A 72,089-nucleotide genomic window follows, 5' to 3' on the forward strand; every position below is an offset into this window, starting at 1 on the left:
CAATAGATTAAAATTGAATCTGAATTCTATTATATCTGAAACATAATCTGTTTTTTTTTAAAAGAACGTCATATATACAACAATATAAGACTAGTCCTGGATTTGTTAGATTATGCAGATGCACTCTCAAGGTCTTATTCTTTTTCTTGATTTTTACAAAGCCTTTGACACAATAGAACACAATTTTCTTTTAAAATCGCTTAAATTGTTTGGTTTTGGGGATTCTTTTATCTCTACCATTTCTATGTTTTATAAAGGAATCAACAGCTCGGTTTTTAATAATTTTGACACCTCTCACAGATTTGATGTACAGCGTGGTGTTAGGCAGGGCTGCCCTTTTTTTGCCCATTTTTATTAGTTACTGAGTTGCTATCTGTGAGCATTGTTCAGAATCAAGAATTTAAAGGAATCTCTGTTTTTGGGAGGGAAATTTAAATTTCACAGTCTGCAGACGACTCCACGTTGTTAAAAAAAGTTGAAAAATGTGTGTCAAAGGCTTTAGATTTAATTAACCAGTTTTCTTGTGCTTCTGGTTTAAATTTAAACATTTCAAAATGTGAGATTATGGCTGTCCATGATTTTTACATCATCTTAACAAATCTGCAATTTTTCAGTTAGGATAATTAAATCTAAAAATATTCTTAATATCTGGTTACAGCGGGACTTGACGTTATATGGCTATCAAAGGCAGAAGGTCTTTCTTATTTTGTATATCCATCTTTATCTTTATTTGTTGAGATTAAAATTGCCAAAGAAGTCAATTATATATATATATATATATATATATATATATATATATATATATATATATATATATATATATATATATATATATATATATATATATATTTTTTTTTTTTTTTTTTTGGAAAAAGAAATCTCATAAATGTAAAAAAAAAAAAAGAAAAGGTGCTCTCTAATTTTAGAACAGAAGAAGGTGTTGATTTTTTAGATTTTTCTCACATGATAAATGTGTTTAAAATAAATTGGCTTAAAAGATGTCTTGCCAATCCTAGATCCATTTGGTACTTTATCCCCAACCAAATATTTGTAAAAATTGGTAGCCTTTCCTTAAACTGCAACTATTTACCTTCTAAGCTCCCTATTTCCAAATTTCATCAGCAATGTCTTGTTAAGAGCCATGCCCTATATAATCCAAAGAGAACAGTCACAATACAATCTACTTTGTTCTTGGATGGAATTGATTTTTTTGTCATAAAAATTTACCAAATTGACATTTACGCCAATTCTTTCAATTCAAGAAAAAATTTTGCCAATAGGAAAGTTCTATTGGAGATCTTTGGTAGAAGATATAGACTGAAAAAGGGCTTGGCTTTTACCTGGAAAATACTGTATTTCCAATAAAGCTATAGAAATACATTTAAAAATTTTACATAAAATATATTCTGCCTGTAAACTTTAACATTTCTAAAAATCTGGACATTGACAGTTCGTGTTTTTTGTAAGCAATCAGAATAAACATTTACACATTTGTTTTATGATTGCCATATATCCAAGCAATTTTGGTCCGACCTTGGCTCATATATATTTGATTCTGCCAATGCTACTTATTCTTTCAGTCTAAAAGACATTATATTTTATTATATTAATGATAAAAATAGCCCCCTAGAGTACATTGTTAATTTCTTTATTTTATTGGGCAAATTCTTTATTCATAAACAAAAGTTAGCAAATGACATTCAATCCTATCCCCATTTTAAAACTGAATTAATATCACTTCTTAAATTTCTTAGTTATATAAACAACAAAATTCCTTTTTTACTCACAATTTCTACAGTGTCCCAACTTTTTTGGAATCGGGTTTGTACACAAATCAAGTACTTAAGTAAAAGAACAGATATGTATAATAAAACATTACTCCAGTAAAAGTACTGTATTTTCAAGTACACAAAGGTACTTGATATTTTATGTACTTAAGTAAAAAAGTCCCAACATATAGATTTAGCAATTTCATATAGGCTCTATAATTACATTTTATATTAGCACCTATTTTTTTATAATCCTACTGCTCAAAATACCTGGGATTTTTTTCCCAAAATAACCACTAAATGGAGTCTATGTATATTTGTGTTGTTTATATGGATGGTGTTGAAGAGAGTAAAGTTCATTGAGAAGCTTAAACTGTGATGTTCCTGAGAGCATCACAGTTACATATGACATGAGAATAAGGCCTTAAGTTAGGAAGAATGTTTTAAGGAAAATATAATTATGTTCTCATAATGATTTTTGTTCTTTTCTGTGGTGTAAAAATACCCCTGGCCACTTCCCGCTTTGGTAATTACTATATGTTCTGATCATCACATGCTTTCTTCATCACATGCTTGCGCCGCGCAAGGACGTTTTGTTACTGCGTCGACCAAAGCGCAAGCGCAGCGGTGCGCATCATTTGCGTGCTTGTGCGCACACCGCAGTCAAAGTTCAAAATAGTTCAACTTTTGCCGCTGCGCTCTGTGACGATTACCAGCGCAACCAATAGAATCGGGGGATTCAAACAAGCACGGAAATCATAATGGATGAACGGCTAGTATTGTGTGTGTGTCATAATTTCCTGGGCTGTACGATACAAGTTTGAGGTCGTATCCACAGCCTCTACTTCCTTGCTTCTCTCTTAATTCTCATCAGCAGGACTAGCGCTATCGCTCGCTTCTTACAACGGGACAGATACACGTTTGCTGCTGACCGAAAGGAGGAACAACAGACTATGAAAGTGCTCCCGCTAAATGTTTTTAAAACTCCGCCTACGCCATCGCGCAGCGCAAATCGCATTGTATCTGAAGGGCAACGCTAGACACAGCGGCAAGCGCCACGCGTCCTGTGTAAAAGGCCCATTAGACTAACTATTATGGATTCATGCACCTGCATTAAAAAGTCTTTAACATAAAACAACAGGATAAAAATATAGTTGATAGCTAGATAATCATTTCATGACTCTAGACCAGGGGTCATCAACTATATTTGTCAAAGGGCCAGAATTTTTCTCGGCAGACACTGTAGGGCCAGATACTTGTAATATAAAATAAAAAAATCGAATTGTATCCTAATATGTTATTATTTGATACACTAATTCTAATTTCAAATTTATGTTATTTTTTACATATTACCTGTACTGCAGCAAGCCACCAGGTGGCGATAGCGATATTTAAGGCTTCATATTTGTGAGGCTGTCAAGCTGTCCATCACTGTCACATGCAGGTCGTAGTTTGTGGAGAACACTAGAAGAAAGGCCTTCTGAATATATTTGAATGAAAAATGGCACTCTCAAAGAGCCTTAAGCGAAAAGTTGATTCAGAGAACAGTAGTTTTAATGAGGAATGGACTGATACGTATTCATAGTTCCTACTGTAAGAAATGCTGTACCTGTGTGCCTCATTTTTTTTCATTACATTTAAAAATGAATAAATATGGAACAGACCCGAATATTCGAATATTCGTTCGGTGGGTTGGTATTCGATTTGAAAATTTGACATTCGAATAATTTATTATTATTTATATTTTTTTGCACACATTGGATCCCCCGCGAAACGGTTCTCATTCCCCCTTGAATAAGGCCGGCGACACACTGCGTGAGCGTCTCGGCTGTGTGATGTGTCCATTTTTGTTTCGGCTCCCATATTTAACAGGTTGGAGTTTGCACACTGAGACACGCGTCTCAGGCGAGCTCGAGCCACGCGGAAAACTGGTGCATGCTAGAAATAGAACCGACGCGTGTTCCAGCAATGGGAGTGTGTTCTGGCTAGAGCGCAGAACAGCGGAGTTTGTATGGACCGAAGTGCATGTCTGAGCTTGTGTTTTGTTGCTTTGACATTGTGGAAAATAGAATAATAGAAACAAAATGTATTGGCATTTTTACCCGTTATTATCAATCTAAATTAATATCATTTTTAATTTAACTTAATTTCGTTTTTCTTTATTTAAATTTCGTTTTCTTTATTTAAATTTCATTTTTTCTTTATTTAAATTTCGTCTTTCTTTATTTAAATCTACCCTTACTGTGCCAATTTGTTAGTCAGAAAAATATTAGACTACCTTAAAAGTATTGCTTAATTTAATAGACCTGTGTGTGTGCCTTTTATATCAATAGTGCAGTGTCCGTTTCTTGGAGCATAAGCCCTGCCCGCGTGAGGTGCGCCGCTTCCCGCTCGCGCTGTTCTGACTGTAGTTTACTAAAAGTTTATTAATTCTGAATGTGTTGCGTCTCGCGTGTCCATCTATATTGCACCAAATACGACACTGCACTCCCTCGTGAAGTCGATGAACGGTTCTCGAAATTATAAAAATGCCAACGGACATACAGACACATATTCATGCCTTTATTAGAGATAAAAAAATATGTTCAGCCCCTCTCTCCTAAGCTTCAAATAGTCGATGTTCATTACTACCGAAGCTTCGAAGCTCAAAAAATGGTATTGGACCAGCCCTAAACTTTTTCCTCTTACAAGGCTATTCCTGAATTCAGTATTATAGACGGTTTCATCGGGCGCACGCGCCTGGACCTAAGTTAACTTCCGGTCTGTGTTGTGTATATCGGTCTGGCTGCGGTGCCATCTACAAACGCAGTTAAAGCCAAGGTGATGTGTAGACTGAAGTTGGGCTCAGGTGGCTGTGCTGCGGGATGTGTTTCCCATACATTTATTTATTTTTGGAGACTCGCAACAATTTTAAAACTGATCGATTTTCAAAAAGGCTTCTTTTAATAAACATGAGTAAAGTAACGTTACGTAACGTACTGCACGTTTAATAATAATAATTCCTTACATTTATGTTTAAATATCAAAACGAGGCACGGGTGTTTTTTATATCGCTATATTTCTGAAAGAAGACGTGCATGTTATATGCGTGATAAAGCAGCGTGTGAGCGTACCAGCTCTGCTTTGTTTACAGCTGTTACTGGGGAAACCTCTATTTCTCGCGCTTTATGTCTACGCTTTAAAACATCTCCTGCTGGCAAATAATGAATTAGCATTTTCATTAAGTCCGCCTGATCCACACAGAAAACACATTTTGTTTGTTATCAAAAAATATCTACTCTAGAGGGACTTGGCTGTTGTTATTGATTCTATTTGGAGTCTACCGGAAGTTAAGTTAGGTCCACAAAAGCGCTCACGCGCATTAACGTTTGTTTATGTTGATGCCGTTGAAACCGTCTATTCTGGGGGCCGGATGGAAATCTGCCGCCAGTTGACGTTGCATGCTCTAGACACTTCTTTGTGAAGACAGTGGCATAATAATACAGTGAAATAATATATTCTTTAGCCATATAAATACAGTTGTAATGTACGTGTGTAAAATTTTTACTGAACAAAAAGTTTTACTCAACGTTGTTATCGGAGGAGAAGCAGCGCTGATCGTACGCTTCAGGACGCGCAGACGGTGAGAGCGAGCGGGAGCGCGCGTCAGACTCAGGAAGCGCGGTTTTCGAACGCTGTTGCCTAGCATCCATCTGGCAAAACAAAACGGACGAACTCCTTCTGAACAGACTGCATTGGCCAAGTAGCAAAGTTTAACTGTGAGCGTGCATGCAGCGCCTGTGCAATCGTAAACGGTTTGCCTTTTTACACTTCGAATAATCTTGTTATCTATTAGCATTACGTTTATTTTATTACCACACTGGCAGATAATTTTACTTAATTTAGACCCCCCCCCCATTGAAACAAGACTAAATATCATGTGTATGTTACTTGAAATAAGAAAACATGCATGCATGAATGAGTGAAGTATTTAAACATCACTTGCATTTTAAAAAGGAGGAGGAGACCAAAATAAACTCTGAGTTTACAGAAGAAAACCTCCTTCAGACCAGGGGTGCGTTTCACTAAGTCAGCAACTTTGTTTGTTGCAATGCAATTTCCCATTGCCAACCAACTAAGTTGCTAACAGGTTAGCAACTATGGTTTTGGGAAATGAACCCCTGGTGAGGTTCATAGAGTAAGTTACAATGGTAACTGACTCTGAGTATAAGTTAGCTATCTTTCAGAAACGGGCTCGACTTACCCTGCTTTCTCGGGTTTGACTAACCTCCCATTCTGAAACAAAACCTAGAGTTTGCCTCATTTTATGGTTAACATACTCAGAGTTTCCACTTAACCTCCTTTCTGAAACGGGCCAATATGAATGAGTGTCTCATGGTATATTTTTAGTTGCATTACATTCATAGCCCACTTTATATATTCTAGTAACTAAGTAACTTTGCAACAAGATGTTGGCCAACTCTTAGAAATATAGACTTGATCAGGGTAACAACAAGTTGACTTGTTTATGGTGCTCCTTCAGCTAACATACTACAACTTTACAAGATACTGGGTCAACGGTCTAATACAGTTACTAATACCTGCTTATAATTATGAATTCAGTTCCTGGATCTGGTTTAAAGAGCATAGTAAACTTGCATGTTTTGTTAACCAAGCTACCAGCATTTTCTTGACATGTTTAGTATAGCTTGAATGATTGATAAAACTAATGTTTTAAAATGTTCCCCTCTCCCTACCACCAGTACTTACTCTGTGGTATGACCATTTCAGGAATCTGGCTTATTGTTTGGGCTTGAACTGTTGCCATTATGGTGGGGTTTACGGGGTAATCTACTGCACTCAAGCAACATTTGGACTGGTGTTTGAACATTATGTCCATTTCACCTTCTCTTCTTGATGGCTGGACGACCACGTTATTAAGTTGGATAGGGCATCTAAATCATGACAAAAAATAAATAAATAAAAATGTTGGTTTTGGCTCAGCGTCCGAGCAGCATCCAGCACTACATCCATTGCTGAATTAATGGATAAATAAATACAAATTTACTTCTAATTGTGTCTTATTTTAGATTACTTTCCTTCAGTCAGCTTGATGTTTAATAATAAATAAATGGATATAAAGTAACACAATATAAATAACATTTCCGTCTGCTATAATAAAATAACTGCAGTATAAAGTACAACTCTAGATTTGCAGTATAATGAAGTACAGATACAATGTACGGTAATTGTGGGAAGTCGTGGCCTAATGGTTAGAGGGTTGGACTCCCAATCGAAGGGTTGTGAGTTCTAGTCTCGGGCCGGACGGAATTGTGGGTGGGGGGAGTGCATGTACAGTTCTCTCTCCACCTTCAATACCACGACTTAGGTGCCCTTGAGCAAGGCATCGAACCCCCAACTGCTCCCCGGGCGCCGCAGCATAAATGGCTGCCCACTGCTCCGGGTGTGTGCTCACAGTGTGTGTGTGCTCACAGTGTGTGTGTGTGTGTGTGTGTGTGTGTGTGTGTGTGTGTGTGTGTGTGTGTGTGTGTGTGTGTGTTCACTGCTCTGTGTGTGTGCATTTCGGATGGGTTAAATGCAGAGCACAAATTCTGAGTATGGGTCACCATACTTGGCTGAATGTCACTTCACTTCACTTCACTAATTGCAGTTCAGTGATACAAATTCTGAGTATGGGTCACCATACTTGGCTGAATGTCACTTCACTTCACTTCACTAATTGCAGTTCAGTGATACGCTAAAATGCATGTGAAGATTTCAGATGTAAAGATTTCCAAGTCTGAGTATGAGCATTTTTAAAATAAAGCTTGTTTGATCAGGTTTAGTAATTTCACTATAAAGTCTTTATGCATAGGTCCTGCGCTGTGGTTACAGTATTGTGAAGTGTATTGTATTGTATTTTGTCTTGTTTTTTTGTAATGTAAACGTCCTATACAAAAATATTCGTATTAAATATTTTTGTACAAAACAATATTTGCCTATGGAATATTGCACGTGCATAGATTAATAGCCCGCGCGGGAGATCTTTCTTAAGTCATTGTCATGAGAACGAGTCTCGCGAGCAGCTGATTACTGTTAACGGTCAGTCAGCGTCTCTTCCGTCGTGTCTACCACAGGATGGATATAAAAGAAGAAAATAGCCTATCATTATCATGTGTTTTCGTTTAGGTTTATCTTAATTTCCATAATTTATGCTGCAAATATCTGACTAATAAAATCGCTTGTTTTTCTCCTCTAATCCTCACCCACGAAGACTTTTGATGTTTATCAAATACTATAATTTTAAGTCGTTTTTAATTTGCGTGTACAGATCGGCTTTTAAAAAGAAAAAGAAAAAACAGTGCACAAAGATCCCTCGTATTATTTACTTCACTCTCCAGTGCAGCGGGTGGCGCTAAACAATTACGTTTGTTTGACAAACAACATTTAACCTCAGGAGAAGAAGATTAGTTTCACTGCGCTCTCTGTTTTGTCGTCATGCTGTTTCAATATAGATTGTTGGAAATGTTGTTTCTGTAAATAGAAAATACAGTTTTTGAGTCAGGTCAGTAAATACCTGTAATATACTCATCCTCACATTCGTGACTAAGTTTTGAATCAAGCAGGAATATCTGGAGGAGTATCATCTGAACTGAGATCTGCTGCTGTGAAGATGGAGTTTGTTAAAGAGGAGAGTGAAGAGAACACGAGAGAACCAGAAACCTGGAGAATAAAACACGAGGAAACAGAAACCAAGAGAATAAAACACGAGGAGCCAGAAACACAGATAATAAAACATGAAGAACCAGAAACCCGGAAAATAAATCACGAGGAACCAGAAACATGGAGAATAAAACACGAAGAACCAGAAACTCGGGGGGAAAAACACGAGGAGGCAGAAACAAAAATAAAACACGAAGAACCAGAAACCCGGAAAATAAAACACGAGGAACAAGGAGGTTGGTGTTTATTCATAATTCACCTTTTATTGTGGTATTACGCACAGGATTTGTGCAAATCTTTGTTAAAACAAAACTTTAACCATTTCTACTAGAAATGTGACTGAATCGACACAAAGACAGTTATATTATTTTACTTTATTTTCAGCTTTTTTTTGGAAGGGGGGGGGGGGCATAAAACTGTTAGCATGTGAGACTGAGTTTGTTTTTATGTTTGTAGAAGACAAATTTTAAGTCGCTACAAGACTGTGGTTATTTCACAGTGTAAACAGAGTTTTTTTTTTACTTTTTACTGTTAGATAAAATACTTATACAGCGTTATCACAACACGGAAGTATTAATAAGAACTTATTTGTTAGAATTAAATAAGCAACAATGCAGTTCTTTTATAAAGACCATACATTGAAGATTTAATAATTAATTTAAATAAACAATATATTAATCACTGGATTATTTTCCCAGAAAGACACAGTGGTAACCTTAACATTTTAATTTTATGATTTCACATTTGCAAATGGTATAAAAAAAAGGGTTTGTAAAAATTTCTGAAAATCTTTTAGAGCTCATTTGTTTAAAAAAATAACATATTACACATTAATGAATACAGTATACATACTTTTTAAAATAAACTATGAGGGCAAGAAATAATGTAAAATGGTCAAATAAAAAAATAAAATAATAATTCAATAATCATAATTAAGGTGAAGTCTTCAATTAATTGAGGTTTTGATGTTAGGTCATATTGTCCAGCCATATCTCCGCTTTTTTTATTATGGTTCATTTGTATGTCCTTTCACAGTTCTGTGTGTGTGTGTGTTTTAATGAGTTACTAAAAATAAATTTTTTTAATTTTATTTCAGAGTATATTGAAGAAAATGAGGAGAAAGAGATGGAAGTGGAGGAGAGAAATCATATTAAAACTGGAAAAAAACCTTCAAGATGCTCTCAAAGGAACAAATTGTCAAGAAAAAATGGTATTGATGTTCACATGAAACGGCACACTTGTGATCAGTGCGGGAAGAATTACACACGAAAAGAACACCTTAGAGCACACATGAGAGTTCATACTGGAGAGAAACCGTTTAATTGTGATCAGTGCGGGAAGAGTTTCACACGAAAAGGACTACTTACAGCACACATGAGAGTTCATACTGGAGAGAAACCGTTTAATTGTGATCAGTGCGGGAAGAGTTTCTCACAATTATCACATCTTTATGCACACACAAATGTTCACACTAGAGAGAAACTGTACGCTTGTGATCAATGTGACAAAATGTTTTTGAGGGCTTCACACCTGCAGCAACACCTGAGAGTTCATACAAAAGAGAAACCACATTTATGTCATTTGTGTGGAAAGAGTTTTTCACGTCTACAACATTTGAAAGGGCATCAGAAAATACATACTGGTGTGAGAGAGTACATGTGCTTTGAGTGTGAAAAGACTTTTACTTCAGCGAGCAGTTTAAAACTGCATGAGAGGATCCACACTGGAGAGAAACCCTACAAATGTTCACACTGTGACCAGAGCTTCAGTTATTCATCAAGTCTGAAAACACATGAGAGGATCCACACTGGAGAGAAACCTTACAAGTGTTCATACTGTGAACAGAGATTCAGTCAGTCAGGAGTGGTGAAAACACATGAGAGGATTCACACTGGAGAGAAACCGTATCACTGCACTGAATGTGGGAAGTGTTTCAGCAATACATCTTCTCTACACAGTCATACAAAAAACATTCACAGTAAATAGAGTAAATAGGCCTAGGTCATCTTCAGATTTGACGCTGCCTCCCAGCACGCCACTCCCTATACGCAGAGTATGCGAAGAGAAACTCCTTTCTGATATTGCTCCATTATTTTTCACCGTAGCATTGGGGGAATTGGTGACTTCTGAGAGACACTACCACTCTGAGAGGCTCTTTTTATACACAATCATGTTAACACTTGACTTAAGTTGCAAATTGGTCATCCAGCCGTTCCTTATATGTACATTTAACTTCTCCTGCCTCTTATTGCTACCTGTACCAACTTTTTTGGAATGTGTAGCTCTCATGAAATCCAAAATGAATCAATAGTTGGCATGACATTTCAAAATCTCTCACTTTCAACATTTGATATGTTATCTATATTCTATTGTGAATCAAATATAAGTTTATGAGATTTGTAAATTCTTCATTCCTTTTTTACTCACAATTTGTAGAGTGTGCCAACCCTTTAAATCGGGTTTGTAGATGCAGGATTTACTGTCATGTTGATTTGTAATTGATCTGTTTTGCTTCTCTTGGATCTAAATGGATTAAATGTGCCCTTCTTTCATTAAAGTAATAAAAGGAATACTGTTAAAGAACCAGCCTGATGTGCAGTATCATAAGAATAGTAAAACCGTTTAAACCTAACACTAGACTTGCCATGGGGTCAATTTTACCCGTGGCTGTTTTTCAAATGTACAAAGCAGATTTAAAAGAAAACATTCAAGTCTCCCAGTCATTGACTTTTACTAAAATTATGAAATTTACAATTCAATGTTGTTTAAAATTATTTAGATAAAATATAAAAAGCAGGGCATTTATACCTATAAGCGCCAATGGGTCAAATTTACCCGCCATTGAATGCACGTACTTTCGCGCTGCTGCTCACATTGTACATTTCTAGGCAACGCCTTTCAATCACTTATTTTGAAGTTATCAGATTCATAAATTAAGTAAAAATGACTAAAGTGATGGAGAGTCTGATGGTAAGTTATGTGTCCTGGTTCAGCTTAGCATCTGACTGCTCATCCGACAGTGATCCATATCATATTTACTATCAATATTTACATGTTTTAGCTTACTCTAACTGGTTAAACTTTGGTTTAATTAATTATTTCTTTTCTTGCCATATCGTTTATTTTTCGCTACTGTGTTGATATGGTAGTCTGGCCGTTTGCTGAAGAAGAAAAAAAATCCCATCTATATGATGTAATGAATAAAACTTAGTTTTTTATTACCCAAGTTTAATGGTGTTGTTCTCTTATTCAAACTATAAATGATATAACTAAACAAATTAAAAAATATATGTAGCTGTGCGCTTGAATTTTTCCTCGCATAATCGTGTGCAGTGTGTTGAATTATTGCTTATTATTGACTATAGGCTATATTAGTAACTTAAATAGCAAAGGTTATCTTAATATATTTATTAATGACATTGTATAATAATGTACCACCCAAATATTTAGGCTAGCCTACTACCTTCTATTTACCGCTGTCAGTGCAGGGCTTTTTTCACCTTAGGCTATACTAACTATATGGATTCATGCGCCTGCATTAAAAATTCTTGAACATAAAACAACAGGATAAACATATAGTTGATAGCTAGACATAATCATTTCATGACTCTAGACACTTCTTTGAGAAGACAGTGGCATAATACAGTGAAATAATGTTCTTTAGCCATATAAATACAGTTGTAATGTACGTGGGTAAAATGTTTACTGAACAAAAAGTTTAACTGAACGTTGTTATCGGAGGAGAAGCAGCGCTGATCAAACACTTCAGGACGCGCAGACGGTGAGAGCGAGCGGGAGCGCGCGTCAGACTCAGGAAGCGCGGTTTTCGAACGCTGTTGCCTAGCATCCATCTGGCAAAACGTGTGTGTGTGTGTGTGTGTGTATGTTACTTGAAATAAGAAAACACGCATGCATGAATGTGTGAAGTATTTATTCATGCTTGCATTTTAAAAAGGAGGAGGAGACCAAAATAAACTGAGTTTACAGAAGAAAACCTCCTTCAGACCAGGGGTGCGTTCCACTAAGTCAGCAACTTTGATGGTTGCAATGCAATTTCCCATTGCTAACAGGTTAGCAACTATGGTTTTTGGAAATGTACCCCTGGTTAGGTTCATAGAGTAAGTTACAACGGTAACTGACTCTGAGTATAAGTTAGCTCTCTTTCAGATTTACCCTGCTTTCTCGGGTTTGACAAACCTCCCATTCTGAAACAAAAACCTAGAGTTTGCCTCATTTCATTCTTAACATTAAGAGTTTCCACTTAACCTCCTTTCTGAAACAGACCCCAAGTTTCAGAAACTGTGCGACAAATAAAGATTTTGTGTGTAAGCAGCTGAAAAAAAAACTGTAATGGGTAACGCTGCAGTTTACTGTGAAAAATATTAATATTAATAATCATTATCAGTAATTATTTGTTTAAAGTTTTATTTATAACTATAATCCGAAATATAGCTGCAAACAGCGATACCGGCTGTAGCTGAGAGCAGAGCGGGAAGAAGAAAAATGGCAGAAATAGAACGTACATCAGGACAATAGATCGGTTCACAAGTAGAGAAGTTTGAAATCGAACAGACCTTCAGATGAGAATGACCAAAAACATTTTTCATTCAATGTGAAAACACACGGAAAATCCAATGTCTTGAACAGAAGCAACATGAACCACAATGGATTGGAGCCCACAACCTTAGAGGTTCAGAAACCATGGCTTTGCCAAGTGCACCACTCAGTAAATGCACATGGAACTGACTGCAGAGGAGAGGTTAAGGTGTGAGAATGAGGTCAGAGGTTGAAATCAAAGAGAGGTTCAGATGAGAATGAACACAAACATGTTTTTGATTGAATAAACAGAACATCCGACGTCTGGAACAGAAGCAACATAAACATCACTGGAATCAAACCCATGACCTCAGAGGGTCAGAAGCAGTGTGGGCTATACTCAGTCAATGCAGATTCAACAGACCACCGAGTGAATGTGTGAGAGTGATCCCATCTAAAAATAAAAAATAAAGTTATATTTCATTAAGCATTTACACTAAAATACCTGTTAAATTCGACTAAAACTCCTATATTAAAGAAAAATACCCAAAGTAAATTGCATTTTGTTTCGAAAGCATTTGGATTGTATGCATGTTTTTAATCCCTTTTGAAAGGTGACCATTTTTGGTGTTTCATGAAGTTAACCCTTAAAGTATTGAGTAGTGCTGGCAGAACACTGGAGCTATATCAGGTTAATGGTAATGCGGTTTATGATTACTTGAAGAGTCATATTAAACATAGGCATGCTCAAACTACAAGAGTTATTTCTTGGGAAATAAAAGGGGGAGGGGGGTCAAATTTGTTAATTTTTGCAATAAATAAATTAGCAAAATATCAATTGATTCTTTGTAAACGTCAAACTATAGGTGGCATTGTATGTAGTCTTTCAGGACATGCTCTTGTTAAAATCTACCTCATCTTGTTCTGCCATGTTACATTTAGAAGATATTGGAGTGGACTTCAAAAGTGTAAAAGTGGTTTTTACGAGTCTGACAGTTCTTGTCTTTGTCTCAAGAAGTCAAGAGACGCATGAACGGTTTAAAAAGTTAAACAAAATGAAAATTTTGCCATAGTGTACAGACTTCTGGTATTTTCTTCAGAAATCTTACCCATTAAAGGTTTTCTTTTAAGTGAAAGACATCTATGACCATTTATTGTAGCGGTTTAATAAATGCAAACAAGAGTGAAGCATTGGAATGATGTTTCTTTATTCACAGTAGTCAGAAATATAATACAGGTCCCCATAGTCATAGTCAAGACTGAAAATGCATATAACATCTTTTATCTTCAATACAGAAGATTGAACGTAAATCAGTGAAAAAAAAAGGTTGCAATTTAAAAATAACGTAATACATAACTTATTTGGGGTATCTGAAGCAGAGGTGGGAGATGGGGAAGTTGGCCTGTTTGCTTTCGGCTGACTGTCCATAGGAGACTCATCTAGGTCATCATTTGGAGGTGCAGATTGCGTAGACGGTGAGAAGCACATGAGTGGAGTGCTTGGTTGTGGGGTGTCTGGATGTGATGGCTCTGGATTTGCCAGGTGGGTGTTGAAGTGGTTGTGTATGGTCATTTTCATTATGGGGAGGTCTAAAAGGGAGTCCATTATGGTGTCTGTCGTGGGGGTTTTGGAAATTTGAATTGTGGATCTGAAAATGTGGTTTTCAATGTTGACTGATTTGATGTCCTCACAGGTTGTTGTTCTTATTTTAAGTTTAGCATGAGTGTGTAGTGTAATGCGTCGGATCTGTAAAATACATCACATTTGTCAGAGGACTGCAGGATAGTGCCATGTGATTTAGTGGTCAAGTGTAAATGATGCTGACTTCGGTGCCAATGTTGTTGCTGGTTATATGTTCAGATGTTGTGGCTGAAAATGTTGTGTCTTTTGTCGTTGACAGGAATTTTTTACCTCTGAAGACACGTAGTGACACATTGGTGATGTAGAACCAGGAGTCCAGCTGGAGGTTGTGTTGTACTCCCCAGACTGCAAGCTCCATGATCCCAGTGGTGTCCTCTATGGTGTAGATGTTTTTTTTTTCCAGGAAAACATCACACTGGAGAAAGGCATGACCTTCACTTTCCATCTGGATGATTTTGATCATAATATTAACCTGCAGAACATGAACAATATGAATTAGTGTCTCAAGGTATATTTTTAGTTGCATTACTTTCATAGCCCACTTTATATATTCTAGTAACTAAGTAACTTTGCAACAAGATGTTGGCCAACTCTTAGAAAAATATAGACTTGATCAGGCAGAGGTGGAAAGTAACGAATTACATTTACTCGCGTTACTGTAATTGAGTAGCTTTTTTGTGTACTTCTACTTTTTTAAGTAATTTTTTAAATCTGTAATTTTACTTTTACTTAAGTATATTTTGTTTGAAGTATTGTATTTCGCTACATTTTAAAACACATTAATTACTGAGTAAAATAATAATAATAATAATAATAATTCGCTCCCTGGAAACTACATCAGTAAATAATGGGCAGGAAAACAAACTGGCGCTAAAATCACAAGAAAGATGCAGACGGACAAAACAGGCGTTAGTGGTGCAGACACCGCTGAAAACGAAACCCAGTCATATTCTGAAGTTGAACTCAAAGGAAATGAAGTGAACCCCTGGCCATATTTATGCTCTATGCAGTGTAAGCTGTGCTTACCTAGAGAGACCAAACTAGCAGCTTATAAAATCTCGACATCAACCCTTCGCAAGCATGTAGAGGTAAGCTAAATAATTGCAACGTTGCATTGGTGGTTAAAATGAAGCTTTGACATTTTAGCAAGAGGTTTTGCACAAATTAGCCAAAAAGACTGGTGCGGAGTGTGCGATATATCTGGGATATATCGTCTGCTATAATATCATTGTTGTTTTAACAATGTGCGCGCGCATTTACAGTGCGTTCTTTCACTGTGGTTTAGTCTGTTAAAATGCATTTAAACTGATCACAAAATTGAAGATATAGGGGCAGAAAATTTACATATATAATTTTCATATAGTAAATCAAAATCACACAAAGAATGCCGTCTTTTCTTCCAAAAATCATCATGATTGATTATATATATATATTTTTACAACAAAAATTATTCCAAACATAGCCACCAAAGCAAAGTTTTGCATCTCTGAGCAACATGACTGTTTATTTCCTGAATGAATCAACCGTTTAAATGACTCAGTTCAATCGCAATGACTCACTTATTAACAGTGACTTGAAGTGAAGTGACATTCAGCCAAGTATGGTGACCCATACTCAGAATTTGTGCTCTGCATTTAACCCATCCGAAATGCGCACACACACAGAGCAGTGAACACACACACACACACACACACACACACACACACACACACACACACACACACACACACACACACACACACACACACACACACACACACACACACCCAGAGCAGTGGGCAGCCATTTATGCTGCGGCGCCCGGGGAGCAGTTGGGGGTTCGATGCCTTGCTCAAGGGCACCTCAGTCGTGGTATTGAAGGTGGAGAGAGAGCTGTACATGCACTCCCCCCACCCACAATTCCATCCGGCCTGAGACTAGAACCCACAACCCTTCGATTGGGAGTCCAACCCTCTAACCATTAGGCCACAACTTCCCCTTGCTGACACATACTGGCCATTTTAACTTCACAATTAAAGTATCTTTTGATTTTTTTTTTTAATATAATTTATTTCTTATCATTTCAAATGAGTATTCAACATTTTATGCCTTGTATATCAAAACATTATTCATGCATTTGTAACTGCAGGTTAAATGCATTCTTGTCCTGCACTAAACAGTGTGTAAATACATCTAAATGCCACTTCCGATGAAGCTTCTGCATTTTTGTCTGCATTGAAAAGATGAGTTTGTTGATACTGATTTGCCTGGTAACAGCCCAAATGTCTTATTATTCTAAATAACTGATTTCTTTAATTAAAAACAACTAGTTTGAGATTAATAGGCCTGTGCCAGGGGTGTCAAACTCAGTTCCTGGAGGGCCGTATAGCCCTGCAGAGTTTAGTTCTAACACACATATCATGTAGTTTTCAAAAAAGCCTAAATGATTAAATTAGCTGGATCAGGTTTGTTTAATTAGGGTTATATATAAACTGTGCAGGACTGTGGCCCTACAGGAACTGAGTCTGACTCCCTTGGTCCCATTTTTGCCTCCCCATCACTGTTAAAATGTAACTAAGTAATTTTTACTCTGAGTAAATTTTAAACAAGCTACTTTTTACTTTACTTGAGTAGATTTTTAGACTGGTACTTTTACTTGTACTTAAGTAAAATTTCATTCATGTAATGGTACTTTTACTTGAGTAGAATATTTTTGTACTCTTTCCACCTCTGTGATCAGGGTAACAACAAGTTGACTTGTTTATGGTGCTCCTTCAGCTAACATACTACAACTTCACAAGATATTGGGTCAACGGTGAATTCAGTTCCTGGATCTGTTGAATGACCAGAGGTGTAAAGATCATAGTAAACCTGCAGTTTTTGTTAACCAAGCTACCAGCATTTTCTTGACGTGTTTAGTATAGCTTGAATGATTGATAAAACTAATGTTTTAAAATGTTCCCCTCTCCCCACCACTAGTACTTACTCTGTGGTATTACATCTCCCTTTCAGGAATCTGGCTTATTGTTTGGTCTTGAACTGTTGCCATTATGGTGGGGTTTTAGGGGTAATCTACTGCCACTCAAGCAACAACATTTGGACTGGTGTGTGAACATTATGTCCATTTCACCTTCTCTTCTTGATGGCTGGACGACCACGTTATTAAGTTGGATAGGGCATCTAAAACATGACAAAAAAAAAAACCTTAAAACAAATTTTGGTTTTGGCTCAGCGTCCAAGCAGCATCCAGCACTACATCCATTGCTGAATGAATGGATAAATAAATACAAATTTACTTCTAATTGTGACTTATTTTAGAGTGCTTTCCTTCAGTCAGCTTGGCGTTTAATAACAAATAAATGGATATAAATTAACACAATATAAATAACATTTCCGTCTGCTATAATAAAATAACTGCAGTATAAAGTACAACTCTAGATTTGCAGTATAATGAAGTACAGATACAATGTACGGTAATTGCAGTTCAGTGATACGCTAAAATGCATGTGAAGATTTCAGATGTAAAGATTTCCAAGTCTGAGTATGAGCATTTTTTAAAATAAAGCTTGTTTGATCAGGTTTAGTATTTTTCACTATAAAGTCTTTATGCATAGGTCCTGCGCTGTGGTTACAGTATTGTCAAGTGTTTTTTGTTTTGTTTTTTGTAATGTAAACGTCCTATAAAATATTCGTATAAAATATTTTTGTACAAAACAATATTTGCCTGTGGAATATTGCACGTGCATAGATTAATAGTCTTTCTTCGGTCGTTGTCATGAGAACGAGTCTGGCGAGCAGCTGATTACTGTTAACGGTCAGTCAGCGTCTCTTCCGTCGTGTCTAGGGTGGATGGATATAAAAGAAGAAAAATAGCCTATTTTATCATTATCATGTGTTTTCATTTAGGCTTATCTTAATTTCCATAATTTATGCTGCCACCCAGCCGGTAATTCAACGTTGAAACAACGTCTGGAACCATGGTTTAATCAATGTTGAATTAACTTTTGATTTTGCAAATTGGATCAACGTTGAAATCCCGATGTTGATTCACTGTTTTACCACCACGGGTGAATTACGGTCGTTCTGCAGACCTTGGATTAACGCTGAATGAGGTGTTGATTTTGAAAAGTTAATCAACGTTGATAACACGATATTGTCTCACCGTCGTACCTGGCACCATGTATACACACTTGTATGTTCAATTAGATCCTAGTTTACATTTAGATCAACAGGACAGGATAAAGACAATCAAATGACTGGCAGCAATGGCTTTACAATCAACTTCAATAAACTATCACATGATCAAATTGTATAACAGCTGTTTTATTTTGGAAACAGACTGTATAAAACAGATGAAAATAATCCCAAACTTTATTTTTGCAGAGTATGCATGGATGTATTGCATGATTTTTACCAAAGGAGACTCTAAAATTTTCGAACCAGCAGCCTCGTGCATATAGCAGGGTTGTGCTTCGGGTGATCATTGAAAGTGTCCCAGCGCTAGGTCCATTCTGACGCCGTCCCCTCCACTCTCCTCCCACTTGTGCACTTTCTGTACCGTCCTGTATAAACATTTACATTTAATCATTTAACAGACAAATTTATCCAAAGTGACCTACAAATGAGAAGAACAGAAGCAGTCAGGTGTACAAGCGAACAACAACAGTATACAAGTGCCATGACAAGTCTCAGTATAGTACAGAACACATAGCCAGGTTTTTTTTTTTTTTTTAAATATGAAAGACAAGAAAAGAAGGAAAAGTGCTAGCATTAGTTGGTTCTGGTGAAAAAGATGAGTCTTAAGATGTTTCTTGAAAATGAGTAAAGACTCAGCAGTTCGGATTGAGATTTGGAGGTCATTCCACCAGCTGGACACAGTCCAGGAAAAGGTCAGAGAGAGTGATTTTGAACTTCTTTGGGATGGCACCACAAGGAGTCGTTCACTTGCAGAGCACAAACTTCTGGAGGGAACATAAGATTTAACCAATGAGTTTAGGTATGTTCACAATGTTTCACAATAACTTTGATATGGTGAAATATATTTAACTGAAAACTGAATGCAAAAATAATCACACAATATTTTCACTTTACAGTTCAGTAACAGTGAGGTTGGAAACAAAGTGGACAACACTATTCATTAAACATTTATTTAATGTATTCAGATGATCGTTTACAATTCACAAATTATTCACAAGCAGTGTTTTCAGAGCCCCCAGTTACACTGTTTTAATCAGAACACTAACATTACAGTGTAGTAAAACAAGTCAAATCCAATTAAGTAAATTTTTATTAAACTAAGCACAATCAAAACCTATCACAAAAGGTCAAAGCATCTCTAGCAGAAGTGACAGTGCAATGTAGCAGATGAACAATTTCTTACCAATGTTTCAAGAATAAACTGGATCCTTGATGACCCTACAAGGTGAAAGAAGAAATGGTTTACTGAAAAGTTCTTAAAAAGCAGGATTTCATATTATACCATTTCCTTGAACCATTGGTTCTCAATCTTTTTATACCAAGTACCACTTCAGAAAATATTTGTTATTAAATATTAAAGCTGCGGTAGGTAACTTTTGACGCTCTAGGCGGTTAATAAACAGAACTGCTTGCGTCTTGCGGAAGAACATCGTAGCCGGAGCTACTTCTCTCTGTTCATGTCTCTGAAGAATCACAAAGGTACTGGGTTACTCCGCCGCGGTATCCCCGAAGCAATCTAAAATAGTCCGAATATAAACACTTATTATAGGTGCACCCTAGTGATTCAGGACAAGCTAAAAACACGTTTGGAAAATGGATTCATGGTGTACTCGCTTATTATATACATTTTTTCTACATTTTGAACACAAACAAAGTTACGGACCGCAACTCTGATTGGTTATTTCTTACCGGGGAGCGATGGATTTTCTGCAAATGGCAATAGGACACTGGGAGGAGCACATGTCCACCACCAGTGTGCAGCATCCACCTGGATGATGCGACGACAGCCATATTGCGCCAGAACACCCACCACACACCAGCTTACTGGTGGAGAGGAGACAATTAACACTACCCTGTGCTTACGTACAGGTAAATGAAACTAAAAGTTTAAATTAAAATGCGTTATAACAAAAGTTACATAACTTTACTGTACATTAACCGTACTTAAATGTACCAAAAAAAAAAAACATACTCAAAGATGAAATTAAAATCTTGACACTGAGAACCACTGCTTTAAACAATCCTAATTCATTTTTTAAATTCCTTTTCATTAATTTCATTAAAATTGTTCCAACATTTGCACTTATGTTTCAGAAAACACTTTGAAACTATTATTAGAATTAAAACATATATAACACACCTAATGCATGGGATTCATATCAGGAAAATGTGGAAAAATCTCTAAAAGACAGAAATTCGCTCAAAATAAAATAAAAAGTAACAGGCAAATATGAAATAATTCGGGACCGACCGCGCAGTCAGTTATAACGAGCAGCAGCTCACAGTTAGCCGCCTCACTCACAGAAAAACGACAATAACGGTCATATTTTTAAATGTAGAAAGGCGCGAACCGATTCATTGTCCAATGACAGCAAGAGTAACCAATAATGATCAAAGTAATAAAGCAGCAAAATGTATTTAGTTTTATTGTTGTTAATGATGATAATATTAACATATACCTTTAGATTTTATAATAGGTATCATGACTAAAATATTTTAAAATGCTATTTAAAATAAGAATAATCTTAAATAATTTAATATAAATAATTTAAAAGTTTGTTAATCTTTTTCAACCCTTAGCATTAAACATTTTAACGTTGTTTCATTAAAACAACTGACCTTATTTCAACCATATTTTAACGTTGAAAGTTGGTCATGTGCTGGAAGTTTTTCAACTGTTCATCTTTAAACGTTGAATCAACGTTGTTTCAACGTTGAAACCACAACTAACCTTATTTCAATCATATTTCAACGTTGAAGGTCGGTCATGTGCTGGCTGGGAACTTGTCTGATATTCAATTAAATATCTGACTAATAAAATCGCTTGTTTTTCTCCTCTAATTCTCACCCAGGTAACTGTTGATGCTTATCAAATACCAGTCTGTAATTGAAAGTTTTTAATTTGCGTGTACAGATCGGCTTTTAAAAAGAAAAAGAAAAAACAGTGCACAAAGTAAATATACCTCGTATTATTTCCTTCACTCTCCAGTCCAGCGGGTGGCGCTAAACACTTACGTTTGTTTGACAAACAATATTAAACCTCAGGAGAAGAAGATTAGTTTCACCGCGCTCCTCTGTTGTGTTGTCATGTTGTTTCTGTAAATAGAAAACACAGTTTTTGAGTAAGGTCAGTAAATACCTGTAATATTCTCATCCTCACAGTCGAGACTAAGTGTTGAATCAAGCAGGAATATCTGGAAAAGTATCATCTGAACTGAGATCTGCTGCTGTGAAGATGGAGTTTGTTAAAGAGGAGAGTGAAGAGAACACGAGAGAACCAGAAACCTGGAGAATAAAACTCGAGGAAACAGAAACCCGGAGAATAAAACACGAGGAGCCAGAAACACAGATAATAAAACATGAAGAACAAGGAGGTTGGTGTTTATTCATAATATATCTTTTTATTGTGGTATTACACACAGGATTTCTGCAAATCTTTGTTAAAACAAGACTTTAACCATTTCTACTAGAAATGTGACTCAATCGACACAAAGACATATTCTTTGACTTTATTTCTGCTTTTTTTTTGGGGGGGGGGGGGGGGTAACATAAAACTGTTAGCATGTGAGACTGAGTTTGTTTTTATGTTAGTAGTAGGGGTGTCCATGGTTAACCGATTAACCGTTAGAAATTGCATAACCGAGTGAAACATTTTGCTCGGTTAAGTGACGTCAATGGCGTGCATTGAATTTAGTTGTAATACATTTTTGCACCACTAGAGACCGCCAGAGCGCTCCCAGACATTTGTAATGTCCACAAGAAGTCATTTTTCTAATATGAAGTGGGCAAAGAAAAGTACAGCGTTGGAGTACTTTAAAATTGAGAGTGACGGGGCAAAATGCAAGTATTGCAATACAGTGTTTAGATATACTTCAAGTACAACCTCGTTGTTGTAATCTCAACAGCCAACACCCGGGCATCATTAGGCCGGCGACACACTGGATCTGTGGCGAAAGCGTCTCAGCTGCGTGGCGTGTCTGTTTTTAATTCGGCTCCCATGTTAACAGGTTAGAGCTTGCCGACTGCGTGCGTGAGACGCGCGGCTCGACGCGTGCATGCTAGAAATAGAACCGACACCTTGTTGGAAGCATTTCCAGGCAAAATATAATAGGAAATATGTTTATATGTCATGTCATACATATGAATTCATGACATTTTGATATTTGAAAGTCTATAGGTTGACATAAATTCAGATATAAATGTAATTAAAAAAAAAATTATTATCGATTTTCAAATATTGTACCTGTCAAACATAGTATAGCCTTAAGGCGGTCGCAACATTGGACGAGAAGGCGCCGCGTAGCGCCACATGTAGGACAACTCAAGGTATCGCACACTGGACGCGCACATTCTATATGCGTGAGCTCAATTTCGCAGCAAGATGGGAGAGTTTTAACTAAATCTATTATTATTATTTAAAATATATAATTTAATTGATAAAAGCTGAGTTTTGAACGTTAATTAATGAAAAGAATCTGTGTTATTATAATAAGTCTGTTATTGTTTTGTTGTATCTGTTGTCTAGGCAACTGTGCAGCTGAAAACGTAACCAAACACTTTGTAATGTTTTATTTGAATGAAACAAGTGTACTGTATTTTAATTTCAGTTTCAGTTTATAACATCTGGGTTTTTTAATATAAAACTGCGGATGGCGCTCTGTGGCGCGGCAGAAATTTGAACAGCGTTCTGAGTCGTAGCTGGGCGCCGCGGACAGACGCCGAATGGCGCCGCCGGTGTGTGTACACCCATAGAGAATAATGTGTTCGAATTTTAAAGACGTGGCGCGACGCGGCGCTGCGCTTCCCGTCCGGTGTGCGACCCCTTTTAGCGAGGCGGCCGCGGAGCCTGCTTGTTACCTTCGCCTAAACACGGAAAGTTACATAACTATTACTAGAACCGGTTAATGAAAAACTTGAAAACGTGCAGCCCTAGTTTGTAGAAGACAAATTTGAAGTCGCTACAGGACTGGGGTTATTTACAACCATTATTTGGTACATTTGACAGTGGAAACAGACTTTTACTGTCATATAAAATACGTATACAGCCTTATCACAAAATGGGAGTATTTACTGTAGGGATGATGCGCAATATTGGATTTTCGCCAGTGTTCGATAGAAATATATATTTTTAATTTTGATTATTTTTAACAAGAACTTATTTCTTAGAATAAGATAAGCAACAATGCAGTTCTTTTATAAAGACCATACATTGAAGATTTAATAATTAATTTAAATAATCAATATATTAATCACTGCATTATTTTCCCAGAAAGACGCAGTGGTAACCTTAACATTTTAATTTTATGATTTCAAATTTGCAAATGGTCTAAAAAAAGGGTTGTAAAAATTCTGAAATTCTTTTAGAGCTCAACATTTGTTTAAAAAATAACATATTACACATTAATAAATACAGTATACATACTTTTTTTAATAAACTATGAGGGCAAAAAATAATGTAAAATGATAAAATAAATAAAATAATAATTAAATAATCATAATCAAGGTGAAGTGTTCAATTAATTGAAGTTTAGATTTTAGGTCATATTGTCCAGCCCTATCTCTGCTATTTTATCATGGTTCATTTGTATGTCTTTTCACAGTTCTGTGTGTGTTTTAATGAATTACTAAAAAATAAAAATTTTAAATTTTATTTCAGAGTATATTGAAGAAAATGTGGAGAAAGAATTGGAAGTTGAGGAGAGGAATCATATTAAAACTGGAGAAAACCCGTCAACTTGCTCTCAAAGAAACAAATTGTCAAGAAAAAATGGTCTTGATGTTCACATGAAATTGCACACTTGTGATCAGTGCGGGAAGAATTACAGACGAAAAGATCGCCTTAGAGCACACATGAGAGTTCACACTGGAGAGAAACCGTTTAATTGTAATCATTGCGGGAAGAATTACACACGAAAAGAACACCTTAGAGCACACATGAGAGTTCATACTGGAGAGAAACTGTTTAATTGTGATCAGTGCGGGAAGAGTTTCACACGAAAAGGACTACTTACAGCACACATGAGAGTTCATACTGGAGAGAAACCGTTTAATTGTGATCAGTGCGGGAAGAGTTTTTCACTAAAAGGACTACTTACAGCACACATGAGAGTTCATACTGGAGAGAAACCGTTCACTTGTGATCAGTGCGGGAAGAGTTTCTCACAATTATCACATCTTTATGCACACACAAATGTTCACACTAGAGAGAAACTGTATGCATGTGATCAATGTGACAAAATGTTTTTGAGGGCTTCACACCTGAAGCAGCACCTGAGAGTTCATACAAAAGAGAAACCACATTCATGTCATTTGTGTGGAAAGAGTTTTTCACGTCTACAACATTTGAAAGGGCATCAGAAAATACATACTGGTGTGAGAGAGTACATGTGCTTTGAGTGTGAAAAGACTTTTACTACAGCGACCAATTTAAAACTGCATGAGAGGATCCACACTGGAGAGAAACCTTATAAGTGTTCATACTGTGAACAGAGATTCAGTCAGTCAGGAGCTCTGAAAACACATGAGAGTATCCACACTGGAGAGAAACCCTACAAGTGTTCACACTGTGACCAAGGCTTCACTTATTCATCAAATCTGATAACACATGAGAGGATGCACACTGGAGAGAAACCTTACAAGTGTTCATACTGTGAACAGAGATTCAGTCAGTCAGGAGCTCTGAAAACACATGAGAGGATCCACACCGGAGAGAAACCCTACAAGTGTTCACATTGTGACAAGAGATTCAGGGATTCATCAAGTCTGAAAACACATGAGAGGATCCACACTGGAGAGAAACCCTACAAGTGTTCACATTGTGACAAGAGATTCAGGGATTCATCAAGTCTGAAAACACATGAGAGGATTCACACTGGGGAGAAACCGTATCACTGCACTGAATGTGGGAAGTGTTTCAGTAATACATCTTCTCTACACAGACATACAAAAAACAATCACAGCAAGTAGGTCATCTTCAGATTTGATGCTGCCTCCCAGTACCGCCACTCCCTATACGCAGAGTACGCAGAGAGAAACTCCCTTCTGATATTGCTCCACTATTTTTCGCCACAGCACTGGGGAAATTAGTGATCCTCTGACCATCTTGACCTCTGAGAGACACTGCCATTCTGAGAGGCTCTTTTTATACACAATCATGATGCCAATTGACCTAAGTTGCAAATTGGTCATCCAGCCGTTCCTTATATGTACATTTAACTTCTCTTGACTCTTATAGCTACCTGTACCAACTTTTTTGGAATGTGTAGCTCTCATGAAATCCAAAATGAATCAATATGTGGCATGACATTTCAAAAACTCTCACTTTCAACATTTGATATGTTATCTATATTCTATTGTGAATCAAATATAAGCTTATGAGATTTGTAAATTCTTCATTCCTTTTTTACTCACAATTTGTACAGTGTCCCAACTTTTTTTTAAATCGGGTTTGTAGATGCAGGATATACTGTCATGTTGATTTGTAATTGAGGTTTTGCTTCTCTTGTAAAAAACGATCTAAATGTATTAGATGGGCCCATTTCAGAAGCAGTGTGAGCTACTCCGTCAGTGCAGATTCAACAGACCACAGAGTGAATATGTGAGAGTGATCCCATCTAAAAATAAAAAAATAAAGTTATTTTGCATTAAGCATTTAAATAAAAATTCCTGTTAAATTTGACTAAAACTCCTATATTTAAAAAAAATAACCAAAGAAAATTGCATTTTTTTCTAAAGCATTTGATTGTATGCAAGTTTTTAATACCTCTTGAAAGGTGACCATTTTTAGTGTTTCATGAAGTTTAAAGCCTTAAAGCATTGAGTACTGCTGGCAGAACACTGGAGCTATATCAGGTTAATGGTAATGCGGTTTATGATTACTTGAAGAGTCATATTAAACATAGGCATGCTCAAACTACAAGAGTTACAAGAGTTAGGGGGGGTCAAATTTGTAAATTTTTGCAATAAATTAGCAAAATGTCAATTGATTCTTTGTAAACGTCAAACTATAGGTGGCGTTGTATGTAGTCTTTTTTTACGGACATACTCTTGTTGATATCTACCTCATCTTGTGCTGCCATGTTACATTTAGAAGATATTGGAGCGGACTTCAAAAGTGTAAATGTGTTTTTTTCTTGTCTTTGTCTCGAGAAGTCAAGAGACGCATGAACGGTTTAAAAAGTTAAACAAAATGAAAAATTTGCCATAGTGTACAGACTTCTGGTATTTTCTTCAGACATCTTACCCATTAAAGGTTTTCTTTTAAGTGAAAGACATCTATAACCTTTTTTTGTAGCGGTTTAATAAATGCAAACAAGAGTGAAGCATTGGAATGAGGTTTCTTTATTCACAGTAGTCAGAAATATAATACAGGTCCCCATAGTCATAAAGACTGAAAATGCATATAACTTCTTGTATCTTCAATACAGAAGATTGAACGTAAATCGGTGAAGAAAAAAAAGTAACAATTTAAAAATAACATAATACATTACTTATTTGGGGTATCTGAAACAGAGGTGGGAGATGGGGAAGTTGGCCTGTTTGCTTTCGGCTGACTGTCTATAGGAGACTCAGCTATAAAAAGGTCTTGTTCGTCTAGGTCATCATTTGGAGGTGCAGATTGCGTAGACGGTGAGAAGCGCATGAGTGGAGTGCTTGGTTGTGGGGTGTCTGGATGTGATGGCTCTGGATATGCCAGGTGGGTGTTGAAGTGGTTGTGTATGGTCATTTTCATTGTGGGGAGGTCTAAAAGTGAGTCCATTATGGTGTCTGTCGTGGGGGTTTTGGAAATTTGAATTGTGGATCGGAGAATGTGGTTTTCGATGTTGACTGATTTGATATCCTCGCAGGTTGTTGTTCTTATTTTAAGTTTAGCATGAGTGTCTAGTGTAATGTGTCGGATCTGTAAATCAGTCACATTTGTCAGAGGACTGCAGGATAGTGCCATGTGATTTAGTGGACAAACGTAAATGATGCTGACTTTGGCACCAATGTTGTTCCCGGTTACATGTTCAGATGTTGTGGCTGAAAATGTTTGTCATTGACAGGAATTTTTTACCTCTGAAGACACGTAGTGACACATTGGTGATGTAGAACCAGGAGTCCAGCTGGAGGTTGTGTTGTACTCCCCAGACTGCAAGCTCCATGATCCCAGTGGTGTCAGCGATGGTGTAGATGTTTTTTTCCAGGAAAACATCATCCTGGAGAAAGGCAAGACCTTCACTTTCCATCTGGATGATTTTGACCGTGATATTAACCTGCAGAACATGAACAATATAAATTAGTGTCTCATGGTATATTTTTAGTTGCATTGCTTTCATAGCCCACTTTATATATTCTAGTAACTAAGTAACTTTGCAACAAGATGTTGGCCAACTCTTAGAAATATAGACTTGATCAGGTTTAGAGTAACAACAAGTTGACTTGTTAATGGTGCTCCTTCAGCTAACATAATACAACTTCACAAGATATTGGGTCAACGGTCTGATACAGTTACTAGTACCTGATGATAATTATGAATTCAGTTCCTGGATCTGTTGAATGTCCAGAGGTTTAAAGAGCTTAGTAAACCTGCATTTTTTGTTAACCCAGCTACCAGTATTTTCTTGATGTGTTTAGTATAGCTTGAATGATTGATAAAACTAATGTTTTAAATTTTTCCCCTCTCCCCACCACTAGTACTTTGTGGTATTACATGTCCATTTTTGAAATTTGGCTTATTGTTTGGTCTTGAACTGTTGCCATTATGGTGCGGTTGTAGGGGTAATCTACTGCACTCAAGCAACAACATTTGGACTGGTGTGTGAACATTATGTCCATTTCACATTTTCTTCTTGATGGCTGGATGACCACATTATTAAGCTGGATAGGGCATCTAAAACATGACCAGAAAAACCCCCCTTAAAACAAATTTTGGTTTTGGCTCAGCGTCCGAGCAGAATCCAGCACTACATCCATTGATGAATGAATGGATAAATAAATACAAATTTACTTCTAATTGTGTCTTATTTTAGATTACTTTCTTTCAGTCAGCTTGGTGTTTAATAAAAAATAAATGGATATAAATTAACACAATATAAAGAACATTTCCCTCTGCTACCCTTAAAAATAAAATAACTGCAGTACAAAGAAGTACAACTCTAGATTTGCAGTATAATGAAGTACAGATACAATAAAACTGCAGTTCAGTGATACGCTAAAATGCATGTGAAGATTTCAGATGTAAAAATTTCAGAAATAATAAAAAGTATGAGCATTTTTTTAAATAAAGCTTGTATGATCAGGTTCAGTATTTTCACTATAAAGTCTTTATGCATAGGTGTTTTTTTTGTAATGTAAACGTCCTATAAAATATTCGTATAAAATATTTTTGTACAAAACAATATTTGCCTATGGAATATTGCACGTGCATAGATTAATAGTCCGCGCGGGAGATCTTTCTTCGGTCGTTGTCATGAGAACGAGTCTGGCGAGCAGCTGATTACTGCTTACGGTCAGTCAGCGTCTCTTCTGTCGTGTCTACCACAGGATGGATATAAAAGAAGAAAATAGCCTATTTTATCATTATCATGTGATTTCATTAAGGCTTATCTTAATTTCCATAATTTATGCTGCAACCCAGCCGGTAATTCAACATTGAAACAATGTCAGGTACCATGGTTGGATCAACGTTGAATTACCTTTTGATTTTGCAAATTGGATCAACGTTGAAATCACGACGTTGATTCACCGCTGAAATCGCGACGTTGATGCACGGTTGAAATCATGACATTGATTCACTGTTGAAATCCCGACGCTGTTTCACCGTCTTACCATCATGGATGAATTATGGTGGTCCATCTGCAGACCTTGGATTAACGCTGAATGAGGTGTTGATTTCTTAAAGTTAATCAACATTGATAACACGATATTGTCTCACCGTCGTACCTGGCACCATGTATACACACTTGTATGTTCAATTAGATTCTAGTTTACATTTAGATCAACAGGACAGGATAAAGACAATCAAATGACTGGCAGCAAAGGCTTTACAATGAACTTCAGTTAACTACCACATGCTCAAAATTGTATAACAGCAGTTTTATTTTGGAAACATACTGTATAAAAAGAGATGAAAATAATACCAAACCTTTTTTTTTTGCAGAGTATGCATGGATGCATTGTTAAAAACATGTAGTAGAACAATCCAAATACAATAATATTTAAAAGTTTTTGTAAAATAATTTGGCATATAAATTCTTTTTTTTGTGGCACTTGGAAGGGAAAACCCCTGTACCTTTATGACTGAAACAAGCTGATCTTTTATTTTACATTTACATTTACATTTAATCATTTAGCAGACACTTTGATCCAAAGCGACTTACAAATGAGAACAATAGAAGCAGTCAGGTCAACAAGAGAACAACAACAGAATACAAGTGCCATGACAAGTCTCAGTTAGTCTAGTATAGAATGCATAGCCAGGTGTTTTTTTTTTTAATTAAATGAAAAGACAAGAAAAGGAAAAAAAAAGTGCTAGTGTTAGTTGGTTAAGTGCAGGCGAAAAAGATGAGTCTTTAGATGTTTCTTGAAAATGAGTAAAGACTCAGCTGTACGAATTGAGATTGGGAGGTCATTCCACCAGCTGGGCACAGTCCAGGAAAAGGTCCGTGAGAGTGATTTTGAACTTCTTTGGGATGGTACCACAAGGCGTCGTTCACTTGCAGAGCGCAAACTTCTGGAGGGCACATAAGATTTAACGAGGGAGTTTAGGTAAGTTGGTGCCGTGCCAGTGGTCGTCTTGTAGGCTAGCATCAGTACCTTGAATTTGATGCAAGCAGCTACTGGTAGCCAGTGTAACTTGATAAGGAGAGGAGTAACGTGAGCTTTTTTTGGCTCATTGAAGACAACCCTCGCTGCTGCATTCTGGATCATTTGCAGAGGCTTGACAGTACATGCAGGAAGGCCCGCCAGGAGAGCATTACAATAGCCAAGTCTGGAGAGAACAAGAGCTTGGACAAGAAGTTGGGTTGCTTGCTCTGACAGGAAGGGTCTAATCAACCTAATGTTGTATAAGGCAAACCTGCAGGACCAGGTAGTCGTAGCAATGTGGTCTGTGAAGCTTAACTGATGATACATCACAACTCCTAGGTTTCTGGCTGTCCTCAAAGGAGTTATGGTTGACGAGCCCAGCTGTATAGAGAAGTTGTGATGAATCAATGGGTTAGCTGGAATCACCAGGAGTTCTGTCTTCGTAAGGTTAAGCTGAAAGTGATGGTCATTCATCCAGCTAGAAATGTCACTCAGACAGGCTGAAATGCGAGCAGCTACCGTCGGGTCATCTGGCTGGAATGAGAAGTAAAGTTGGGTGTCATCAGCGTAGCAGTGATAAGAAAAGCCATGCTTCTGAATGACAGATCCTAAAGATGTCATGTAGATGGAGAAGAGAAGTGGTCCAAGTACTGAGCCTTGAGGAACCCCAGTAGCAAGGTGGCGTGACTTTGAAACGTCACCCCTCCAAGACACACTGAAGGATCTGTCAGAGAGGTAGGACTTAACCCACAGGAGTGCTGTTCCAGAGATGCCCATCTTTCTGAGGGTGGACAGAAGAATCTGGTGATTAACAGTGTCAAAAGCAGCAGACAGGTCCAGTAAGATGAGTACAGGGGATCTTGAAGCTCTTGCTATTGCTAGTCGCAGGGCTTCAGTAACCGAGAGCAGAGCAGTCTCAGTTGAGTTGTTACTTTTGAAGCCAGATTGGTTGCTGTCCAGGAGGTTGTTCTGTACAAGGAACATAGAAAGCTGGTTGAACACAGCTCGCTCAAGTGTCTTTGCAATGAATGGAAGAAGGGATACCGGTCTGTAGTTTTCAAGAAGCGCTGGATTTAGAGATGGTTTCTTGAGCAGTGGGCTTACCCGAGCCTGCTTGAATGCTGAGGGAAATGTTCCAGAGTGAAGAGAGGAGTTGATAATGTGAGTAAGTGAAGGTATGACTGAAGAAGAGATCGCTTGAAGGAGGTGAGTGGGGATCGGATCAAGTGGACAAGTAGTAGGATGATTGGACAGGAGAAGTTTGGAGACATCCATCTCTGAGAGTGGGGAGGAGGAGGAGAAAGATTGTGCGTCGGTCACTGCTTTAAACAATCCTAATTCATTTTTAAATTCATTTTCATTAACTCATTAAAATTGTACTGACATTTGCACTTATGTTTCAGAAAACACTTTGAAACTATTATTAGAATTAAAACATATATAACAGACCTAATGCATGAGATTCATATCAGGAAAATGTGGAAAAATCTCTAAAAGACAGACATTAACACATAACTTACCAGCAACACAGTAGGTGAGCATCTAACTTGATCATCTGTGATAAAGCAATGCAAAAATACACACAAGGGTATTTATCTTCTTCAGGTTACATGTCCTTTAAGCTACCAATTTGTAAACTCTGGTTATACTTTTTTAAAAAGATGATAAAGATAGCGATTTTCTTACCTCATTTTACCAGTATGTTTGCAGGACCTTGCAGAACACATCTGAGCCTTCTTGTGTTCACAGTTTTTGTTCTGCTTTGACATGTCACGACTCAAATTCGTTCAAAAAAAAAAAAAAAAAATGAACAGGCAAATATTAAATAATTCGGGACCGACTGAGCAGTCAGTTATAACGAGCAGCAGCTCACAGTTAGCCGCCTCACTCACAGAAAGACGACAATAACGGTAATATTTTTAAATGTAGAAAAGTGCAAACCGATTCATTGTCCAGTTTCCTGAATGACAGCAAGATTAACCAATAATGATCGAAGTAATAAAATAAAACTACCAATGGGAGTTGTTTCAGTGTGATAAAGCACCGAAATGTATTTAGTTTTATTGTTGTTAATGATGATAATATTTAACATATACCTTTAGATTTTATAATAGGTATCGTGACTAAAATATTTAAAAATGCTATTAAAATAATAATAATCTTAAATAATTTAATATAAATAATTTAAAAGTTTGTTAACCTTATTCAACCATTTAGCATTAAACATTTATAATAAATTGCTTGTTTTTCTCCTCTAATCCTCACCCAAGAAAACTGTTGATGCTTATCAAAAACCAGTCTATAATGGTAAGTAGATTTTAATTTGCGTGTACAGATCAGCTTTTAAAAAGAAAATGAAAAAACAGTGCACAAAGTAATATCCCTCGTATTAGTTCCTTCACTCTCCAGTCCAGCGGGTGGCGCTAAACACTTACGTTTGTTTGACAAGCAATATTAAACCTCAGGAGAAGAAGATTAGTTTCACCGCGCTCTCTGTTGTGTTGTCACGTTGTTTCTGTAAATAGAAAACACAGTTTTTGAGTCAGGTCAGTAAATACCTGTAATATTCTCATCCTCACAGTCGAGACTAAGTGTTGAATCAAGCAGGAATATCTGGAAAAGTATCATCTGAACTGAGATCTGCTGCTGTGAAGATGGAGTTTGTTAAAGAGGAGAGTGAAGAGAACACGAGAGAACCAGAAACCTGGAGAATAAAACACGAGGAAACAGAAACCCGGAGAATAAAACACGAGGAGCCAGAAACACAGATAATAAAACATGAAGAACCAGAAACCCGGAAAATAAAACATGAAGAACAAGGAGGTTGGTGTTTATTCATAATATCTCTTTTATTGTGGTATTACACACAGGATTTCTGCAAATCTTTGTTAAAACAAGACTTTAACCATTTCTACTAGAAATGTGACTCAATCGACACAAAGACAGTTATATTCTTTGACTTTATTTCTGCTTTTTTTGGGGGGGTGGGGGGGGGTAACATAAAACTGTTAGCATGTGAGACTGAGTATGTTTTTATGTTAGTAGTAGGGGTGTCCATGTTTAACCGATTAACCGTTAGAAATTGCATAACGGAGTGAAACATTTTGCTCGGTTAAGTGACGTCAATGGCGTGCATTGAATTTAGTTGTAATACATTTTTGCACCACTAGAGACTGCCAGAGCGCTCCCAGACATTTGTAATGTCCACAAGAAGTCATTTTTCTAATATGAAGTGGGCAAAGAAAAGTACAGCGTTGGAGTACTTTAAAATTGAGAGTGACGGGGCAAAATGCAAGTATTGCAATACAGTGTTTAGATATACTTCAAGTACAACCTGGTTGTTGTAATCTCAACAGCCAACACCCGGGCATAATTAGGCCGGCGACACACTGGATCTGTGGCGAAAGCGTCTCAGCTGCGTGGCATGTCTGTTTTTAATTCGGCTCCCATGTTAACAGGTTAGAGCTTGCCGACTGCGTGCGTGAGACGCGCGGCTCGACGCGTGCATGCTAGAAATAGAACCGACACCTTGTTGGAAGCATTTCCAGGCAAAATATAATAGGAAAATATGTTTATATGTCATGTTTATATGTCATGTCATACATATGAATTCATGACATTTTGATATTTGAAAGTCTATAGGTTGACATAAATTCAGATATAAATGTAATAAAAAAAAAATATTATCGATTTTCAAATATTGTACCTGTCAAACATAGTCATAGTCATAGCCTTAGCGAGGCGGCCGCGGAGCCTGCTTGTTACCTTCGCCTAAACACGGAAAGTTACATAACTATTACTAGAGCCGGTTAATGAAAAACTTGAAAACATGCAGCCCTAGTTTGTAGAAGACAAATTTGAAGTCGCTACAGGACTGGGGTTATTTACAACCATTATTTGGTACATTTGACAGTGGAAACAGACTTTTACTGTCATATAAAATACGTATACAGCCTTATCACAAAATGGGAGTATTTACTGTAGGGATGATGCGCAATATTGGATTTTCGCCAGTATTCGATAGAAATATATATTTTTAATTTTGATTATTTTTAACAAGAACTTATTTCTTAGAATAAGATAAGCAACAATGCAGTTCTTTTATAAAGTCCATACATTGAAGATTTAATAATTAATTTAAATAATCAATATATTAATCACTGCATTATTTTCCCAGAAAGACGCAGTGGTAACCTTAACATTTTAATTTTATGATTTCAAATTTGCAAATGGTCTAAAAAAAGGGTTGTAAAAATTCTGAAATTCTTTTAGAGCTCAACATTTGTTTAAAAAATAACATATTACACATTAATAAATACAGTATACATACTTTTTTTAATAAACTATGAGGGCAAAAAATAATGTAAAATGATAAAATAAATAAAATAATAATTAAATAATCATAATCAAGGTGAAGTGTTCAATTAATTGAAGTTTAGATTTTAGGTCATATTGTCCAGCCCTATCTCTGCATATTTTATCATGGTTCATTTGTATGTCTTTTCACAGTTCTGTGTGTGTTTTAATGAGTTACTAAAAAATAAAAATTTTAAATTTTATTTCAGAGTATATTGAAGAAAATGTGGAGAAAGAATTGGAAGTTGAGGAGAGGAATCATATTAAAACTGGAGAAAACCCGTCAACTTGCTCTCAAAGAAACAAATTGTCAAGAAAAAATGGTCTTGATGTTCACATGAAATTGCACACTTGTGATCAGTGCGGGAAGAATTACACACGAAAAGATCGCCTTAGAGCACACATGAGGGTTCACACTGGAGAGAAACCGTTTAATTGTGATCAGTGCGGGAAGAGTTTCACACGAAAAGAACTACTTACAGCACACATGAGAGTTCATACTGGAGAGAAACCGTTTAATTGTGATCAGTGCGGGAAGAGTTTTTCACTAAAAGGACTACTTACAGCACACATGAGAGTTCATACTGGAGAGAAACCGTTCACTTGTGATCAGTGCGGGAAGAGTTTCTCACAATTATCACATCTTTATGCACACACAAATGTTCACACTAGAGAGAAACTGTATGCATGTGATCAATGTGACAAAATGTTTTTGAGGGCTTCACACCTGAAGCAGCACCTGAGAGTTCATACAAAAGAGAAACCACATTCATGTCATTTGTGTGGAAAGAGTTTTTCACGTCTACAACATTTGAAAGGGCATCAGAAAATACATACTGGTGTGAGAGAGTACATGTGCTTTCAGTGTGAAAAGACTTTTACTACAGCGACCAATTTAAAACTGCATGAGAGTATCCACACTGGAGAGAAACCTTATAAGTGTTCACACTGTGACCAAGGCTTCACTTATTCATCAAATCTGATAACACATGAGAGGATCCACACTGGAGAGAAACCTTACAAGTGTTCATACTGTGAACAGAGATTCAGTCAGTCAGGAGCTCTGAAAACACATGAGAGGATCCACACTGGAGAGAAACCCTACAAGTGTTCACATTGTGACAAGAGATTCAGGGATTCATCAAGTCTGATAACACATGAGAGGATCCACACTGGAGAGAAACCCTACAAGTGTTCACATTGTGACAAGAGATTCAGGGATTCATCAAGTCTGATAACACATGAGAGGATCCACACTGGAGAGAAACCCTACAAGTGTTCACATTGTGACAAGAGATTCAGGGATTCATCAAGTCTGAAAACACATGAGAGGATTCACACTGGAGAGAAACCGTATCACTGCACTGAATGTGGGAAGTGTTTCAGTAATACATCTTCTCTACACAAACATACAAAAAACAATCACAGCAAGTAGGTCATCTTCAGATTTGATGCTGCCTCCCAGTACCGCCACTCCCTATACGCAGAGTACGCAGAGAGAAACTCCCTTTCTGATATTGCTCCACTATTTTTCACCGTAGCATTGGGGGAATTGGTGATCCTCTACCCATCTTGACCTCTGAGAGACACTGCCATTCTGAGAGGCTCTTTTTATACACAATCATGTTGCAATTGACCTAAGTTGCAAATTGGTCATCCAGCCGTTCCTTATATGTACATTTAACTTCTCCTGCCTCTTATTGCTACCTGTACCAACTTTTTTGGAATGTGTAGCTCTCATGAAATCCAAAATGAGCAATAGTTGGCATGACATTTCAAAATCTCTCACTTTCAACATTTGATATGTTATCTATATTCTATTGTGAATCAAATATAAGCTTATGAGATTTGTAAATTCTTCATTCCTTTTTTACTCACAATTTGTCAGGTTTGTAGATGCAGGATATACTGTCATGTTGATTTGTAATTGATCTGTTTTGCTTCTCTTGTAAAAAAGGATCTAAATGGATTAAATGGGCCTTCTTTCAGTAAAGTAAAAAAAGGAATACTGTTAAAGAACCAGCCTGATGTGCAGTATCATAAGAATAGTAATACCGTTTAAACCTTATTAACGCTAGAACCGCCATGGGGTCAATCTTACCCTTTGCTGTTTTTCAAATGTACTGAAAGGAATTAAATTATTTCCTTACAAAATTAACTCCCCAAGCCAAAACTCAGGAGCTCACAGAAAACAGATACCATTCTGCCATGCAATAAAACAATAAAACTGATCTGGAAAAGAGATCTTCAAGGAGTGCAAACAACACCTATTTACGACCTCCTTCCTCCCTCTCCCCTCCTTGCCTCTGACTCTCACTCTTCTCCTCCAAAAGCAAGAATATCCATATGCCATGTTATATCTTGTGAAAATGTTTTTTTCCACTTCATGTTTAGTATAATTTTAAAGGTCTCTGTGCAATTGGTAAAATGGTCTCAATTTCACAATAGTCATTTATATTATGAGAAAGATCAAGAACTTTTGTAGAATTGTGTTCTGCTGAGAAGGAGGTGTGTCCCCCTTTAGGGGTCTTTGAGAATGTTTAACTCCAACAAGGTTTTACCCTTATGTTACCGCGGGAACCTATTGAACCAAAATGACCGTTATGTTTTTACAACTGCTTTGAAGATTTCTTTGTTGTCTGGTCTGAGTATTTAAGGGGAGTGACAAAACAGTACGGGGCGATTCTGTAGTCAGATCAGCCCATAGTGCGGTGTATATCTTATATGCTCCATACTATGTATCTTTCTGAAGTCAGGTATATTATTATTTACTCAAAAATGAAATTGTGTTGAACACATTGTGCCCATAGAGCACAAATGTATAGTTGTTTGTGTTACTGCCTGTGCACATTGTCTAGTTAAGTTTATTCTCTAAAACACCTGAGTGCTTTGCTATACATTTTAGATCATGTGTCTTAAATAAGAATAACTATTACATGTGTGGCTATGTTAAATTTGTTTGTCTCCTGCGTGGATCACATGGTCGTTCCCCATATGACTAGTGTCTGTGCAGGAGCAAAGTTGCCACGTGGTTACAGTGTGATTCACAGTTGCATTATCCTTTCTAAATTGGCTTCTAATTGTTTCATTATATAATTGACATGATACAATTATACCTGACTAATAATAAAATTGTTATATTTGATTTATCCTAAACTCATCTGAAATCATTATGACTAGTAAACTGTGCCGAGGCTTTTGTTACCTCAAATCCATGGCTAGGATAGGTCAAACTGAAGGCTTGAAATGATAGGAGCAGTAGGCACATCATTGGAGACCTTCTGATTTCTGTCTATCACTGCTGTTAGCAAGTTGTTTGGGAAAAGACTAAATAAACTACACTTTTGTCATAAGCAAGCAGTAGGTGGCAAGAAAAACATGTATTAGTCTAGCTACATCCTCTGACTAGCATCAGAAGGGCGAGTTTGTGATCGTAAGATCCACATGAAGCTAGCGTGAGACTTAAAAGAGACATTAAGTCCCCAGTGAACGGATAATTGAAATTATAGTGAGTCCGGAAAAATCAAATATCAAAATTGATACATAATCTTACATAACCTTTGTGGTCAGTGTTTAAATAGAAACAGTGTCTAAATTTAATGATCACATGAAATTGGAGTCAGATTGAGCATGGAGCTAGACTAGGATTTAAACTAAACCCTGATAAATTCAGAAGCGCAAGTAAAAGACCGAATATGCATTAAACCTTCGACCAGGCCGCTGGATTCTACTATTTGGGCTCAAATGTACCTGCTATTGAATGCACATACTTTCGCGCTGCTGTTTACTCGCTACTTATGTTTTAACATTGTACATTTCTAGGCAACGCCTTTCACCCACTGATTTTGCAGTTAACAGATTCATAAATTAAAGAGCCAGTAAGATGAAAATTCTAAGCTTCCTATCACTGTTTATAAGTTCTGTACATTAGGTTTAAATCCATCCAAGGTTAAAAAACATTGTCATTTTGTCAAAATATAATTTTAAAATTACCTCAATTCTCAGAGATCCCCAAATGGTTCATGCGAAGCTGTTCAAAAGATTCAGTTTCCTTAAACCCCTTTCGGTAGCATACTGTGTTCTGATTGGTCAACTAACATAGTCAGGTTTGATTGGTTGTTCCGCACACACCTCCACGGTAACCTATGTGTTAGCATCTGTTTGGGGTGAATTATGTCTTATTCCTCTCATCACAAAGCAAACAGTAAAATAAAAAAACTTGAACAGTCTCGCTGCTTTTTCTTCTGTGTGGGTGTATTCAAACCGCGCGCTTCAGTTTGAATCTGAATAGCGCGTTCAGCGCGGGGGTGTGGTCACATATAACGAAGGGAGACATGAAAAACAGACAGCGTTGTTTTCATATGGATTACTTTATCACAAAATATCTGTTCGGCAGCACTTGTTTAGTTTTAAAGTAGACATGTCAAGCTTTCTATAGATATCTCTCTCAAGTCTCTTCGTTGAGTATTCACAGAGTTACACGTCATTTTAATGACGTGTTTGTAAATGAAGATCATCAGCACAGACAAAGGCTGCAGACAGCACACATACTGATAAGACGCTCGGGAGAAAACAAACACATAACTTCATAATCATACTTCACGTTGTGATTCGGAGATGCTCGTTGTTCTAAATAAATTTGGTAATGAACCCTCTTTTATGGCCAAACGCTTTGAAAATCCCGCTGTACTCACCGAGATTAGAAAAGCAGTCATCAACCAGAGCATCTGTGTGGGGCTGGGGCAGGTCAGAGTTCCGTTTCTCCCAAGACGGTAGGCGGAGATTATTATGCAAAGTGCTCCTAGTGACGTACATAGAGATGGGCAAAAGATTTGAAATCTATAACGACTCGTTTCAGCGTTCCAGACTCCTTTCTTTAGAAGCCAATAACTTTATAAATCGTGTACTTTTTTGTTTAATTACTTTGCACATTGTTTACACTGATGGACAGCTACATCAAACACTGTAATACAGGTAATTTTTGATTTCCCACCTGTGTGGCTCTTTAAGTAAAAATTACTAAAAAAGGGTGATTTATGGAAGGTAGGTATTAGACACACTAAATGCCATGAGTGATGGAGAGTCTGATGGTAAGTTATGTGTCCTGGTTCATCTTAGCATCTGACTGCTCATCTGCTCATTATATTTACATGTTTTAGCTTAACATTAGCCTACTTGAATTGGTTAAACTTTGGTTTAATTTGTCTTGCCATATCGTTTCTTTTTTTGCTACTGTGCTGATATTCTAGTCTAGCCGTTTGCTAAAGAAATAAATAAATAAATATCAGAGTTATATGATGTAATGAATAAAACTTTTTTTCACGCAAATTTAATGTTGTGTCAGAGACAAAGGTTCAGTCTTGTTTTAATGAAGTAAAAAAGAGCTACATATAACGAAGGCAAAGGGTCAGATAGCGAACAGGTGTGATTGATAAGAGAATGGGATTCAGCTGGCGGTAATGAGGGGTAAGAGTGAGACTAGGATGAAAAATAACCAGCAGAGGGAGAAAAGGAAAAAAGGAGGAAAGCCAGGATCATGACAGTACCCCCTCCTCACTAGAAGATGGGGACTGACGGGAGCTGTAAAAATCATCAATAAGTGAGCGGTCCATTGATGGCCCCTCCCCCTGGGGCGACCATCGAGCAACCTACGAACCTTGTAGACGGGGAGCCCTCAACACGAACCGGGGGCACGACAGGACGAGGGGGGCGCGAATAACAGGCTTCAAACAAGAGACATGAAACACGGGATGAACACGTCGGAGATTGGCCGGCAACCAGAGCCTGACAGAGACCGGGCTAAGAATCTTAATGATGTGAAAAGGACCAATGAATTTAGGAGCCAGTTTACGCGATGGGTACTGAAGGGGAAGGTTAGTAGTAGCGAGCCAAACTATCTGTCTGCAAATATAACGGGCGATTCTGACACGGCGCTTGTTAGCGGAGCGGCACATAACAGATCGCAATCTACAAAGGGTGGATCGGACCGATCTCCAAGTTCGTTTGCAATGTTAAATGAACGCTTGTACGGAAGGCACCTTGGATTTTATGTTAGAGGGAAAGAGGGGGGGCTGGTAACCCAAACAACCCTGGAATAGCAACAGACCGGTAGCAGACGCGGGGCGGAATTGTATGAATACTCAGCCCAAGGAAGCTGTTCTACCCAAGACGCGGGGTTACGAAATGCGAGAGTGCGCAACAACCGACCAATAGTTTGATTAACGCGTTTGGCCTGACCATTCGTCTGTGGGTGAAACCCGGAGGACAGACTAGCTGAGGCACCGTTGAGGCGTCAGGACTCCTTCAAAAAGAGGGAGGAGAATTGTGGCCCTCTGTCAGACACAACGTTCTCTGGGAGACCATAAATCCAAAAAACGTGTTCTTTGACCGTCTGAGTGGTCTACCTGGCTGAGGGGAGCTTAGGGAGGGGAATAAAGTGGGCGGCTTTGGAAAATCAATCTATAATGGTGAGGATAAACTGGTTACCTCTGGAGGGGGGGAGACCAGTGATGAAATCAAGGGTGATCTGCGCCCACAGGGGAGACGGCAAGGGTCTTAGATACCCAGCAGGAGGTCTATTACTGACCTTCGTCTGGGCACAGACCAGACATGTCTCGTTCACGGGAGGGCCACCAAAAACTCTGGCGAATGGCGGCAATAGTGCCTCTGACCCCTGGGTGAGCTAATCATTTAGATGAGTGTCCCCTCTGAAGGACAGCACGACGAGCGGACAGAGGGACAAACAAAAGCCCCCTAGGGCAGAGTCTAGGCGTGCGAGTGCGAGACAAGGCGCGTTTAACCAGGCGTTCAATACCCCAGATGGCCGCGCCCACAATGACCCGCTGAGGAAGGATGCCCTCTTCAGACGGTACGGACTCTGGGGAGAAACTGGGGAGAGAGAGTGTCAGGCTTTAGATTCTTGCACCCCGGCTGGTATGAGATCGTAAAATCAAAACGTGTAAAGAAAAGTGACCAATGAGCCTGACGGGCATTAAGTCTCTTGGCTGACCGAATGTATTCGTGATTCTTATGGTCAGTCCAGACTACGAACGGCACCGCAGCTCCCTATAATTCTGTTCAGCAGTAGTAAGGCGATGTGAAAAAAAAGCAGGGATGAATCTGATCATCGGCCGAGGAGCGCTGAGAGACCTGTCTGCTGCTTTTGACACTGTTAATCACCAGATTCTCCTGTCCACCCTCAGAAAGATGGGAATCTCTGGAACTGCTCTCCTGTGGGTTAAGTCCTACCTCTCTGACAGATCCTTCAGTGTGTCTTGGAGGGGTGATGTTTCAAAGTCACACCACCTTGCTACTGGGGTTCCTCAAGGCTCAGTACTTGGACCACTTCTCTTCTCCATCTACATGACATCTTTAGGATCTGTCATTCAGAAGCATGGCTTTTCTTATCACTGCTATGCTGATGACACCCAACTCTACTTCTCATTCCAGCCTGATGACCCGACGGTAGCTGCTCGCATTTTAGCCTGTCTGAGTGACATTTCTAGCTGGATGAATGACCATCACCTTTAGCTTAACCTTACAAAGACTGAACTACTGGTGATTCCAGCTAACCCATTGATTCATCACAACTTCTCTAATCAGCTGGGCTCGTCAACCATAACTCCTTCGAGGACAGCCAGAAACCTAGGAGTTGTGATGGATCATCAATTAAGCTTCACTGACCACATTGCTACAACGACCCGGTCCTGCAGGTTTGCCTTATACAACATTAGGAAGATTAGACCCTTCTTCTCAGAGCAAGCAACCTTCTTGTCCAAGCTCTTGTTCTCTCCAGACTGGCTATTGTAATGCTCTCCTGGCGGGCCTTCCTGCATGTACTGTCAAGCTCTGCAAATGATCCAGAATGCAGCAGCGAGGGTTGTCTCAATGAGCCAAAAAAAGCTCATGTTACTCCTCTCCTCATTAGGTTACACTGGCTACCAGTAGCTGCTCGCATCAAATTCAAGGTACTGATGCTTGCCTACAAGACGACCACTGGAACGGCACCAACTTACCTAAACTCACTGGTTAAATCCTATGTGCCCTCCAGAAGTTTGCGCTCTGGAAGTGAACAACAAAATTATATATACCTGGCTATGCGTTCTATACTAGACTAACTGAGACTTGTCATGGCACTTGTATTCTGTTGTTGTTCTCTTGTTGACCTGACTGCTTCTATTGTTCTCATTTGTAAGTCGCTTTGGATAAAAGCGTCTGCTAAATGATTAAATGTAAATGTAAATGTAAACATTTATGTCCATTTCACCTTCTCTTCTTGATGGCTGGACGACCACATTATTAAGTTGGACAGGGCATCTAAAACATGACCAAAAAAAGACCTTAGAAAAACAAATTTTGGTTTTGATACATGCATTTTTTTTTAAGTTTTTGCTTGCCGACTAGAAATTGAAACATGTAACAGCATTTCAGTTTCAACTTAGAATGGAGCTCCAGCTTGAACACCATAAGTTTACACACTTTGTGGCGTTGTTGCAAGACTTCTTCAAAGTATTGTCGTTTCACCCCATGTCGTAAAGTGTGATGTTGTAAACATAGCCGGTTACCAACTGGTTAAGGTTGACATTTGAAGAACTTGCCATATCTATAAAAAAATTAAGATAGGACATAGAATTAGTACATATAGAGTTTAAGAAACTGACAACATTTTACACATAAATAAATAAATTCTTACCGTTTTCTTTTCTTCAGGAGCAGATTTCACTATTGTTGATGCACAATGTGGTCAAGCTTGAACCAGGGACGTCACTAGGATTGGAAGACAGGGGGGGCTTAGCCCTATTTGTAACTTGTGTTTGCAAAATCTTTGCACTCACATACAAGCATGTGTGTGTACTTATATATATATATAAAATAATTATACACAGAGAGAGTACACACACATTTATTATTTAAATAAACTTTTATTTTGGATGTGATTAATCACGATTATAATCATCTCAGCCCTAGTTATAATATAGCTAGCATATATAATAAATATATTGAAATAATTTAGTTTAGGACATAGTGCCTAGACCTGTTAACAAATGCTTATTGTTAGAAGAAAACAAAACAATCCTTATAGACCATAGTAATGATTTTTCCAACCTGCGGGTCCGCTTTTATGAAATTATTTAGCCCGCCCCGGCCTATAATAATTCAGCTATCAAACTGCCCAGCTATTTCACTTCAGCACCGCATTTCACACAGAAACACACACACACACACACACGAGGATTGGCACATGTAGCCGGTGAAGGCTCCATCCACAAACAGACTATCGTCTGCAGATATAAGGTATTTCACTGCATTTTAACAGGTAATCTGAACGGCCTATATATGTGCAATATTTTAACGAGCCCTCACTAATTGAGTTTAAAGCCACAGAAACAAGAATGAGATTCAGTCTAACATAACTGTGTCTGTGCATCGAGCTCATCATGAGGCACGTGGTCCGGAGCGCTTTATGACTGATGGAGCAGTTCAATTCACCTTTACTACAAATATATGAACTTACCTGCTTTGAATAGCCTACTTTATATTTAACATGTTTGTTTATGTCCAATATTAGTGTTTAAACTGTTGGACTTTAAATCAGGACCGAAAGCTCTCTTTCAGAAACGGGCTTGACTTACCCTGCTTTCTCTGGTTTGACAAACCTCCCATTCTGAAACATAAAACCTAGAGTTTCCCTCATTTCAGGGTTACCATACTCAGAGTTTTCACTTAACCAGCTTTGTGAAATGGGCCCCTGCTGTGCAAGCGCTGTAACTTAGAACATAAACAACTCCAGAGCGCATGCGCAGTACCCGAGATTGTGAAGACTGAGTGAAGGAGAGACTGGAAACAAGTGCAAGTTAGAATAGGATTTAATGAATACCAAAACAAAACAAACTAGAACACAAACAATGCTGGAAAGATGATAATCCAAGATGGTGAAGGGCGGTGAGTAATCCAGATGGTGGTGGTGAGTTGGCAGCAGGAGAGGATGGCACAGGAACTGCGGGGAATCGAGTCGGTTCCTGTGGATGAGGTTCCGGGAGAAGACACGGACATCCAGACGCAGAACAACACAAAAGCAAAGCACAGTTAACAACATGAAACAACGCTCTCACAAAAACAAGACGTGAGACAAGCCATTATATAGAGGGAGAGTCATGAGTGACAGCTGCTGCTGATGACAATTAATGGAGACGCCCACAAGCTAATCAGTGCAGACACGAAAAACACAGACTTCACTACAAAGTGCAAAACCCAGAGATCACGGTTTACCAACTGTGACAGTACCCCTGTCCCCTCTAAGAACGCCTCCTGGAGTTCCCAGAAGGGCCTACCTACTGACTGTAATCATCAATAAGGGAGTGATCCAATATGTCCCTAGCAGGTACCCAACTCCTCTCCTCCGGACCGTAACCTTCCCAGTCCACCAGGTACTGGAATCCTCGCCACCTCCGTCTCGAGTCCAGAATGCGATTAACCAAATAAGTCGGTTCCCTATCTACGAGACGCAGCGGCAGGGGAACCGTAGTAGGCGGATTAATACTTGCATAAAACACGGGTTTAATTTTGGACACATGAAAGGTGGGATGTATCCTCCTGTACACTGGAGGTAGTTTGAGGCGGACTGTCACCGGACTAATGATCTTGGTGATAGTAAACGGGCCAAAAAATTTGGGAGCTAACTTGTAAGATACGGATCGCAGAGGAATGTTATTGGTAGAAAGCCACACTTTTTGACCCACGATGTAAACGGGAGGCTTTGACCGGTGGCGATCGGCCTTGGCCTTAGTGCGCTCCCTCATCCAGAACAGAGTCTTGCGGGCTCTGGTCCAGGTGCGGTGGCACCTCTGGACAAACACGTCAGCGGAGGGGACTGCAACTTCAGATTCCAGGCTGGGAAAAACTGGTGGCTGGTAACCTAAGCTGCACTGGAATGGAGAAAGGCCCGTGGCTGACACTGGTAACGAATTGTGAGCGTACTCCACCATAGATAGTTGTTGACTCCAGGAAGAAGGATTCTTGGAGACCAAACATCGCAACGTCCTCTCTAAATCTTTGCTGGCTTGCTCAGACTGCCCGTTACTTTGGGGAAGATAACCCAAAGACAAGCTAACTGACGCTCCTAGCCATTTACAAAATTCTTTCCAAAATTTGGATATAAATTGAGATCCCCTGTCCGAAAGCACGTCTACCGGGAGGCACAAACTGAGCGAGCCAAAACAAAATCGTGGACATCACGAGCCATAAGTGGCCACCAGAATCGTTGTTTAAGTAACCCATTAGTTCGACTTATCCCTGGATGACAAGCCACGTTAGAGCAGTGATCCCACTGAATGACTTCGGACCTTAACTCCTCCAGCACAAATAAACGATTCGGTGGACAACCGGGTGGAGGCGCTACCCCTTCTAAGGCCGTCTTGACCTTCGACTCAACCGCCGTGCTGAGACTACTACTTTCTCAGGTAAAATACACTCGGGAGTCACCGGGCGGGCGGAGAGATCAAAAAGATGTGATAAAGAATCGGGTTTGACATTTTTGGAATCCGGGGGTACGATAGAGTAAAATCAAAGCCACCGAGCATGCCTGGTTTTGAGTCTTTTGGCAGTTCTAATTATCTCTAAATTCTTATGATCGGTCCAAACAATGAAAGGTACCCCTGAGCCTTCTAGCTACTGATGCCACTCCTCTAAAGCTAATTTGATGGCCAACAATCCTCTTTACCAATGTCATAATAGCGTTCAGCAGGAGATAAACGATGGGAGAAAAACGCTTGTGGATGTACCTTATCGTCCAAGGCTGCACGTTGGTACAACACCTCTCCTACCCCCACCTCTGATGCGTCGACCTCCACCACGAACTGCTGTGTGGGATCAAGGACCACAAGGATGGGAGCTGAAACGAAGCGGCTTTTGAGGTTAGTGAACGCAGTCTCAGCTGCGTCCGACCACCTGAAAAGAGTACTGGGAGAGGTCAAGGCTGCAGAGGTGAGGCTAGTTGGCTGAAATTGCGAATAAAATACTGATAAAAATTGGCGAACCCCAGAAACCGCTGTAGGGCCTTACAGGAATCTGGAGATGGCCAATCTATCACAGCCTTAACCTTGTCAGGGTCCATACGTATTCCCTCGGACGAGACGATAAACCCTAGGAAGGGAAAAGACTGTGCATGGAAAACGCATTTCTCCGCCTTGACAAAAAGCCCATTCTCAAGTAATCTCTGGAGCACTCGTCTGACATGTTGAACATGTTCCTCATCCAGAGATGCGGCCGTGCATCCTTATTTGTAATGACTAAAGTGAAGTGACATTCAGCCAAGTATGGTGACGCATACTCAGAATTTGTGCTCTGCATTTAACCCATCCGAAATGCACACACACAGAGCAGTGAGCACACACACACACACTGTGAGCACACACCCAGAGCAGTGGGCAGCCCGGGGAGCAGTTGGGGGTTCGATGTCTTGCTCAAGGGCACCTAAGTCATGGTATTGAAGGTGGAGAGAGAGCTGTTCATGCACTACCCCCACCCACAATTCCATCCGGCCCGAGACTAGAACTCACAACCCTTCGATTGGGAGTCCAACTCTCTAACCATTAGGCCACGACTTCCCCATAAATATGCATATATTGACAGTAAATAACATGTATAATACTGAAAAGTAGCAGTATAATAGCGATGGAGCACAATCATGTAAAAAATAACAAAATGTAAACGATAATTAGACAATATTTTGCTGAGTATGTTAGTATCTTATTTCTAATTGTGCTGACAGCTGACTAAAAGTGTGCATCATCTTTTAAGACAAATACTTGCATTTGGGCTGTTACCAAGCAAATGCAATCAGTATCAACAAATTTGATCTGTGCAATGCAGAGAAAACAGAAGCTGCATCTTGAAGTGACATTTAGATGTTTTTACACACTGTTTAATGCAGCTCTGTGGGACATGGAATACTTTAACATGTAGTTACAAATTAATAAAACATTGAAATTATTTAAAAAAATGAAAAGGTGCCTTAAATGTGAAATTATTTGAACCAATTGAACCGAATCATTTAAACGGTTGATTCATTCAGGAACGAAACACTTTCATGTTGCTCAGAGACGCAAAACAGTGCTGTGTTTGGAATGATTTTTGTTTTTAGAGATGGAGCAAAAACAGGGAATATGTTGTCTAAAAATAAGTCTCTTGATAATAACTTTTTGTTTATTAAACTGTTGTATAAAATAATATCACATTTGTAATTATGCTGACGTTTGGAGAAAAATGTTACTCTCCGTGTGATACTACCTATATGAAATTATATAAGTTATATAGATCTATACATTTTCTGCCCCATATCTTGGAAACAGTGTGATAATTCTAAATTTCAAGTGAAAGAATGCACTATAAATGTGTATGCGAACTAGTCTAGATGATCACGTGATGCATAACGTGATCTCCTCCATTGCTGACGTTTGCAGGCGACAAAACAGCGAGATTCAGGAAGTGTCTAAGGTCTTTTTTGATCCCTCCCCCTTACTGCAGCTGCCTACTCTCGCCTACATTTCAGGCGAGGCAAGGTGCATCTCAAACAAGCCTATTACGATGCACTTACGACATGAACATGCTAACGTATGACGTCATCTAGTAACATTTAGCAATAGTGATGTGTCGTTCGTGAACGAATCGTTCTTTTTGAACAAATCTTTTAGGTGAACGAATCATTCTCGTTCACGCTATATTTCTCGTTCACTGAAGTGAAGTTCCTCCCTCCACAGCAGTGTGGCGCTATTAGGAGCGCAAGTGCAGCTCAGTGAACTGTTTCATCCTGTCAAAGAGTTACAACTTCGAGCCAATAGCCTTTGAGTATGAGATGTGACAGAGCATGTGATTTGTTGAATGTAGTGAACGAGTACTCCCTTCACTGAACAAGTTTCATATGAGTCTGAACTAGATCTAGGGATCTTATCGTTCGTGAATTAAATGACTGAACTTATACACGTCGTTTGTGAGCGAGTTGAATGAACGGATACATGTCTTGAATTAAATGAACTGGTACATAGCTTATCTCGTTCGTGAACTAAATGAATGAGAGTAAACAGGGTTAGTCTGCTATTTAGCATGTCAATCTCGCAAAATGCAAAGCGCAGTTATAGGCACAGAGCACATAAGCTTGTTTTGATATTTAGCATACAGAACTCCACGTTTAATCCCTGATTTATGAATGTGAATATATAATATATAAACTGTCTGACCAAACAATTAAAATGCTAATTAGGCAAGAAAACCACGTGCTTTGTTCATCTGAACAACTTAATTAGACTTTATATATTGAATGCGTTTATGCACACATTTTAATAAAGCCAGATCAGTTGTTATAACAAGTGTATACGTTCGTTGATTTAAGACATAGCACATAATACACTCCTTTTGCCACCTGCTGGCTTATTTTGTTTAATACGAAGAACTGATCACTGAACGAATCAGTGAACGATTCTAAACGAATCTAAACACTCTTCAGGTTTCTTTAGCTATTAATATTATTGGTTTATTCTCTGGGGCATCAGGTTTACACTTAAATATCCACAAATGTGAATTATTTTCAATCAAATATTGTTGTTTGACAAACATAGACTGCATCCCAGTGATAGAAAGTTAGTTACTAAGGTATAGTCGTTTCTTAGGATATGAAGAATAGATGTGTTGATAACTTTTCTCCATTTATGGAAAAGACCAAAAAGAAACTAAATCTGTGGTTACGCAGAGATTTATCTCTCAAGGGTAGAACTTTCTTTCTAAAGCAGAGGGTATTTCACGTCTAGCCTATTCTTCTACATCGCTTTATGTCAATCCTCAGACTTCCAAAACAGTTGACCAGTGCTTATTTAATTTCGAATGGAAAAATAAGAAACACTATATCAGAAAATCTGTAGTTATGAATTCTTATGAAAATGGTGGACTTAATTTTATCAGATTTTCTTCTCTTAATTATACATTTAAAATAAATTGGATAAAACAACACTTTAAAAATCCCACCTCTTTATGGAACTTTATACCAAATTTTATTTTTTTTCTAAATAAGGTAGTCTACATTTTTTGTTCTTATGTAATTATAAGCCTAACAAAATTCGTTCCAAATTATCTCACTTTCACAAACAATGTCTTTTATCATGGTCTTTAATTTACAAGCATAATTTTGATTATTGGGTTAAAAATAATATTATTTTGGTGAGTCAGTTATTCAATCCCAAATACAGCAAGAGAATATGGTATTGTTTTTGGAGCTATCCCTTCTGGGATTATTTTGTTTATAAAGGGTTTTAACAACAAGGTCTCTCAGATTGTGCCATATCTCAATGTGTTTGATACATATGTCTGTGAATTATCCATAACTACCAAATCAGATAATAGAGTATTCGTGCTCTGTTCCAGAATGAAGTTGTCTCTCGTCCAAATGCCATATTCTATTGGAACATAGGTAAAATTAACTGGGCTAGGGTCTGGGTTTTGCCTCAAAAATTATTTTTGTAGATAAAAGAAGTGTCTTATAAAATGATACATCGGTGCTATCCCACAAAATGTTTTTACAAAGGTTTATTTCTAAGGACTTTGATGTAAATTGCTCCTTTTGTGGTCTCCAAGCTGAAGATTTGTCTCATTCAGAGACAAATCTTGTCTCTGAATGAGACTCCTCCTACACAATCTGCCTGGCAGGTAATTGATTGCTCCAAGCTGTAACTGCTAACCAGTTAAGAGTGAGCCAGCATAAAAGCAGAGCTCCAGCCCTCAGACTGAGAGAAATGTTTCCCCAAGAGTTTTCTCCAGAGTTACAATTGGTGGTTGTTGAGCTGCTTAGTATTCTACATTGGTACAGTGTAGGTATTTTTTTTGTTTGTTGTGATATTCTCCAACACTTACTGTTGTTATTTTAGTTGAAGAGATTCATACTATCCTTCACCTTTTAGTTTATGTTGCTTGGTTTATACAGATGCTACTATTAACATCCTTCTTAGCAGCTAATTTAATGTTTGCCTATTTGCGTTTTGCTTATTAGCTTTATTTGGAAGCTGTAGGGAGGTGGATGGAGCCAGGAAGGGAGTTGGGGTACTTTATTTTCTTCCTTTTCTTTGTTAGTTTAGTTAAAGGTAACCTGCTCCAGTTTGTCACTTTGTTTATTTTTGCCTTATTCTCTCCAGAAGCTATTGCTTCCTTTTTTCTTGTATTTGTTCCACAAGCTGGGAAATAAAAGGTTTATTTATTTGTTTCTGTACAAGTTGTGGTGCTGGGGCAGGACTCAGATTAATGCTCTTAAGATATTTTTACCTTTTGCTATGTCCACATTTACCCATAGAATAAATGCGGTACGTAACAATTGTGAGTATACTAAGAATCTGTGGAATGAATATATATATTATTATTTATTTTTTTTCTTTGTGGTATAATTTCTGACACTTCCTTGAAATATTATTTTGGGTTATATAAATTTTTAAAAGAGAAATTTAATTTACTCAATCTTATTTTGTTTCTTGCCAAATATTTTGCTCACAAATATATTGTAAATGTAAGGCTTTCTTTAATCTTTTTCTGGAAGATTTAAAACTGTATCTGTATTTGATTTCTGAATCTTCCACTAAGAGAGCTGTTTATTTTTTTGAATCTTTCTTTTTTTTTTCTTGCTCCCTGACATGTAATATGTTGATGGCATTCTTTGTTTCAAATGTTACAATAATAATAAAAAAAGCTACTTTCCATTCAAAGATGGCAACACTGCTCTCCAATCCAGCGGGTGGCGCTAAACACTTTTGTTTGTTTGCCAAACACCATTAAACCTTAGAGGAAGAAGATTAGTTTCGCAGATCTGTTGTTGTTTTGTCAGGATGCTGTTTATTAATACAAAGGGTTAGACATGAGGGTTTTTTTTTTAAGAGAAAAATACTGTTATTTTCTCATCCTCACAGTCGTGATTAAGTTTAGAATCAAGTAGGAAATATCTGGAGAAGTATCAACTGGACTGAGATCTGCTGATGTGAAGATGGTGTTTGTTAAAGAGGAGAGTGAAGAGAACACGCGTGAACCAGAAACCTGGAGAATAAAACACGAGGAACCAGAAACCTGGAGAATAAAACACGAGGAACCAGAAACCTGGAGAATAAAATACGATGAACCAGAAACCTGGAGAATAAAACTCGAGGAACCAGAAACCTGGAGAATAAAACTCGAGGAACCAGAAACCTGGAGAATAAAACACAAGGAACAGGGAGGTTGGTGTTTATTCTTCAAACAGTCATTAAAGACAAATGTGGTACATTCACAGAGTATTTGTATAAAAATAAGACCTTAACTATCATTAACATTTCTTAAAATCCAGTTTCAAAGTTCAGCGCGGTAAAGTTTTAGGTTTGATATTCGCTGGATATTCGCCTAGGTTGCTTTAGGGACCGTCTGTAAATTTACCTCTCACTACAAAACGAAGTCCAATAATGAATACAAATTATGTTTACAATGCCATAGTTAATGTCTTGTGGGTAGGGATATGCCAATATAAAATTTTCCTGTTGTGATTAATTGCTCATGCTTTTATCACGGTAAACAGTATTATCACGGTATTGAAGTTTAGTTTAAAAAAGTGCTCAAAATATAGTATAATATAATAGGTTAAATAACATTTTTCTAATAACAAAAATAACTGAACATTTAAATACAATAAAATAAACAAAAATAAAGTTAAAAGTTTTGCACAGATTAAAGTATAAACCATAATGACCCATAGGTATCACTTTACAATCTCATTAGTTAACCATTAACATTCACAATAGCTACATTTGCTAAAGAAGTTATTAATCTTTGTTAAAAAAAAGTCATAGTTCAAGTTAAATCATTAAATAATACAGTTGCAACTTTATATTTTAACGACGTGTTATTAAATATTGGAATACCTAAGATTAATGAATGTTCAGTAGAATTTGTCATTGGCATTTTGTTAACCATTGTTAACTATTGTAAAAATGAAGCCCTGATGTAAAGTATGAATTAACCCTCTCAGGCTCAAATTAAGTTTTAGTAACTTAGTAAATTTAGTAAACTATAGTAATGTTTTTAGTACTCCAGATTCATAAAATATGTATCTGGAGTAATAAGGTTTTTAGTTACTTTACTGTTGCAAATCTGCAACGCCTGCCTTGAGAGGGTTAACAATAAAAAATCTAAACATTTTCAAACTTTATCTATGGCACGTTGTAGTCCAGATTAAAATAACATATTAAGTCTTAATACTTAAGTTATGAACATCATAGCAAATACACAAATCTGAATGGCTATTTAAAATTATTTAAATATGTTTCAGAAAGTAGTCCAGCTGGTTTATTTAAGGGGTTTCCAGGGTAAGGACATTTTCTGTAGTTTAGCTCCATCTGCTGTCAGAGAGTGAATGTGCTTTCATTCAGCGCATCCCTCAAGTGTTTATTGTTACAATCTTCAAAAACAATTACTGTATTTTAGGGTTGCCGTGGTGAGGAAAATTTCCCACCAGTTAAACAGGAATTTATGAATGAGACAATTAATTTTAAACGTGTTTGAATTAATGATTCAAATTAGTATTTTGATATATGTAATCGTGATCTTCATTTTAAACAAAACAAAAACTATTTTAAACCAAATAGATTAGTTTATTATGACTTTGGGGCCGTTCACATATTGTGTCTAAAAATGCTTTCTCCTTTTCACAAGTGCTTGTGCTCCCGTGGCGTCTGTCGTTGCTATGCAACAATGAACTGCGCTCTCCACAATGACGAGGAAGTATCAGCAAAGTATTTCTAGCCCTTAACTACTTCATATATTTATGGAGATGAGAAATAAAATCCCACCCTCTCCGACTATGATCAGCTGTTTAGTTGAGCTTTCGATGTTGTCATGGAATGGTCGATTGTTTTTTGTCACATGACCTGCGTTCGCTTGTGGCTTTCTGAAAAGCTGAGCTGTTTTCATCTCACCACGGCATAAGCTTGCCTGGACAAATGAGCGCGTTGAACTGCACGCGCCCAAACCTCAGCCAGGTGCTCGCTGAATAAAACTCCTACAGATACCACGGAATCACGGAACAATGTTGGTAACTCTGCATTATTTAATCCTATGGCCAGTGTTCGTAACAGCTGCTGTATGCATATTGATAGCCTACAACTTAGCTATTTGCCGGTCCCTAAATACAATGACAAGCAGTTTTATAGACGATGCATTTGGCATTCGCGTTTTCCATTTTGACCCACAAACTTTCTTAGCTATAGGTGCACGCACACATAGAGCAATATGATTCCACTTTCAAAGTGTATTACAATATTTCAGCTAAGTCAAACAGTTAATCAATGCTTTGAAAGTTTAAAACTTCTACTCTGCTAGTGGGGGAGGGGCAGTGTGAACTGCAGCATCTCCAGCAACACAGAGCTGCCTGTGGACTCCTGTCTGTAAATAATGCCGGGAAAAAACTATCGGCGAACGCAGCAGCCACGTATCGGCCAATACACATAAATCCCTCAAAAATCAGAGTTGATCTCTAGTTTGGTTTCCGTGTTTCAGTGCGTTGTTTTGCTGGAAGAGCCCAGAGAGCATCCACAACCGAAGTTACACATTTTGATTAGCATGTAACTTAGTTCAAGTTCACGTGTGCATATTTGTCTTTTTGTACGTATATAAGTTTAATAGCCTAAATATAATATGTTGTATAAATATCTGAATATATGATGCATTTTCCTGTGTTAAATAAGCTGGCAGCACTTCAGTTTTTCCGGTGTTCATTCAGCTCTTGAACAGCAATGCACAACGTTATTAACCATAATTGGGAATGTCATAAAGATAATATTATAAAGAAGTGTGCAGTTCGGTACAGACACGCTCTGTGTCAGTCTGCTTCACGCTGAATCACGCATGCGCAGTATCATCAGCTCCTCTGTTCTCAAATCGGATGCATCCGACAGAAACGGTTCTCGGTTCAGTGTACTGGTGATCCGAAAACTGATGCAACCGGTTGACTCGAGAATGAGAAACGCTCCAGCAGTGGGCGTGTACGTTCGTTATCTGGCTCTGCTGATTCACCACCCAAATTTTCCCCCGGCCTTAATTTAAGACCGGCCTTTATTTATCAGTGTTGACTAGGGATGCTCATTTCCATTAATTGTCCCGACCAACAACCGCCGCTCGTTAATCGATTATTAACTGTTAACTGATAATATTATAATATTGAATTGGCATTAAATACAAATAAAATTGACGCGTATCTGTGACCCTTTAAAAAAAAAAAATATATATTTTTTTTTTTATCAAAGGGTTTATTTTAACGTGCAAAGTGCAAACAGCAGCATACAGAACAGATCAACAACAGAACCTGGATTCAGTTTAAATATCCACGCACCTGCAGCATTTCTGACAGTGAGAGAAAAATAGAATAAAATAATACAAATAAAAAACAAAATAGGCCTACACTAAATATATATTTTAAACTTAAATAATTAACGAATTAAGATGACAAAAAGAAAACACTGAATCCGTTTGAACGAAGCTTTCAAACCGGAATTTCTTTCCGTTAGACTAAGATTTTTCGTTAAATAAAAATAGCAGCCCTACCTTAAATAAAAAACACCTTGTCTAATTTTTATTTAAAAAAAGCAACGTGTCAGTATCAACAAGTCAGTCTGGAGCGCAACGTGGCAGAAAACACCCTCTCCGATGGGACAAATGTACCGGGAATACACAGGTAACATCTCGCTAGAGTGGCCAGCTTCGGGAAGCGCCTAACGCCTATCATTTTCTTTCCACCTGTCAAGAGGATTAATATCCAGAGAAGGAGGATCGTCTCTCATGTAGATGTCAACATCTGCTTCTGGATAATCAGTGCGTTATCTCCTCAGATTGCCGTGCATCGCATCCCTGATAACATGGAGGGCAGAGTTTGTTGCCCTTCATCACTCGAAGCTTCTGAGCTTCGTAAATGGTACTGCATCATACTTGTGCTACTGCTGTATTTTAATACGGCGCCGCATAATTTACAGGTAACTTCGTCGCCCTTTCTGTTAAAATGATCCCACACAGTGCTTCTTTTCACTCATTTCATTTGGTGTCACGGGTGTGGTTGTGCGTGCCGACGCGCTCCGTGAGTTAATAAATATAAGCTATATAGTAGGCTATTTTATTTTTAAACCATGCCGCAAACTAAAAAAAAAGAACCTTAAAAAAACATTTTAAACCGTTTAACTGATAGTATTAATTGGTCAAAATATTAATCAATCAATCAATCACCTTTATTTATATAGTGCTTTAAACAAAATACATTGCGTCAAAGCACTGAACAACATTCATTTGGAAAACAGTGTCTCAATAATGCAAAATGATAGTTAAAGGCAGTTCATCATTGAATTCAGTGATGTCATCTCTGTTCAGTTTAAATAGTGTCAATGATATCGCTGTAGATGAAGTGACCCCAACTAAGCAAGCCAGAGGCGACAGCGGCAAGGAACCAAAACTCCATCGGTGACAGAATGGAGAAAAAAACTTTGGGAGAAACCAGGCTCAGTTGGGGGGTCAGTTCTCCTCTGACCAGACGAAACCAGTAGTTCAATTCCAGGCTGCAGCAAAGTCAGATTGTGCAGAAGAATCATCTGTTTCCTGTGGTCTTGTCCTGGTGCTCCTCTGAGACAAGGTCTTTACAGGGGATCTGTATCTGGGGCTCTAGTTGTCCTTGTCTCCGCTGTCTTTCAGGGATGTAGAGTAGGGCTGCACGATATTGGGAAAAAATGACATTGCGATATTTTTTCCTACAAACAAAAATGAGGTGTGCACACTTACATTCTCATTTTAAATGATTTAAACATTGACACCATCGTGTCAATTGATTAATTATGCCCGAGGGAGAGAGAGCAAGACAGCGCTCCTGTTGTTTGAAAACGTCTCTCTCTCTCTCTCTCTCTCTCTCTCTCTCTCTCTCTCTCTCTCTCTCTCTCTCTCTCTCAATTCAATTCATATTGCTTTTTTGCCATGACATACATATTGCCAAAGCATTGTACATAGCAGGATAGAAACAAACAAACAAAACAAAAATACATATATATTCATAAGAAAAAAAAATTACATGCAAAATAAATCCATTTACATTTCTATAAACATTGATGGTACTTCTCTCTGTCTGTCTCTCTCGCGCGCTTTGTCTCCCTGTCTCTCTAGCGCGCTCTCTGTCTCTCGGTCTCTCTCGCGCGCTCCCTCTCTCTCTGCCCTGTTAAACTTGCATGTTTTTCAGTCCTGTCAATGATAAACTTTCGCTTTATGATGGTTAAGCTGTGCAATTAATCTGCAAATCACATTCGTCAAGGCCGGGGAGCAGCTGGCCCGTGTAATGTTTCTTATTTCAATGAATAACGGATCAACAATGACAGCCTACATCGCACATCCTATGATGTGACTATCGTGGATTCGTACATCGTGATATCGATGCTTAAACGACACATCGTGCAGCCCTAATGTAGAGGTCCTTTCTAGGTGCTGATCCACCATCTGGTCTGGATACGTACTGGATCCGGGGGACTGCAGTGACCCTCTGATCTGGATACAGACTGGATCTGGTGGCCACGGTGACCTCGGAACAAGAGAGAAACTGACAAATATTAGCGTAGATGCCATTCTTCTAAATGATGTAGCAAGTACATCGGGTGTTATGTGAAGTGTTTCCGGTTCCGGTTTACCTAATTAATGCAGCCTAAAAATCCTTTAACGGATTTGGATATTAAAAGCATATTAGTATGTTATGTGTAAGCCAGGTTAAAGAGATCGGTCTTTAATCTAGATTTAAACTGCAAGAGTGTGTCTGCCTCCCGAACAATGTTAGGTAGGTTATTCCAGAGTTTAGGCACCAAATAGGAAAAGGAACTGCAGCCCGCAGTTGATATTGATATTCTAGGTATTATCAAATTGCCTGAGTTTTGAGAACGTAGTGGACGTAGAGGAGTATAATGTAAAAGGAGCTCATTCAAATACTGAGGTGCTAAACCATTCAGGGCTTTATAAGTAATAAGCAATATTTTAAAATCTATACGATGTTTGATAGGGAGCCAGTGCAGTGATGAAAGGACCAGGCTAATATGGTCGTACTTCCTGGTTCTAGTAAGAACTCTTGCTGCCGCATTTTGGACAAGCTGTAGTTTGTTTACTAAGTGTGCAGAACAACCACCCAATAAAGCATTACAGTAATCTAACCTTGAAGTCATAAATGCATGGATTAACATTTCTGCATTTGACATTGAGAGCATAGACCGTAATTTAGATATATTTTTGAGATGGAAAAATGCAGTTTTACAAATGCTAGAAACATGGCTTTCTAAGGAAAGATTGCGATCAAATAGCACACCTAGGTTCCTAACTGATGACGAAGAACTGAAAGAGCAACCATCAAGTCTTAAACAGTGTTCTAGGTTATTACAAGCAGAGTTTTTAGGTCCTATAATTAACACCTCTGTTTTTTCTGAATTTAGCAGTAAGAAATTACTCGTCATCCAATTTTTATATCGACTATGCATTCCATTAGTTTTTCAAATTGGTGTGTTTCACCGGGCCGCGACGAAATATAGAGCTGAGTATCATCAGCATAACAGTGAAAGCTAACACCATGTTTCCTGATGATATCTCCCAAGGGTAACATATAAAGCGTGAAGAGTAGCTGCCCTAGTACTGAGCCTTGAGGTACTCCATACTGCACTTGTGATCGATATGATACATCTTCATTCACTGCTACGAACTGATGGCGGTCATATAAGTATGATTTAAACCATGCTAATGCACTTCCACTGATGCCAACAAAGTGTTCAAGTCTATGCAAAAGAATGCTGTGGTCAATTGTGTCAAACGCAGCACTAAGATCCAATAAAACTAATAGAGAGATACGCTCACGATCAGAAGATAAGAGCAGATCATTTGTAACTCTAAGGAGAGCAGTCTCAGTACTATGATACGGTCTAAATCCTGACTGGAAATCCTCACATATACCATTTTTGTCTAAGAAGGAATATAATTGTGAGGATACCACCTCTTCTAGTATCTTGGACAGAAAAGGGAGATTCGAGATTGGTCTATAATTAACTAGTTCTTTGGGGTCAAGTTGTGTTTTTTTTTATGAGAGGCTTAATAACAGCCAGTTTGAAGGTTTTGGGGACATATCCTAATGACAATGAGGAATTAATAATAGTCAGAAGAGGACCTATGACTTCTGGAAGCACCTCTTTTAGGAACTTCGATGGTATAGGGTCTAACATGCATGTTGTTGGTTTAGATGATTTAACAAGTTTATACAATTTTTCCTCTCCTATAGTAGAGAATGAGTGGAACTGTTCCTCAGGGGGTCTATAGTGCACTGTCTGATGCGATACTGTAGCTGACGGCTGAATGGTTGGAATTTTATCTCTAATAGTATCGATTTTAGAAGTAGTTCATAAAGTCATTACTGCTGTGATGTTGGGAAATGTCAACACTTGTTGAGGCTTTATTTTTCGTTAATTTAGCCACTGTATTGAATAAATACCTGGGGTTATGTTTGTTTTCTTCTAAAAGAGAACAAAAGTAATCAGATCTAGCAGTTTTTAATGCTTTTCTATAGGATATGTTACTTTCCCGCCAAGCAATACGAAATACCCCTAGTTTTGTTTTCCTCCAGCTGCACTCCATTTTTCGGGCTGCTCTCTTTAGGGTGCGAGTATGCTCATTATACCATGGTGTCATATGGTTTTCCTTAACCTTCCTTAAGCGTAAAGGAGCAACTGTATTTAAATTGCTAGAAAAGAGAGAGCCCATAGTTTCTGTTACATCATCAAGTTGTTCCGAGGTTTTGGATATGCTAAGGAATTTGGATACATCAGGAAGATAACTTAAAAAGCAGTATTTTGTGGTAGAAGTGATGGCTCTTTGATACTTGTAACAAGAAGTAGAATTTAAAATTTTGGCTATATGAAGTTTGCACAAAACTAAATAATGATCTGAGATATCATCACTTGGCTGCACAATTTCAACACTATCAACATCAATTCCATGTGACAGTATTAAATCTAGAGTATGATTTCGACAATGAGTTTACTTTCGGTTAACAGTTAAACAGTCAATATGAGCATCCCTATTGTTGACCATGCCCCCGGCCACTATCAGAGGCCCGACGTTTGTTTGACTACAGGTTTTTATTTGAGGAATTACGGTAGTAATAAAAGTCAGAAAATAACAGGTCTACATTAATTGGATATGCGAAATACTCTTAATAATGACAATATTTAATGATTTTGAAAATATCTCTGGCTATAGTCCTTACATGCTAGACCTCTTTCGTCTTATCATTTTACTTATTTTATTTACACTTAAGTTATGTTGTCCAGTAACTTGTTTCCATTATTTAAGCATTAGGGCCCGGTTTAATTTAATAATAAGTTTGCCAATAAAATTTCCCTTAAACTTAAGGGTGTTGCTGAAAATTACCCTAAAGTGTCACTTAAGGGTTTCTTTAGGTAAAGCGTTATAAAGCTTTAGAATTTCTCTTAAGTATCCCTTAAAACCCAATAAGTGTTGCATAAAACCACTTAACTGTCATTTTCTTAAGGATAACATTAGGGCTGCTCCGATCACGAACGGCCGATCGTTAAGGCACATCTCGTCAGTAAAGCCGGTTCTCTAATCAGCGGTAAATTCCCTCAGGTGCGTGATTTCACATAGAGCAGCTGTTACTACATGGAGCCATTGTTAACTGAGAAGATGCGCAAATCCACATTCATTTTCAGTGTTTATTTGTGCATCTTCTCAGTTAACAATGGCTCTGTGTAGTAACAGCTGCTCTATGCGAAATCACGCACCTGAGGGAATTTACCGCTGATTAGAGAACTGGCTTTAATGATGAGATGCGCATTAACGATCGGCTGATCGTGATCGGAGCAGCCCTAGATAACATAAGGGTTGGAAAATGTCAAGTGTTACACAAGTTTACTACAAGTCATGATCGCCCGCTTTATATGTTAAACAGATTTAAAATAACGCATCTAAGCTAAACAGAGCAGCTGGTCACTCGCGCGCTGTGTTCGGTGCGGAGAGAGAGAGAACCGCGTATCACGGACAGCGACACTGAACCGAGCTCTCTTCTGCAAAGTTCTCCTCAAAGTCCCTACTGCACCTGAACGAACAAATACAAATCGCAGTTAGAACAAACAAAAAGATTTGAAAGAGCCCAATTCAGCACCACGGTGTTCTGGTGTTCAGGGCTCACGCAGAGAAAGGCGTCTCAAAACACTAGAACATCGAATTTGCTTATTTTTGCTCTTGTGCTGACAAATACATACAAAATATGTCAAAATATCCACCTTGGAAATTGTGCTCGAAAAAACTGTCAGTTATTTCTTAAGTGAAAGTAAAAAGTTGATTGGTATGTGTATTATATTGGATGCGTTCATCGTCTCTTAAAGTGACCGCGCCTAATTTAGCTACTGGCTGCTGTAATGCTAATCCAAGAAAATGAAAATCACTTACTGCTCTTGACTGAATTACTTTGTAGTTTTAACAGTCAAACCAAAAATTATTCAGACACCAGATATAATTTTTTATATATATAGCAAAACTGTAATAATGTGAGAAATGTTGAAGGTGTCTGAATAAATGTAGGTTTGATTGAATAGCACAAATAAATAAAAATAAACGAACATACAAATTAAACAATTTCAAACAGGCCCCACTGGTACAACCTTCACCCGGTCCACGCTGACCCCAGCTATGGCCTGCTCACGCCTGTTTCACACTTACAGCTATGACCCTCCGTCTGCAGTGCGTATGCACTCCGTGTGCGTTACCTATGTGGTGCAGCACGGACTCGATGTGGTTTCAGACAGGACGCGTTTGCAGTTCGCTACTCGGTACGTAAACGATCGCTGCACTTCGGCAGAATTCGAATGAGCCATTTTAATCTAGATTAATTTCAAGATCACAGTGAGATTAATCTAGATTAAAAAAATTTATCTATGCCCACCTATAATATATATATATATATATATATATATATATATATATATATATATATACACACGTATATCACAGTACAGTAGCAATCTTTCATAGATATTAGTTTAAACGCAGTAAATAAACAATACATTATTTATGCATTTGACTTCTAGGTTTGTATAATAAGCTGTTCGAGCAAGCGGCAAAACATTTAAACACCACAATTAGCCAACTTTTCTTGTTAGGATATCGCAAATATTTAAAATTAAAACAGATCTGTCAGGAAGTCTGGTGCCTTTTGCATTTAAATCTTTATTACAAACAATCCCACAAGTCTTTGAACTTATTTTTTTTTGCCTCGATAAAAGTGAATTATGTATATTGTTTTCCTTGTTTATCTAAAATTGCACTTTTTCTTGTTTTAAACCTAGCCAAAAACCCTTGTGTTGCGTGTGAAACACAGTATGATTTAATAAATTTTTTGTGAAATTACTGCATTTTCATGTCAATCCATGTTCATTCTTTACCGCGAACAATGCGCTGTCACTTTAATTCACAAAAATAGACTTGGTTGATGCACTGCTGCAGACGCACTGCTCCTGGAATGCACTGACAGACCGTGTGAACGCTGGAACCCATTAACATGGGTGCGTAAAAAATACGCAACGCATATGCACAGCAGATGGAGTATGTGTGAAACAGGCGTGAGACATGAGCAGTAATCCCCAAATAATCAAGCCGTGCTCGCTCGTCCTCGTATGCATGCATGCACGCACTGTCACGATCTAATGCACTGTGTGCCGGATTCTTAAAAACAAATAGGCTAGGCCTACCGGAACGCAACAATTCAAAATCTGATATTTTCCAGAACAGAATCCAGCAGGATCAAATTAATGTGAGCAGCAGAGGTTTGCTGCAGCCGCGCCGATGGAAGCGGTTCACTTACTGCACCGTGCATTCACACCGCACCACAGTTACGTTTGGGAGAATTTTATTTTAAATGCCATAATGTCAGTTGAAAACATTGCAATTGTGTTCTAAAATACAACAACGAGCACCACAAAACCATTTAGAGAGGCTCGTTTAGCGTTCTCCATGCTGAAAACAGTCAACAAAGTAAATGATCTCAAATGTACTAGCATTTTATTCAGACGAAAACTCCATTAATTCGGGGGTGAAAACGCATTTTTTGTGTGTGTGTGGCTTTTACACATCCTGTCATGCCGGTGACTGCTGCCTATAATTCATTTTGCAGCATTATGGTTAACGATAAATTGATTGTTTATTTAAACAACAATCGATCATTGAAATAACCAACATTTTTCATCCCTAATATATTTATATATATATAGTGAAGCATTATATTATGATAATAGAGTATAATTTAATGATAGAATTTTAGTAATTAGAATTAAAACTTTAACAACGAGCAACAGCTGTGTGTGTGATTGAGAGACAGGTGTGCAGAGTGACGGTAAATCCGGGAGCAAGGGAGAAACACAGGTGTAGCAACTAAAACAATTATGAGGTAAGAAGATAGGCGGGGTAAGAAAAGAGACAGGACAAAAGCATATGGCACCAAAAAAACACAACACTCACAGAAGACAGTGACAGAAAGACAGAAAACTGTGACAGAGGTGGTGCTTTGTTGGTCATTCAGTGTTTCTGTAAAAAAAAAAAAGAAGAAAAAAATCTGTTGCGTTTCTTTATAAAATGATATCGCCATCTACTGGCATGGATGCATAATGCAGTGTTTTGAGATATTCATGGATCCGTGTTAAAAAGGGAAAGTTTTGACTTAGCTTTTGTCTGTACACAAATATTTTATGCTTTTTTACGTTTCAATTAATTTTCAACTTTATTATGATTTAATTTTAGGCCTGATGAAAATGAAAGAAGAAAGACGAGATCTGAAAGCGGTGGATGAGAAATATCAGGATCAGGAATATCATGATGTCAATGAAGAAAAATCTGTGAGTTGCAGCATTAAAACAACAGAAGTCAAGAGGCCTTTCAGCTGCTCTCAGTGTGGAAAGAGTTTTACACAGAAAGCACACCTTAAGAAGCATTTGTTATCTCACACTTCAGAAAAATCTTTCGGCTGCTCTCAGTGTGGAAACACTTTCTCATGTAAAGCAAGCCTTAATAGGCACATGTTAATTCATACTGGAATAAAGCCTTTCAGCTGCTCTCAGTGTGGAAAGGGTTTTACACAGAAAGTACACCTTAATAAGCATTTGGTATCTCACACTTCAGAAAAGCCTTTCAGCTGCTCTCAGTGTGGAAACACTTTCACATGTAACAGAAATCTTAAGAATCACATGTTAATTCATGCTGGGATAAAGCCTTTCAGCTGCTCTCAGTGTGGAAAGAGTTTTACACGGAAAGGACAACTTAAGAATCATTTGGTATCTCACACTTCAGAAAAACCTTTCAGCTGCTCTCAGTGTGGAAAATCTTATACACGAAAAACAACCCTTAAGGATCACATGTTAATTCATGCTGGGATAAAGCCTTTCTCCTGCGCTCAGTGTGGAAACACTTTCATTTGTAAAACAAGCCTTGAGCATCACATGTTTAGTCATACTGGGATAAAGCCTTTCTCCTGCTCTCAGTGTGGAAAGAGTTTTACACTGAAAAAATGCCTTAAGATGCACATGTTAATTCATAGTGGGAAAAAGTCTTTCTCCTGCTCTCAGTGTGGAGAGTGTTTTAGAAGTAAATCATGCCTTAATAGGCACATGTTAATTCATGCTGGGATAAAGCCTTTCAGTTGCTCTCAGTGTGGAAAGAATTTCACAAGTAACAGAAATCTTGAGATGCACATGTTAATTCATGCTGAAATAAAGCCTTTCAGCTGCTCTCAGTGTGAAAAGAGTTTTACACGGAAAGGACAACTTAAGGATCATTTGGTAACACATTCTTCAGAAAAACCTTTCTCCTGCTCTCAGTGTGGAAAGAGTTTTACATATAAATCATCCCTTGGCAATCACATGTTTATTCATGCTGTGATAAAGCCTTTCTCCTGCTCTCAGTGTGGAAAGGGTTTTAGACTGAAAGGACAACTTAAGATTCATTTGGTAACTCACGCTTCATAAAAGCCTTTTATCTGCTTTCAGTGTGGAAGGTCTGTGTCACATAGAGGATACCTTGAGAATCACATGTTTAAAGTGGTCATTGAATGCCCATTTTCCACAAGTTTTATGATTCTTTAGGGTCTTAAAGGGGTCATATGATGCGATTTTACAATATCTACATAATTTACAATTTTAAATTTCTCTTGATGCATATTTAAGACCTGTTGAGTTGCTAAGACTAAAGTCGCAAATCCAAATAAATATCCATTGTAAAAGTTAAGGGTCAACCACACTTCCCTAAATCGTCTCGTTCTACCATGCCGTCACATCTCTACATCACTATGTGGGAAGAATTGTGTAACACCGACCAAAAGGTTCACGTAAAGATAGAAGGCATTACTTTTATTCTGTCTGTTGCCGCAGGTGCCATGTTGTGGAGTCGCTGTGAGTTTTGTTGAAGTGAAACTTTGTTCGGCCTTCCAAAATAGGACTTGACTAGAAATCAGTGGTTAAGTTGTATTTCAACACTGTTCCAGAACAGTCCAACCCAGATATTCTGTGCATTTTATGGAGGATGAGGCCTGTTTACTGAACCAGTAGAGTAGGCTTGTTGGGTGTTGTTTCTCAGATCACCAATGCAAACAGGGTTTTATTTTTACGCAGTGTGATACGCAGCGTGTAAAAAAACATTATAAGTCATTATAATTAGTAATTATGTCCCACATGATTCAACAAATGCCTCGTTGGTAATGTGTTTTATTTTATTTTATTTGTTTTGTCTCGTCTAGTTAATTAGCGCTGGCTAATTGGGGCAAGGATTCTTCTCTGTGCCAATCACAACAGGTGTGGCTAGCTGACCAATCAGTGAAGTGAAGCTTGTGGAAGGGAGGGGTTTGCTCCCAACTTGCTTGGAACAAATTGTTTAGAATTAATTGGCAAATGACTCCTATATACTATATACTATTTAATGTATATTTTGGGAAAATTACAATGTTTTCTTTCCTTAGATGCATTTAATACTGTTGTAGAGGACTCCATCACAATATAAGGACACGTTAAAATACCATATGACCAGCTCTTTAAACACTCTTCAAAGTGTGCTGTGCTGACGCCCGCTGTTACTCAACCAGCATGAGAAGACAAGCCGTCTAGTCTCAACAGCTTTTCATTCTTTCTTCTACATCAGTTTATTTTATTTTCCTGTTGAGAGTTTTGTGTCCTAAGTTTTGCCGCAAAGCCATGTCAGACGTTGTCTGCACCAACTTTAAAACTTCAACCAGGCTACACGACTCCACACCATCCTTCAGCCAATGCCCATGACATCACTTCCAATGACTACTGAACTTCCAGCCAATCAACAACCTACAGAAACCCCTTTCTGCAGCCATGCCATGCAAAATTAATTCCTTTAAAATGAAGGCAACACAAGTACAACCGTTAGATTCTTGCTGGTTTATTGATTAAAGGCTGTTCAGTAATTTCCTTTATTGATATACAAATGGGATTTCACATTTTCACTTAAACTCATTCTTTCCTCACTTTATTTCTGCAACTTGTGTGAATGTATGAGTGTGTGTTTGTTAGATTAGTTTTTTGTCTTTTTGATTTAACCAATAAAGTCTTGCGTACATTTAAAAAGAGAAGTGTCTTTTTTTATTTTGTTCTTACAAGTTAATGTCTTAAACTGCTGATCCTGTTACAACGCTAATAAAGTGTTTTTACTTTATTTTGGATTGATGTTATGAGGCTCATTCAATGAATCAAATGGCCATGATTCAGTGACCAAAAAACAGTGATTCTGACCAAATTCACTATAAATATCATAAACAATTCCCTTTGAGCTAAACTTGTTTTCCATTTTGATTTCCTCTTGATTCTGCTCGGATAAAAATTAATATATTAAATTTACTCGGCTCAAAGTCACAACATAAAGAGGACACCTGACAAAATCTGTTTCAATGAAGAAAATATTGATTTCAGGTTATTCAAATAATGTCTAGGTTCAAAATGTTAAAGAATAATTAAAGAAACAAACTAAATAACTGTTGGAAATGGGTTTTGTGGAGTTGTGGAAACAAATGGTAACATCAAAATATCAACCCACTCTCCAAACAAAGACACGAACACAAAAATGAGAGAGAGTGAACTCAATTCCACGAGCCTCTTAAATAGGAGTGCAACAGGTGCACCCCATGATCAGCACTGGAGTCTCACCCATCAAGGTGGAGCCTCTTCCTGGAATCTCATGACAAAACAATTTAAGAAAAAGGTGCACGGCTGTAACAGCGAAAGCCAATAGAGCTAGAGCTTTAAATGCCTAATAAATAATTAGGCAAGCAATTCATGGTATTTCTCATATTTACACAATCATTAGAGCAGATCGTGACGCAGAATCAATGGGAAGACTCGCGTGGCAGCAGGACATGCTTTTACATCAATGAACGGTGGTGTGCAGATGTAGCCGTGTTAAAGACGATGTGCTGTTCAGATCTAGAAGTGCTCTTTGTTATCTGCCAGCCAGTCCATTCGCCGCGGGAGTTTCACTTGTTTACATCTCTCCGCAAACGCACGTGAGCCTGGCTTTACAGAAAGTCGCTGATCAGATCACAGAGACAGAACAACAACACCTGGACTCTGTTTTAACCATTCTTGGGGACTTTAATAAAACCGATCTCTCATGTGAACTGCCAAAATCCATAGACCATGCTAATGTCCCACCAGAGACAGTAATATATTAGATCACTGTTACACCACAATGAAGGATGCATATCACTATGTTCCACGAGCAGCTTTGGGGCTGTCTGATCACTGTCTGGTTCATCTTATACCAACCTACAGGAAAAAAAAAAAAATCTGCTAAACAAAGACTGTAAAGAGATGGACCAACGAAACAGAGTGGGCCTGATTGGAGTGTTTTTGAAGCTGTTACCATCGATGTGGATGAACTCTCAGAGACTGTAACATCATATATTAGTTTCTGTGAGTATATACAGGTGCATCTCAATAAATTAGAATGTTGTGGAAAAGTTCATTTATTTCAGTAATTCAACTTAAATTGTGAAACTCGTATTAATTAAATTCAGTGCATACAGACTGAAGTAGTTTAAGTCTTTGGTTCTTTTAATTGTGATGATTTTGGCTCACATTCAACAAAAACCCACCAATTCACTTTCTCAACAAATTAGAATACTTCATAAGAAAAAAATGTTTGGATACAGCACTCTGTGAACAGCCAGCTTCTCTGGCAATGACCCACTGGGCAAAGTTACGTCCAGTGGATGTCTTTTTGTCATTGCAGACGTTGAAATGACATCCACTAAGGAGCCAGAATGACGTCTTTTTTTACGTGTTCTGTACGCTCACAGAACTTCCTAACAAGGTTAAAAACTAGTTCAAAAGTGGTCAGTGGAAATATTTACAGCATCATTTAGGCATAATTTATACTGTTTCTGGACCAAATCAACACTTCTTGGGATGCATTAGATTTAGAATAATGTTATTTCAAAGTCAAAGTCAAAGTCACTGTGTTTGTCCGAAAATCAAGAAAATAAAATAATCTTTATGAAATAATGAAATAACTGATGATTGAACATGTGGTAAAATAAACTGCAAAGACATTAAATCTGAAGATCTCAGCAGAGGAGGATCATACATCTCCACAAACAGCTTTATCAGATTAATTCATTAAATTGACTTTATTTCTGTCAGACATCTAGAGAAGCTCTTATTGAGAATAAACAGAGGTTGAAATGTTGTTATTTGATTCATTTCAAGTCACCATTGGTGGACAATGTTTGGTTTAGTTGGGATCTTGGTCCAGGTACTTTTTGTGTTAGCTTAGGACAGTGTCTGGAAATTACATTGAAATAACATGAGTCTAAATCTAACACATCCTGAGTAAAAATTGTCTAACTGAACCTCAAATGATGTTGAAAATATTTCCACGGAAAACTTTTGAACTAGTTTTTAACCTTGTAAGGAAGTTCTGTGAACATCTATATCGGACAATGCACTTTGAATGGAACATATAGCCTACAGTATGTTGGATTCAAACTGGAATGATACTGTGATGTCCAGTTCACAGGACACTTACGTTGGAATACAAATGTCTGAAGCCATAAGAGAAACATAATAAATGTGCAGAGCAGGGGGTGGAGGACTGGAATTAAGACCCGCTGTTTTAGGTAAGCTAAAACATGGAGCAAAGATGGAAACAAAATGCCATCAAATCGTTTCGGAAGACAGTCAAAACCTTCAGAGGTACATTCATATAATTAATTAATACATATATTAATTTGAATAATTCCCTTAGCACTCTTTTACAACCTCCCTATTGCCAAGTAAGACCTTGATTAGCTGGTTCACATGCGTTTAATTGGGATTGGATCTAAACCCTACAGGACAGTGGCCCTCCAGGAGGACGACTGTACACCCCTGTCTAGCCAAACCAATCGAACATCATCCCTACAGAGTTAATTTATCTAACCATCACCTAATGTTACAGCACATGGCCTTGTTCAGCATGCAGAAATATCTGCGTTCATTACTTCAGACTACAATATTCTATCCTCAGCTTTTTCTCCACCTATAGCTGGTGTGTGTTGAGCACACTGGTGCCCAGGGCCAAAGCTGGGGTTTGTGGGGCCTATAGGAAGAGACATTGGCATCTCTCTTCCTCGCATCCATATGGCTTTTTAAATCTGTAATCTCTTACATACGATAACTATACCTTTCACTCTGTCACTCAGGTAATATTTCACATAAAGTGGCTATAGATCATTATCTATTCATGTGTTTTGTAGCTTATACAAGTGTAACCTTAAGACAGTAATTTTACAAATAAAGGCTACACTAGTTTTGAATGTTGACATTTAAGGGTGACATTGCACCAGATCACATTCCATCAACATATGCTTTGTTAGAACTATGTGGAAGAGGACAAAAATGCAGTATTATACTATCATGAATTTAACATTTGTATTTTTCCTACAGCTTGAATCACCATAGTGAAATCACTCTACAATGACACATCTTCACTTAAACCTTGCAATGTTCAATTTAAACAGACTCCTATTGAACATGTTACGTGTACTTACTATTATAATAGGCTAACAATTAATGGTTGCACTTTATTTTACAGTACGTGTACTTATACTTATAGTGTACTTACAGTGTATTTATCTAAGAAAGTTCTGGTAATACAAGGTAACTACATAGGTTTAGGGGTAGGTTCAGGGTTAGTACCTAGTTATTACATAGTTACTGTAATGACTATAATAAGTATATAGAATGTACATGAGGAACAGGACTAAAATAAAGTGCTACCCAATTAATTATGCATAATTACATATGAGTTACCCTTATCCTAACCCTATAGTAAGAACATGTAGTTAGTTAATATTACTCAGTACCTAAATGCATAAGTACACTGTAACAAGGACACCTTGAAATAAAGTGTAACCAAAACAAGTAATGCAGAAAAAAAATATTCTGGCTGGTTACATCAGTGTTGAAATGTTGTAACTGCAACCACATGCTCCTAAAAGTTGTAGAAATGCATTACTGAACTGCACATCAACTCATCAGTGCAGGTGCCAAGTCCTGTTGAAAAATGAAATCTGCATCTCCATTAAGTTGGTCAGAAGCAGGAAGTAGGAAGTGCTCTAACTGAACTGGAAACTGTCTTTGGTGTATCTGGAACTGCCCTTGGGTGGTTCAGGTCATATTTTACAGGTCACACTTTTGTTTTTTCTGGATGGTTTCAGATCTGATGTGGACCCTGTCTGTACTGGTGACCCACAGGGCTCTGTTCTTGGTCCCTTGTTTTTCAGTATTTATATTTATCCTCTTGGTCAGCTATTAAGATCCCTTAACCTAAGCTATCACTTCTATGCTGACGATACTCAGATTTATATACATTCTCAACCTGGTCAATTTGTGGATATCTCTCATCTTTCCATCTGTATTTCTGAGATTAAGATGTGGATGGCAAAAAAATTTCTCTGTCTAAACACCTCTTAAACTGAAGTTATGCTCCTTGGCTCTCTCCACCAACTGCCAAATGCTGCTTCAATAGATCTTTCAGTTGATGGTGCTGCCCTAGAGCTACACAGTAAACAAAAAAAACTTGATGTTATCTTTGATGTCACTTTGTCATTCAAGCCTTTTGTCCAGAACACGGTTAAGACCGCATTTTTCCATCTTAGAAATATTGCACGTATTCGGCCAATGTTGTCTTTGTCTGTAGCTGAAAAATTTACTAATTATTTTGTTTTCTCAAGAATTGACTATTGCAATGCTCTCCTTGTTGGAGTGTCCAAATCCTCTCTTAACAAATTGCAATACTTGCAGAATCAGCAGCTAGAATTTTAACTGGGGCTAGGGCTGGTGACCATATAACTCCTGTTTAGAGGACATTGCACTGGCTGCCTGTTAAATACCATATAGATTTTAAAATTGTAATGCTTACATATAAGGCTCTGCATGGACTCGCTCCACAGTATTTGGCAGATCTTTTAACATCTTACACGCCAACTCGCAATTTACGTTCTTTCTTAGCACGGTCGAATCGGCCGAAAAACGTCCCATAGGAAATGCATTGCGGCCAACTTTGACGGATCTTAGCGCAGAGAGGGAATTTCGTAGAAACACTTAAATCACCACATTTGGAGAGGCTATCAAGCTGTGCGAGAACCTACCCCAAAGTGGGGTATAAGTTGTACCCCTGGAGCGCAAGAGCCCCCCAAAGTTGCCCCATAGACATACTGTAGTGAGGGATCGCCCATGAAACAGTATTTTTTTTCCTACTATGGGAAATTACATAGGGATTTTGCATTGAACATAATTCCGTATCACAGTGTCATAGAAACAAGGGGGTGGGCTCATTTTAATCAGCCAACCAATCAGTCTCTCTGGATCACTGTGAATCTATCAAACCACGCCCTAGCAACCATATAGAGCGCCATAGCAACAAGCTCCATAGACTTCCATTGAAAAAGGATAAAATGAATAACTTTGTTTAGACTTCACAGAAACATGAGGGTGGGCTCGTTTGACTCGGGGCAGCAAATTGCT

The 72,089-nt window shown here is 37.9% G+C and overlaps 3 protein-coding genes across 5 annotated transcripts; all 3 read left to right on the forward strand.

Annotated features, from left to right (window-relative positions):
• The first annotated feature begins 8,127 nt into the window (after positions 1-8,127).
• On the forward strand, positions 8,128-27,094 carry LOC113093313 (zinc finger protein 664-like). Of its 2 annotated transcripts, none has more exons than XM_026259120.1 (3): positions 8,128-8,707; positions 9,568-9,845; positions 24,844-27,094. In XM_026259120.1, the coding sequence occupies exons 1-3, from the start codon at positions 8,422-8,424 to the stop codon at positions 25,789-25,791; spliced, it is 1,512 nt and encodes a 503-aa protein (XP_026114905.1). In that variant the 5' UTR covers positions 8,128-8,421; the 3' UTR covers positions 25,792-27,094. The 2 variants fall into 2 exon arrangements, with proteins under 2 accessions (XP_026114905.1, XP_026114906.1); XM_026259121.1 differs by lacking the exon at positions 9,568-9,845 and adding an exon at positions 22,182-22,199 and having other exon boundaries at positions 8,135-8,572; positions 24,482-27,094.
• A 5,966-nt stretch (positions 27,095-33,060) lies between these two features.
• On the forward strand, positions 33,061-37,234 carry LOC113093314 (zinc finger protein 664-like). Of its 2 annotated transcripts, XM_026259123.1 has the most exons (3): positions 33,061-33,390; positions 33,421-33,435; positions 35,178-37,234. In XM_026259123.1, exons 1-3 carry the CDS (start codon positions 33,267-33,269, stop codon positions 36,401-36,403), a joined length of 1,365 nt encoding a protein of 454 aa, XP_026114908.1. In that variant the 5' UTR covers positions 33,061-33,266; the 3' UTR covers positions 36,404-37,234. The 2 variants fall into 2 exon arrangements, with proteins under 2 accessions (XP_026114908.1, XP_026114907.1); XM_026259122.1 differs by having other exon boundaries at positions 33,067-33,435.
• A 14,923-nt stretch (positions 37,235-52,157) lies between these two features.
• LOC113093317 (gastrula zinc finger protein XlCGF57.1-like) lies at positions 52,158-66,006 on the forward strand. The gene is made up of 2 exons (XM_026259129.1): positions 52,158-52,208; positions 63,817-66,006. The coding sequence occupies exon 2, from the start codon at positions 63,822-63,824 to the stop codon at positions 65,034-65,036; it is 1,215 nt and encodes a 404-aa protein (XP_026114914.1). The 5' UTR covers positions 52,158-52,208; positions 63,817-63,821; the 3' UTR covers positions 65,037-66,006.
• The last annotated feature ends 6,083 nt before the right edge of the window (positions 66,007-72,089 follow it).

Source organism: Carassius auratus, unplaced genomic scaffold (genome assembly GCF_003368295.1).
Source record: "Carassius auratus strain Wakin unplaced genomic scaffold, ASM336829v1 scaf_tig00214963, whole genome shotgun sequence".
Classification (NCBI taxonomy): domain Eukaryota; kingdom Metazoa; phylum Chordata; class Actinopteri; order Cypriniformes; family Cyprinidae; genus Carassius; species Carassius auratus.

Excerpts from the sequence above, each read along its gene's own strand:
- LOC113093313 (XM_026259120.1), top strand. The coding sequence starts at position 8,422 with ATGGAGTTTGTTAAAGAGGAGAGTGAAGAGAACACGAGAGAACCAGAA. Across the intron at positions 8,708-9,567 it reads AAAACACGAGGAACAAGGAG|AGTATATTGAAGAAAATGAG; the intron begins GTTGGTGTTTAT and ends ATTTTATTTCAG. Across the intron at positions 9,846-24,843 it reads AAGGACTACTTACAGCACAC|ATGAGAGTTCATACTGGAGA; the intron begins ATGAGAGTTCAT and ends CTTACAGCACAC.
- LOC113093314 (XM_026259122.1), top strand. The coding sequence starts at position 33,267 with ATGGAGTTTGTTAAAGAGGAGAGTGAAGAGAACACGAGAGAACCAGAA. Across the intron at positions 33,436-35,177 it reads AAAACATGAAGAACAAGGAG|AGTATATTGAAGAAAATGTG; the intron begins GTTGGTGTTTAT and ends ATTTTATTTCAG.
- LOC113093317 (XM_026259129.1), top strand. The coding sequence starts at position 63,822 with ATGAAAATGAAAGAAGAAAGACGAGATCTGAAAGCGGTGGATGAGAAA.